The 72,089-nt window shown below is 41.1% G+C and overlaps 1 protein-coding gene across 1 annotated transcript; it reads right to left on the reverse strand.

Annotated features, from left to right (window-relative positions):
• Nucleotides 1-4,552: 4,552 nt before the first annotated feature.
• LOC126458285 (serine protease inhibitor 88Ea-like) lies at nucleotides 4,553-43,262 on the reverse strand. Its single transcript, XM_050095221.1, has 6 exons — nucleotides 43,116-43,262; nucleotides 11,569-11,866; nucleotides 9,024-9,308; nucleotides 7,957-8,092; nucleotides 7,489-7,721; nucleotides 4,553-5,905 (listed from the first exon to the last, which is right to left on the reverse strand). The coding sequence occupies exons 2-6, from the start codon at nucleotides 11,863-11,865 to the stop codon at nucleotides 5,618-5,620; spliced, it is 1,239 nt and encodes a 412-aa protein (XP_049951178.1). The 5' UTR covers nucleotide 11,866; nucleotides 43,116-43,262; the 3' UTR covers nucleotides 4,553-5,617.
• Between the last annotated feature and the right edge of the window lie 28,827 nt (nucleotides 43,263-72,089).

Here is a 72,089-nt window from a genome sequence, read left to right on the forward strand (position 1 = left end):
CACACTTACCTTTCACTTTCCCACTTTCCTCCCAGTGCATCTTGTGATTGTGCAAAGAAGTCTCATCACTGAGTATTGATGATCTGTATCCTTTAAGAAAATGATTGTATTAACATAGAACCTATTTTGCTTACAAAAAATAATAATAATGTGTCACATAATGCCATTTAGCAACATTCACAGCAAGAAGTGTGCTGGAAATCGCCACTGATGCCTCAGAACCAGTGTTTGAAAATGTGGCACAACGTCTCAGTGTCCATTACAGTGGACATTCTTACTCTATAACCACAATTAAAGAAACATTTAGTACTACCAAAACTTATCACATAGCAAAGCCACATGAACAACACATATAGATATTGTCTACATTAGATAGATATTTTCATGAAATAAGTTTCCAAGAATACATAACAATGAAATAGTATTCACCTGTCATGATAACATGTCATAAAAAAAGTGGTACTTGGCACCAATGGATGATAGTGACTGTCTCACTCTCCAGATAACTGCTTCACCCTGTCAATTCAAATGGACCACTCCTTATAATGGACACAGGTATTCAGGGCATGGTCAAGTACTCTTTTAAACTTAAACCATAACTTCCCTGCATGCTCCTGCCCTCTGTTGAAAATTTTCAAGTTCCTCTTTGATATATGACACTACTGATTTTTTTCTAGTTTATTGACCATATATATATCTTTCTGCTTGTTTTAGTTTTCTTTTATACTTTGGTAATCATTGTTGCTACAACTGTTTCATGGTCACTGGTACCAGTTCTGATGTGGACATTGTCAAAGAGGTCACATCCATTCGTTGCCATTAGATCCAATATATTACTATCATGAGTGGGGTTCCAAGCTATCTATTCAGAGAAGGCATTTATTAATGTTTCAGAGGATGTCTTATCAAGTCCCCTGCTAACAAAACTGTTATTTTCCCAGTTGTTTGATGGATGATTGAAGTCTCCACCAGTAATAACATTACAATTGAGGACTCTATGTACAAGTAAACTGAGGTTTTTCCTAAAGTTTTTGTTACATCATGAGATGAATCTGGTGGGTGACACAAAGGCCAGTTACGATATTATGTCCACCCCTGATACTGAATCCTGCACAATCAATCTCACATGCACCTTTAATTTCTCTCTTGGTGGATTTTGTGTGTCTTATCTACTGGGACAAATATATCACCTCAATTTCCCATAGCTTACCCTTTTGACATACACTTAAATTTTCCCCAAAAATCTCACTGCTATCAGTTTCAGGTTTCAACCAGCTTTCTGACCTAGTATTAAGTGAGCTTCACTGACTCTTATGAGCACTTCAAACTCAGGCACTTTGTAAGAAAAAATGTTTATTGTACAAGGAATTTTGGTTTCCTATTTAGTATCCAAATTTATTCAGTTTCAATTATCTCTACCTGATTTTCTTGTTTCTGCTTCATTGCCTTTCACATGTTCCTGTCAACTGTAACCAACCCTGGACCTTCAATCCATCCACATGACTGCCTCAAATACCATCCTATGCCTACTTTTAAACTTTCTTTATGTAGCTAACATGCTCAGGTTTGTCATCCTTGTTCAAATTTTTCCTTCTTCCAAATCCCATTACTCATTGCAAATGCTTGAACTCCATGTTCTTCTCCTCATATTCTGCACCTTGTAACAGCCCCAGGGTGGGTTCCTCTCTTCCAAACTATCAACACCTGTTTCGCTGTTAATGAATTGCTTGATATATTCTCATTTTCATTCAACAGGCTAAGGGAATAGAAGTGATGGCTAAATAGAAGTATATTATCTGGGTACAAAGAGCATGAAAACATTGCTCATTTGAATAAATAGCCAAATAGGAAGCTCATGTTTTATGAAGTAACTGATGCAAACTTGGACCATCAGTAACAAGAGGTTAACATTAAAAATGTATACCTTGAGACGATGATGCCAAAGCATCTGTAATCACTTATTGAATGTACTCCACGCCAAACTAATTCGAAGTGCAAAATAAAAGTTGTCAACTCTAAAATTTCTTCATCTGACTCATTAGCTCTAATATCACTGTAGGACATGGGTATACTTCAGTTTTCATATCCTTCCCAACTCCCCCATCATCATCATCATCGTCATCACCACCACCGTCTCGTGTACAAATTAGGCTTTACCAGTCCCATCTACTTATAGATTCATCGAAGTTCTCCCACTTGGTTTTGGTTCTCCCTATTTTTCCTTGTCCTGTACTTGTGTGGTATTTTTGGTACTTTTGTCATTCTATAGATATGTTCTTTCCATTTGCTTCCATAATCTTCATTTTTTTTTTTTTCATTTGGAGATAATCCTAATTATGTTCTTATTTGTTTTTCACATTTGATCTTGTTTTGTGAGAAGTCTCATTTCTGCACTCTTGATGCTTAGTGCGTCTCTTTCTGTTGTTAACTGGTCTCCAGCTCCACCTGGGGATGATGATGTTTTGTGAAATTTCAGAAGTTTATTTTCTTACTCTCCTGTGTAAGGTTCTTTTCATATGACCTTTCACTGAGATAAAATCCTCTTTCTTATACTGAAATTAGTCTGTCTTCGTGTGATATATTGCATCCTAAGTATTTAAATTTCCACCACGCTTTACTAATTTAAACAGCAAAATGCCACTGTGACCCAAATCTCAACTAAATGAAGGCAGTGACAAACCTCTTCCACTGTCCCTCCCTACACTTCTCATCATTTCCCGACACAACGTAAACCAATTCCCACTTCTGATTCATAAATCTGTAGTCAAATTTAACCATCTTATGATATGTAGCCCCTCTACTGCTTATCTCCTATAACTCAATCCTCCATTACCCAACTTTAATCTGCCATTTCGTAAAAAACCTAATGTCCATAAAAAGAACTTCACAACCTTTCTATGAGTCTTTATATAGCTCGTGACACCCATATTACCCCCTTCCCATAGAGCCATTCATCCATCCATCTACAGTTACCACGAGCAATTAATCATTTGTCACCATTGTACAGACACCTCCCTCTATTAATTTGTTTGCTGTGAACCAGTTGGATGCTTATTCAAATATAATCAGCATCTTATCTAGTATAGCTGTTTTGGAAATAGATTAAAAAGTTTACAATATGTGCAGATACTACATTTTAAAAGCAATCCTTAGTAAGGGCATTTAATGCAAGAGAAGTAGGTAGAACATGAAACTTCATAGGAAAGTTAGTTAGTTAGTTAGTAACATATTCCATCATTTTGCATGATAGATTGTAATGATGTGGAACACGTCATTATACATTCACATCGCAAATTAATTTGTACATTTTTTCAAACACCGTCTTAACGTAGAGTAATGAATGTCATTTTTCCTTCTGGTATTGTAATCATGTGTCTCATTTTTCCTCCTGAGCTGTAGTGGATTATTTACAACAAACTTCACGAGGGAATAAATATAATGTGAAGCAGTAGTCAGAATGCCCAACTCCTTAAACAGATATCTACAAGGTGACTGTGGGTGAGCACCACATATTATTCTCACAGCATGTTTTTTCATAATGAAGACATTCTTACTTACTGAAGAATCACCCTAGAACTTTATCCCATGTGACAGTATTGAATAAAAATATCCAGAATATGTCAACTTACTTATTTCTGTCACCCCAAGATTTGCAGTGATTCTTAGTGCAAATGTGGCTGAACAAATTGTTTTAAAAGTTCCAAAATGTGTTTTTCTCCAGTTTAAATTCTCATCAATATGGACTCCTAAGCACTTTTACTTACTTTACTTTTACTTACAAAAGCTAGTATTTCTCTTACTTTGTTAAGGTCTGAAGTTATGTGGAAAAAAAAGAGGCTTCTCCTATATTTTACTGTTTCCTTAATTTTAATAAATGTATTTAGTTGTTACTGGAAACAATGAAATTGGGAAACATACATATGTACTAGTTTGGTTCGTGTTAATTTTACGTTTTGTTTTTACTAAATGAAAATTTGATCTGGGCACAGTTTCCTTCAGCAATTCATCCTTGTCTATAGGTTGTAGTGCACAAGTTCAAATAAGGCCACCTATTTTGTAGACATGTTTTGATACTAAGTAGGCTGCTTCTCTTACACAGCATTACACTATCTGCAACTAATTCCATTTCTTAATTTATTTACTGTAGTAAGTTTCAAGGAAGGCCTGAAAACTGGAACCAGTCTATATATCTTGTCTCATTAGCTCCTCAGAAACTCAATATCGGCACTGAATTCACTTTATTACCACCCTCTCTATTACATAGTATGATGTCTGTTTTTCCAGAAGCTTCATGTATCTGATACTAATTCAAAATATAACTAAAAGTTATTAAAAATATTTATGACAGAAGAGCATTGCCATACCAAGTAGTATTGTCACTAATTTTTCAGCTGGTGCACGGATCTTTTTCTAACAGTAATATATCTTGAGCTTGGAATTTTTATTAAAAACATTTTTGTAAAGTTAAGGTGCATTTCACTGACAGAAATTTCAAAGTCAACATTTCTTCACAACGGACATGTATTTATTGCATTTCCAGTAACAACAATAATCTCTCTCTCTCTCTCTCTCTCTCTCTCTCTCTCTCTCTCTCTCTCTCTGTGCACCTGCAAGCATGCATTTCTTCTTCTGTTTTCAAGCTTAAAAGAAATCGAAATGCTATTTGCGATAAAGGGGAAAAACATTTCAAAAAAATAAAATAATTTCTGTAGTGTTTTGTAATTTTTATAACAACGTTTTTCACCACATTTTATAGTTTATGTTTAACAAATATAAATAAATAAAAACACCGGTGACAATGAAATGTGAAATGACTGAATTGAAAAATACAACAAAGATAAAAGAATTGTGAATATGAAATGGATTGTGACTGTGAAATGAATTAGGAGTGAAATGAATAATGACTGTGAAATGAATAATGACTGTGAAATGAATAATGACTGTGAAATGAATAATGACTGTGAAATGAATAATGACTGTGAAATGAATAATGACTGTGAAATGAATAATGACTGTGAAATGAATAATGACTGTGAAATGAATAATGACTGTGAAATGAATAATGATAAATGGATGTGAAATCCAACTATGAAATGAATTATGATTATTAACAGAAATATGAAAACGTATTAGTGGTTCTATGGCATGACAAAAATAAAATACAGATGAAAATATCCAACTCAGTTTACAAATTTTCTCTAAAGTAGTTGCCATTTCGCTTTAGTATTACACACTGAAATACAAGGTCACAATAAATTGTTTCTGCATGCAGAACAATGCTACTGAAACGGAAGTTGTAAGACTCTCCCATTTCTTTGTACAATAGCTTAGAAAATTTTCTTTGGAGTTTAACACATAAAGAGAAAGATTTTGAGTCTTTTTAAAGTACATCTCTGTACATTCAATATGCGAAAAAGTTTGTAATGTACTGTACAGAAAGTGTCATGACAACATAAGTTTTTGTGTATATACAGTACTTCACATACTATTTCTGTCTGCACTCTTAACACAGAGCTGATCTTATCACATTATAATCACTGCTACGATCAGAGGTTTTCAGAATAATGAAGAATAGCATTTGTGACTAAGGACAAAAGTGAGATTGCTGAATCAGTCTTTAATTTTTTGGTGACCTATATACACCCATAAACAGAACAGCTTGTGACATACGGTCAAACAAGAAGTACACAAAAGGATGGTTGCACACGAATTTTGTTGGATTAAGAGGCCTTGCTGAACGGAAGAGGAATATGGCTGTTGCAGCAGCAGCTTCCGTTCCTTCTTCATTCACTTCTATCTTTGCTTGGTGTATGGCACTATTAAAGAACACTTCAGGTTTACCAGTAAACCCTGAATAATCAGCAGTTTTCTCAAAAGCATCACCTGCTCCAAGGGCTTTAAAAACCTGCAAAAAAATAAAAATAAAAATGAATAACCGCCACTGCATCTGCTCTTTACACACACCTAGAAATATATCAGTGGTTAATGCTGAAGTATTAAAGCACTTAAACAGAAATAATTGCATGTAAGAATAATGTATACTGGGTACCTACAGTACGTAATAGACTATTTTTATTCAAGAGCTCCAATGTAGTACAGAAATGTTTATTGTGGAATAACAACTTTAACATGCTTGTAAGCTCAATCTGCTGCCTATCAATCTCTTTTTTTTTTTTTCAAAAGACATAAAATATTTTCAAATTCCTGATAATTTCTATTGTTTGGTTTAGCAGTATCTACATCTACATCAACACTCTGCAAGCCACTATTACAGTGCACGGCAGAGGGCATCTGTTCATTTCACAAACTGAGCGAGGGAAAAACGACTATCTATATACCTCCATACAAGCTCTAATTTCTTCTCTTATCTTTGTGGTCCATATGTGAGATGGTCATTGGTGGCAGTAGAATTGTTCTGCAGTCAGCAGCAAATGCCAATTCTCTAAATTTTTATCATTAATATTTCTCTAAAACAATGTCACCTTCTCTCAGGGATTCCCATGTGAGTTTATGATGCATCTCTGTGATACTGATGTGTTGATCAAACCTACCCATAACAAATCCAGCAGCATGCCTCTGAACTGGTTTGTCTTCCTTTAATCTGACCTGGTGGGGATCTCAAACACTCTCCAATGAACATTTACTTTCCACGCGAAAGTACTGGGTTCTATTAGTTAAGAAGCCTTCGAGCCACTCACATATCTAAGGATCTATTCTGTATGCTCATACCTTTGCTTTCCAGAAATATAGGAATATGAAATCAATTTGTTGCCCTACATCCTTGCTTTACAGGATATAGTGTGAGAAAAGGGAAGCTGAGTTCTGCATGAGTGACAGTTTCTAACGTCATGATGGTTTGTGGACAGAAGCTTTTATGTCTCAAAGAAACTTATTAGATTTGATCTTAGAATATTTGAAGAATTCTGCAGCAAACTAAAAATGATATTGGTCTGTAATGTGTGGGCCCAGTCTTTTACCCTTCTTATACAAAAGAGACACCAGTACCATTTTCCAGTCATTACAAATTTGCGAGAGATTCATTACAAGTGCAAGTAAGAGGCCAGTGCCGAAGAATCCTCTCTGTAAAACCAAAGTGGAATTACATCCAGACCTGGCAACTTACTCATTTACAACTCTTTCAGTTGATTGTCTGTATGATCCTCCCAAGTGAATATTTTATTTTTTTAATGTGGCATATAAAACTTCAGATTTTTCTTTCCTTTCTTCACTACTGCACCAGACTGGTCACCAGGTGATTAAATATAAGCCTTCAGCATACTTAGTGATTTTGCACAGGACCACAATTTTCTTGTGTTCTTGGCAAGGTCATTTGCTAAACAATAGTGGCAGTAGTTGTATGCTTTGTGGATCAACCTTTTTATACAAACACAAGTTTCAACTAACTTTTGTCTGTTGACGTTTCTGCGTTCTTTTTTATACAGTTATAATTACAGTTAAATTTATGACAACACAGCAACATATTCTTACCTGCTGCATTTCAATTCGGCTTTCCACAGTGAATTTTGGTATTTCAACTTCCACAGTCTGTGGGTACATGGCATCTTGTTCTGTGATTTCCCTCAGGCTGTCCACATCCAGCTGCTTAATTATTGCATCCACACCATTGCTCTTTAGAAATGGTGGCAGGAGAATGAACATACTAATATCCTCTCCTTTGTATGGCAGTTCCAGCACATGGGCTCCTAGCCTTTCAGAAATCACTAGAAAAAAAATAAGCTAGATAAATATATTTTCACATGGGGCATTTCCGAAAAGTCATGTGATGAAGCTATGGTACAACATGAACAGCATTTATTTTTTTTATGTCACAGCTATAACATATATTTCTGGAAACAAAACAATTTCTCAGATGTTGACTGTATCAGTCTTACATTTTTGGAATGAATTTAGTGCCTCGAATAACGAGAGTACGTGTATAAACAGAGAATAACTTACTGTAGTTAAATGTTCCTTTTTGTTTCATCATCTCAACCAAAGCCTGTTTTGAATGTGAGATATGAAAGACTTCTTTGTGGGTGTTTTCAGGCTGGAATTGTGACTGCCATTTTCCTTTGAAATATGCAGCATTCACCTAGAATGCAATTAAACATTTACTTAAATGCAGAACTATGTCTTAAAAATTTATCTTATTTTTATTTGCTACTGGTGTACATATTTCAGAATTAATTTCCAAACTTATATAAGATATTATAGTACATTATTTTCACTTTCAACTCTTAAAAAGTAAACAATTTATGTTTTAAAAAATGACAAAAAGTATGGTCCACAGCTGCAGGTAACCACACCTTACAAGAGTTAAGGAAACTGCTTGACAAATAAAAGTTTAAAAAGTATCAGAGTCAGAGAAAAGAGCATGAGAAGTACCCACCTGTTATGTGGACAAGTTTAGACTAGGATCTTTGCCTACCTTTGTCCTCATAACATGTGGCTTCTCTCAGCAAGGGGTCTGAGTGACCTGTCTTCCTTTTTAAGGTACCCCAACCTATCCCTCTGTCCTCTGAGGAAGAAACTATTAGTTACAAAAGCTAGGATAGTTTAAGTAACTTTATACGTTTATTGGCAGTACTGAAATTTTGGCTCTTGAAGGTAAGAAGTGGTCAGCAACTTTGCCTCATAATTTTTTAATATCAATTTACAATTTTCTTATTTGACTTGTGATTTAAATAGCACGTTTATGACCAGGAATACATTTTAATGTATGATATACAGAACAAACTACATACTGCATATGGTGGGTGACTGGAGAAAGACGAAAATTTTAGGATGTAATATAACAGGATAAAAAAGGAAATTAACTGATGGGAAGCACGAGAGAATGATGTGGGACCACATTAATCACAAGAGGGGGAAGTTTTGCATAATAGTCACATCCCAATGTAAAATTTCTGTTACAAAATATGGAAGCCAGACAATACAACACTGGCGCAAATAAATTCACAGCTAAGAACTGTTACGGCCAAGTAGAATGAAATGAATTAGTTGTGGTATTTGTGACTGCTTACCAGTGTAACAGTAGAAGCTGGAGAAAGACCTTGTATGAGGTTGTTTATCTGTCCATGTGTTTGTTCAGAAACCCAAGCATTGATGGCTTTTTGTGCCGCCTCCACATTGGTTTCATAGTCAATGGATGCAAGTTCAGTGTCAAATTTCTCTGCAAGGCACGGCCGCATCTTCAGCTTGTTGGAGATGTATACCCTGTTTGAGCTGGTGAAGAGATGGCCATCCGAAGTGTTGAAATTGCGAAGGAACTTCTCTAGTCTGTAGGCCTGCCATGTTGCTGCTTTACTCTGTAACAATACAGTGTAATTTATTACATTACTTGTTAAATAAGATCATTTGACCAAAACAATACAGTTTGCATGATATACAATCATAATGGGCATTCAGCATTGTCAGTGTCTAACTTAGTACTACAGTTGTGAACATGGGTCTGCTGACTGTAGCTATGTGAGAGTGTAATTGGCAGGGAATACCTTTTTTTCCAGTCATTTCTGCCTACATCCTCCTATGTTTCTTTGTGGAGGGTCTTTAGCTTTCTGTCTTGCCTGGTTAATAAATTTGTAGATATTTAAAAGCATAAAGGGTTATAGTTAATTTTTTTTTAAATCCAAGAACCTTTCACTGCACTTGGGACACTTGATAAAAGGCAGGTGATTGGTAACTATATGCCATGAGCTCTACTCTGGTGTTGAAAATTTCTTCCACTGCCAAAATTTGAACCAGCTAGAGTTTGTGCAATATAACTTTGCCCCTACACAGAAACACATTCTCATCCTAGCTGCTAGTTGATCCCGTCCCTTTGTTCCAAAAGAGTGGCTGCCTCGCTTGACCTCCACACTTTGAATGTTCTCTTTACTCCATAGCATGGCACTGTAACCTTTGTACACTGTAGGAGCAGGGACAATTCTTTGTAATCAGGCATTTGAGCTTATATGCAGTGCCATTAAAGTTTTGTCAGAAGACACAAGCAAGTGAAAGCCTCACTGGAAAGTATACTTCGGAGGGTTGCATGAAATGAACAATCAATAGAATAAAGAAAGAGGGGGAAAATGTAGCTACTAGTACCTCCCACAGCTTCACTATTTTGGAAAGATGCGGAATAAGGAGAAAAGAATTTTTTACTTAGATAATGATGATGAACATGTTCTCAGAAGGTTGACACATAATTTGCACATTGCAAATATCTTTATTTACATTGTCAGCTATTTACCTTTTTCATGCCTTTTTTTATCAAATTTCCTTTTGGAAGTACAGATTAGAATTGTTTTGCTTTGTCTGATTATTCATTTATATGATCATTTCTTTTATGATACTCTACTAAGAAGTTATTGACTATGGAGATTTATATTTGTTGAATTGTTGGTTGTACTGGCATAAACTATTAATACAGTAGTAAGCAGACTCATTAGCTGCAGGTTGCAAGATATGTTAAGGTTATTCAGCTGTTCAACTGCATCTCTCCTACCTCACAAAGGGGTCCCCACTACTACCCTTGTCCCTCCCCCTGCAACAGAGCATATGGTACAGCTATGGTACAAGCAGGGAACACATGTGGTCCGACATGTCAAATGACCGCCTCAGCAGTTATCCCTTTCGAAAAAAGTACTTGAGCCGGTATGATTTCTCTCACCACAATGGACAAAGCACTGCCAAGAGTGCTTTTGCATTGCATCTGCTGCACCCTTTAACTCTACTGGAAAATACCCGTTGCCTTGAGTTCTTGGGAACAGGCACTTTTATGGATAAATACTGTACAGCCCGCCAAGGGATTTCATTCTCAAGACAAAGGGTATCAGTTAATTTTGTACCCCAGACCACTGCATGACCCAACATCTGAAAAGGACTACCCTAGTGTCAGTCAGTGACAAAGCCACATACTGCTGTGTTAGTAACGTAAGACTCACTGTGTCTGATTACTAACTGCCAAGCTTGCCCACACAGATCTCTACTGCACATTTTGTGCTCATCAAGAGAATGCACAAAATAAGAGATTGGGTGGTACAAGACAACTATTTAGGGATTCAGCTTGCAGTGTACCAAGGGTTATGTCATGTCAGTACACATTGGTATTCGGATAACTGGTGAATCCCAGTAAAACTTCACAAATGATGGGCACATCTGAATTACCTGGATCACCCAGTCTGGAGCTGCTGCTGAGTATCTCATATAAGCTACTTATATGAGATACTCAGCAGTAGCTCCACAATACACGAGGTCTCCCATACCTGGCACCTGTAGGGCCACCCAGCTAATGTGTTGCAGCTCAAAGGCCAACCCACTTGAAGAACTGGATACTTGAATAACAAACAAAATCTTTAGGAAATGTTTACTTATTATCAGCCACCAGCTCTAGTATGAAAATGTATCTATTGCACTTCAATGACTCCCATGACTGTTAGCACCATACTATTACTCAGAAATGGCAGTAATGTGGCATTGGAAGCTGCCAAGCCAAACCGCTCCACTCAGCTATGGAGGCAGGTTCTCTGAAGAGTGACCTGAGTACAAGCAATGTAGGAGAAAGTGAGAGAGCGAAGGAGGACCCACCTGCTGTTGGGGGACACGGAGAGCACGTCGGAGTGCGGCGTCGGTCTGGTTGGCAGCACCGAAGTATGCAAGCAGCAGTGCCTGGTGCGTGCTGTAAGGCGAGAAGAAGAGGTTGGAGGCAGGCAGTGTGGCAGCTAACTGCTGCAGCAGTGCCACACTGAACGCCTGCTGGCCTGCCGATAGCTCGCGCCGGTCCTCGCGGCCCGCACCCACCGCCGCATCATCTGCAGTCAGGCACTGCCCCCGTGCACTCGCCACCACCACCATCAAACAGCTCAGTGTAAACACCCACCACATCCTGCCAAAACAAAAAACACACACAATTGTAAGCAACCCATCTTCAGGTTGTGTGTGCAGCACTTCCTCCTGCAAAAAGCATGTTTTACAAGAGCAACATTCTGGTCAAACTCAAGTAGTCAATGTTGGTGCACGTCACATGCTTGGAAGTGAATCAGTTGTTGCTTGGAAGTGAATCAGTTGTCAACCAAGTGGTGAGTGGGTCAGAGATGTCAATGATCGATTGACTGGCCAAATATGTTCCAGAGTTCCTTTTACCCACACAGCTTTCTTGTCTCACTCTACCACTCGGGGCAAGTGAGTTTACTGCCTTTTTTCCTTTACTGTTATTTATTCCACCCCATAACCCATATGAGCAGGGGAGGGGGTGGGGGAGCTGTCAGCTGTATAGGCAACCTGCTCCTCAGCCAACTGACAATAAAAATTAAATGAGATGATAAAGAAAGAAACAAACAGGGGAGACATTTACATTGAATTTTAATACTTTTTAGAGGTGAGAAATTAAACTGAAAGTTTTAGATATACGAGAGATATGACCTCTTGCACTGGTAGTTAGAAGCAGTAGCAATAACAGGTGGAACAAGACGCAGTAAGTGTACATTTAAAACTTGATGCCGAAACCTAATGTTTAAAAGAAGCAATTTCCTGTCATTAAGAATTGGAAGGACCAGCCCTGAGCTAAGGAGTCTTTTGTTGAAGGGGGAAAAGTTAGCTAGTGAGGAATATAGGAATGTGGTGGTATTAGGATGAAGGGCTAGTGCATAGCAATTATGGGGTAAGAGTGGCTGCTGGGATAGAAGAAGGAGTGGAGTAGAGGGGGGAATTGGTGATGCTAATAGTTGTTGGGAAGAAGGGGTTCAGGAAAGAAAGACAGAGGGCAGAATAAAGGTGGAGGGGGGAAGGAAATGTGAGGAGGGGAGGGAGAGGAAGCCTTGAAGAGGTGGAATGCATTGGGTGGGCTTACAGATGGTAGGATGGGTAAATATCGAGGTGGAGTTCATAATCTCGGAGGGGGAGATAGCTGAAATTTTTTTGGAAGAGCATGTGTGGTGGAATGTGTTTGTAAACATATGGCAGTATAAGAGGACTGAAAAGTAGAGGGGTAAGGATATGATTATTGGAGCCGAGCTTGCGGATGGTGCAGATTGTTTGGAGGTGTTCAATGTGAGTGAGGAGAGGTTGGAATTTGATATATTGGTAAAGTGTCCTTGTGGGGGAAGGTAAATGGATGCAGAAAGTGAGGTGGAGTGCATGGCATTCTAGGATCTGGAGGGACTGATAGAACTTGGATGCAGCAGAGATCCATGCAACATTTACAAAGCAAAGGTTGGGTTGGATCATTTTATAGGTGCCGAGCACAGTGAAGGGGTGGAGTCCAGCCACTTTGTAGTTTTAGTCTATTGTGGGCTTCCTGTTGGATGTTTAGGAGGTAAGATTTCCATATTAGTTGCCTGTTGAAGGTTAGTCCAAGGTATTTTAGTGTGTTTAGCTAGATAGAATAGTCGTAAATGATGAAGTAGAAGTTGTGGAGACAAAAGGTGCATGTGGTGTGTCCTGTAATTATTGCCTGAGTTCTGAAGGGGTTAATCTTAAGAAGCCATTGGTTACAACAGGAGATAAACTAACTATGGTTGATTTGGAGGGATCATTGGGATTTCTGTACGATAGGGTGAGGAGAGCGGTGTCATCAGCATACTGAATGAGGCGGACAGGAGGGGGTGTTTCTGGCATATCAGCAGTGTATAAGAGGTAAAGGAGAGAGAAGAGAATGGAACCTTTGGGCACGCTTGTAATGGGGTAAGGGAATTCGAGTTGTTAACAATGACATAGAGTGAGCAATTGGAGACAGATGTAATAAGGGAGGTATACCCTAGTTGAGTGGAAGTCTGGAATTTGAAAAGGGGAATGCCATATGCAGTCATAAGCTTTCTCTTGATCAAGGGAGACAAAGGTGGCGGATTTACAGTAGCTGAACTGTTGAGATATGAGATGAGTGAGTTTCAGTTGTTCATCAGAAGAGACAGAGGGACAGAAGGCACACTGGGTAATAGGAAGCAAATGGTGTTGGTGCTGAGTTTAGTGTAACGCCCCTGGCATTTTATTGCTATACTTAGTCTGCCCTAAGATGAACATCAACAAAAGCAAAACAAGGATAATGGAATGTAGTCTAATTAAGTTGGGTGATGCTGAGGGAATTAGATTAGGAAATGAGGCACTTAAAGTAGTAAAGGAGTTTTGCTATTTGGGGAGCAAAATAACTGATGATGGTCGAAGTAGAGAGGATATAAAATGTAGGCTGGCAATGGCAAGGAAAGCGTTTCTGAAGAAGAGAAATTTGTTAACATCCAGTATTGATTTAAGTGTCAGGAAGTCATTTCTGAAAGTATTCGTATGGAGTGTTGCCATGTATGGAAGTGAAACATGGACGATAAATAGTTTGGACAAGAAGAGAATAGAAGCTTTCGAAATGTGGTGCTACAGAAGAATGCTGAAGATTAGATGGGTAGATCACGTAACTAATGAGGAAGTATTGAATAGGATTGGGGAGAAGAGAAGTTTGTGGCACAGCTTGACCAGAAGAAGGGATCGGTTGGTAGGACATGTTCTGAGGCATCAAGGGATCACCAATTTAGTATTGGAGGGCAGCGTGGAGGGTAAAAATCGTAGAGGGAGACCAAGAGATGAATACACTAAGCAGATTCAGAAGGATGTAGGTTGCAGTAGGTACTGGGAGATGAAAAAGCTTGCACAGGATAGAGTAGCATGGAGAGCTGCATCAAACCAGTCTCAGGACTGAAGACCACAACAACAACAACTTAGTCTGTTACGGGTGATCTTTTTCATTCACACCCCCAACACCAAAGCAAACTACAACAGCGAATGAGACTCTCTCTGGAGTAAACGCAAGGTATGCATTAGAAAACAGCATTTGGTCTTGTTCGGTTCACATTCATCTGCATTCATTATTTTCTACTGATTGTCTGTCTTTTAGTGAGCCATCCAAGGAAGTTCGCAGCCTCTCCACTTCATCACTAGCAGTACAGAAAAGTCCTGTCTGATATCTCGTCCATTACACTATGTAATGTTCTGACATAAGAATAAAGACGGCATATGTGCTTCTGGGATCCAACAGATCTACAGCATGACTGCCGCCACAAAAAAAGTTAGGCAGAAAATTGCAGAAGCACTAAGAGGTCCTATTGGGGACGTGAGAAAGAACATAAATTCATTGGACACTTGCATCAGGCAGGAATGTAGTGAACAAGCACAAGCTTGGTAATTCTTTTTACTGGAAAAGAACAATAATCTTCCTTGAAAGTAAACAAGTGTGATTATGTTCCTTTTATGCTAACTGAAATATACATATCATGCTTACGTTCATGGTATCTAATTATACGGTTGATATATTCCTCTTGCTTTAGAGATTTCTGATGATAAATACTGTTTACCTAGCATCACGCTATCTACTCTCTAATAAACATTACCACACATTTCATCAAGTAGCCTATATGATGAGTCGCATGTATATTTAATTAATCTCGTTTTGTTGACATTATCTTCCTTATAGTTCATTAATAAAATCCTCTAAATAATTCGTATGTCACTTCATACATAATAAACTAACATATGGCAGCTCTTGAAATGGGAAACAATCACAAACGTAAATTTCTCCAATTCTTAATAACGAAGAGCGTAAATGTCAGCCTTTCCCCCAATTCTGTTCGTCATTGGTAAGAAGTGTTCTGCTTTTAAATTTCCACGTCAACTGTAATGAGAAACCAGCGAAATGTGTATATCGACATATGCCCAAAGTTTTGGACTGATTGTAAAGAAAACTAGAGCCTCAAGTGCACTACCTCCACGCGTTTCACGTTTTACGTCCAAATTGAAACACCTAAAGGCTTCCTTTTCTGCGCCATTTTGACTACTTCATCAAAACAGCGCACTCAACATACGAAATAATCGTCTCTGAATACCAAAGTTTTGCATCGTGGCTCTAACGGTGTGGTGTTGTATTCTGTGGTGGTGGTTATTGGCGCCAAAAAGCAATAACGCACCATTCATAGACTATGTTTGTAATCTAGTGTTCTCTTCCATTCCTTCTTGTGTAAATCCTTTTTAACAGATATATGCAAATTGTGGTGAACACTGGCGAACTGTTTGCGACTGCGCATTAGCATGTGTTCGCCTCCATTTGCTACGGTGCTCCTTTTTGCTCTTTCTCGCGTTGTGCGTTTCTCTGTTTCAACAGACAATTCTGTCGATACTGGTTGTCTTTTCGCCCTCTTTATCAGATCTCGGGAAAACAGACTTATGGGAAGTAAGAAGTTTTAGGTTCATTCGATGGTAACAAAAGGGCTAAATGAACATCGGGCTTTTCAGAACACCCAAGCTGTCTTTTGTTTTTGTGGCCTCCATTTCGCAGTCGCAGTTTTAAAAAAATTCATGTTATGCAATCTTTTGAGACAGAACAAAGTCTTATTTGGGACAGATCCCTTTCGCTCTATTTAAAGCAGGGATGCCGGTAAGCCGTTCGTTCCTGTAATTTTTTTACTCATATTGCATTACCTCCAGGAAATAAGACGGTGGGCCGTAATAGAACTTAGTTCTTATGAGCCACGCCAGTATACTTGGAATCGGAGCACGGGGATCGAAAATCGGAATAGCTTGTCTCAAGGCACCTAATTTTTGAACTTGCGCAACAATGCAGTCGCGGCAACAAGAGCTGCATGTAAGGCTGCAGGGAACGTAATTGTTTAGTTGTCTATGGTTCGTGCATTCTGCATATATACGGGGCTTCAGAGAGCTTCATGAACGTACACATTAGTGCCTCGAACCAATTGCGACAATGCGGCTGATCCCGGCGGAGTTTCGAGTCCTCCCTCGGGCATGGATGTGTGTGTTTGTTTCCTTAGGATAATTTAGGTTAAGTAGTGTGTACGCTTAGGGACTAATGACCTTAGCAGTTAAGTCCCATAAGATTTCACGCACATTTCAACATTTTGCGACGAAAGTAAACAATAATGTCGTTTTTTCCGTACGATTTTTTGTGTTTTGTTTCCCTCGTATATATTGCGTTTTTGCGGCATTAGCAGGTCTCTCTACACCCCTGATTTAAAGCAGGTCTCTACACCCCTGATTTAAAGCATCAACGGATCATTGTAACAATTGTGGTTTTCCTTACAAAAGAGTTTAACGAGATTTGGATCCAAGTAAGACTTTATATACAGTCGCATCGCATGACACGACATATCTCCCATACACGTCTTCAAAATGTTTCTGAGAACATCGAGCATGAGTAAAGGGATATGCGTTGAGCTTCAAAAATTTGTTGGATCTCACAGTGTCTACCAAAATACCCTGCTAAGGAAATGTAAATCGCCAAAGGAGGGACTTTTGAGGTGAGTGCAACGACTTAAAAATGATAAAACTACACTTTTCAAAAGAATTAGGGAACATGTGTATCAACGTCCGATATCTTAAATCTATTTTGATACAAGTAGTACCTGTGATCTTACTGAATGGCTTGGGACCTTCGGTTTCAATGTAGGCAACAATTAAAATCATTTGCCATCTATTGGCTGTGTTATGCACTACAGTGCAGAGTAGCGGTGTCCCAGTCTTTTTTAGTGATGTACACAGATGGCATTTGTTTGTGGACATTGTATTCAACCAAGCACATGCAATGTGACATCTTAATGCAGTGCAAGTAGCAAGGGCGGTCTGTTTGGTACAAAAGGACGAACTTTCGGTCGTATTGCTGTAAATGCCACCGCCTCTCCGTGTGTTATTCGTAGGTTGTGGGTACACTACAGAGAGAGAGGTCAGTACATAAGGCGAGTTGGACAAGGTCGCCGACGCATTAGAATCCGATGTGAAGACCGATATCTGGCCATGTTTTCGTTGCGGCGTCGCACGGATAGCGCCAGAGCACTGCAAGACGATCTCAGAAAGGGCATTGGAGCCGCTTTGTCTGAGCAGACTAATGAACAGGTTAGAGAAAGGACCTTACGACCCACACGTCCTGTTCAGAGTACCTCGCTTGACACGACATCCTGCAGCTCGCCTTCAGTTCTGCTACTCTCTGTCACCTGGCAACTTCGTCACTGCGAAACGTGTTATTCATAGTATGAACTGATAAAGCACCCAGTCCTCAATTATTGTTCAATGGGATATGGCAATCGGCTAGTCATGTTACCCTAATTCTTTTGAGGAGTGTATCTAACGTTCACGTAATGTTTATTAACTTGGTGGTATTGTATTAAGCTGCTCTTTTCTACACATCGGTGCGCTCCTAGCGTTAAACGTGGCTTCCGTTGGATCCACGCTGCGAAGCAGATGTGGAACAGGACTGGGTGGCTGTAAGTATAAGATTTGCTTCTAGCTAGTTCATACAGGGATATCAAAAGGACCCCCTACGATCACATACCAACACCAGAAAAGGTCACGTTGGCAGACTCGCGGGCGAGACCAGTGGTCGCAATCACAATGCGATTATAAACAGGATCCAACTAAACTACTGGCCTTTAAAATTGCTACACCACGAAGATGACGTGCTACAAACGCGAAATTTAACCGACAGGAAGAAGATGCTGTGATATGCAAATGATTAGCTTTTCTGAGCATTCACACATGGTTGGCGCCGGTGGCGAAACCTACAACGTGCTCACATGAGGAAAGTTTCCAACCGATTTCTCATACACAAACAGCAGTTGACCGGCGTTGCCTGGTGAAACGTTGTGATGATGCCTCGTGTAAGGATGAGAAATGCGTACCATCACGTTTCCGACTTTTATAAAGGTAGGATTGTAGCCTGTCGCGATTGCGGTTTATCGTATCGCGACATTGCTGCTCGCGTTGGTCGAGATACAATGACTGTTAGTAGAATATGGAATCGGTTGGTTCAGAAGGGTAACACGAAACGCCAGGCTGGATCCCAACGGCCTCGTATCACTAGCAGTCGAGATGACAGGCATCTTATCCGCATGGCTGTAACGGATCGTGCAGCCACGTCTCGATCCATGAGTCAACAGATAGGGACGTTTGCAAGACAACAACATTCTGCACGAACAGTTCGACGACGTTTGCAGCAGCATGGACTATCAGCTCGGAGACCATGGCTGCGGTTACCCTTGACGCTGCATCACAAACAGGAGCGCCTGCGATGGTGTACCCAACGACGAACCTGGGTGCACGAATGGCAAAACGTCATTTTTTCTGATGAATCCAGATTGTTTACAGCATCATGATGGTCGCATCCGTATTTGGCGACATCGCAGTGAACGCACATTGGAAGCGTCTATTAGTCATCGCCATCATCGTCATCACACGGCGTGATGCTATGGGGTGCCATTAGTTACACATCTCGGTCACCTCTTGTTCGCATTGACGGCACTTTAAACAGTGGACGTTACATTTCAGATGTGTTACGACCCGTGGCTCTACCCTTCATTCGATCCCTGCGAAACCCTACATTTCAGCAGGATAATGCACGACCGCATGTTGCAGGTCCTGTACGGGCCTATCTGGATACACAAAATGTTTTACTGCTGCCCTGGCACATTCTCCAGATCTCTCACCAATTGAAAACGTCTGGTCAATTGTGGCCGAGCAACTGGCTCGTCACAATACGCCAGTCACTACTCTTGATGAACTGTGGTATCGTGTTGAAGCTGCATGGGCAGCTGTACCTGTACACGCCATCCAAACTCTGTTTGACTCAATGCCCAGGCGTATCAAGGCCGTTATTACGGCCAGAGGTGGCTGTTCTGGGTACTGATTTCTCAGGATCTATGCACCCAAATTGCGTGAAAATGTAATCACATGTCAGTTCTAGTATAATATATTTGTCCAATGAATATCCGTTTATCATCTGCATTTCTTCGTGGTGTAGCAATTTTAATGGCCAGTAGTGTACATATACACTCCGTAACCCACCGTTAAGTGCCTGATGACGAATGCTTCGTACGTAATGTTATTAGCCATTATATTCCCCATTCTATCCCGCATGGAGGTAGGGAAAAACGACTATCTACATGCCGTTGTATGCGCCCTTATCACTTATCTTATTCTCGTGATCTCCGCTTCTGATACACGATGAAGGCAGCAGGTTTGTCGCACAGCGTACCTGAATACAGATTTCTTGAAGACAAGGCCGCCTTTGCTTCCGAAGCTCGTCAATTAAGCCCTCTGCACATCTCTGTACCACTTTCTTACCGGGTACGCTGACCTGTATGGTCCCACAGAGATCCTCTGAATTAGCTCGATGTCTATTGCCGCACCTACTAGACAATAACTCCGAACGCTGAAGCATTACTCAGAGTAGGTCGTACCAGCGTCTTGTATGCGTCTTCCTTTCCGGTTGGACATGCCACATTTTCTCGAAACCTTCTAACAAAATAGTCACCATTCGGCTTCGTTACAGATTTTACAAGTGCATCCGATTTCATGTCGCTTCTGAGCGAATTGACTGAGTGGTTAAGACATCGAGCTCCTCACCGGGAGCATAGCGGTTCAGATCCTTAATCAGCCAGGCTCCTTTATGTTTTTTGTTTGCCTAAACCAATTTACACAAATGTTCTTCCTCAAACGCTGTCTGGCGGAGCGTATGCATTGTCCTGGCCTAAAGACATGTGCGAGGATATAAAATGGAGTGGGCCCTATGTCTAGCTGCGGAAAAAAAAAAAAATTGTTATTTGCGAAACAGGGCGGTTAAAATATTCGCATACCGTAATACAGCTGAAGTATATGAATCCATTTCAAATTGGGCGCAAGGGAGTGTAGTATATGAGCGAACAGCGCAAACAGTCACGTGTGTGCAATTCCCGTGAGTCAGAGAACTGCCATAGAATCCTCAAGCAGATGCTCTAAGAAGGAAACCTAATACAGAAATAAATTCCAGACGTCTTTCCGTCAGAGGGGAATATATTAAAATCATTCAGAATTGTACGTACAACTCCGCGATGGTTAATGCCTTCTCTACAGGTATCACATTTTGATTTGTGTAGTGTAGGTGTAGTTGCAGAAAGTAGGTGGAGGGGTGGATAGAATACAGTAAATTTTGCGAGTGACGTGCCTGCACCTACCAAGGGACGTCGTGTTCAAGAAGTCAGCGTGTGTGCTGTAGTCTTAGCTACGGGTGAGACAGTCAAAAAAACAAAAAAAGGAGCTCCGTGGGCTGCAGCTGCTGGCGCCGAAGCGTCGGCAGGCGCGCCTGTTTGACATTCCGGAGAAAGCGGCCGTGACGTAGCGATGACGTCACGCACTGGCCACGCTCCAGTCAACTAGGTCGCAGGGTGCCTACGCAGCACGGGGTACAGCGACTGCTGGTTTTGGCAGCGTGGCTGCTTACACAACTAACGAGCGAACTCCACCTGCAAATGCGTCACGCTAGCTGATTTCACTTTCTGTCTCTCGCTTCATGCTGCTGCCGTGCTGTCGACGGTTGAGCGAAAAAGTACAACAGCTGAACACAATATGTCTGCAAACAACACAGCTCAAGGCGGGGCAAAACACACAAACCGAAAACTTCCTTACCCTTGACCCTCTGGAAAGTGATCAGTTACCCAACAAAACCTACAACGTGTTGTGAAAAACACTGGTGATTTCAACGCACGGTTTGAACAGTAACCCTTTTCCCATCGCATCTGCGCACTTACTGGGAGCGAACGGCGATCAAGAAGTATTATCACATCATCCCCCCTTCCTTAAAATACTAACAGATCAAGACAAAATGAAGCGCTGATTACTTTAAATCTACAAATATAAGAACGAAGTCTTTCCCGATGACTTCTATGCATTTGTAGAACTCATCCCCTTCAATTCGGCGCACTGTCAGACGACCGAAAACAAATTTTTAGTTGAAATTTCGTTACGAAAGTTATTACAGAAAAGACTTATAGAACAGAGAATACAATCCGGCCGGGGTTGCCGAGCGGTTCTAGGCGCTACAGTCTGAAACCGCGCGACCGCGACCGCTACGGTCGCAGGTTCGAATCCTGCCTCGGGCTTGGTTGTGTGTGATGTCCTTAGGTTAGTTAGGTTAAAGTAGTTCTAAGTTCTAGGGGACTGATGACCTAAGAAGTTAAGTCCCAAAGTGCTCAGAGCCATTTTGAACAGAGGATACAGATTGATGCTGAAACCAGCGTACTTCTTGTGCGTTCTCAATTACGTGCAGTGGAAATTATTTTTCACGGAGGCGCTAGAGAGGCGAAGAAGTTTCTTACATTGTTTCCAGACATCTTATCGCCACAAGGAAAATTACATTAACATAAAAATGCAAAGATATTTAAACGGAAGTTATGGCTTGTGAACAATACCGTTTTACTACGCAGGGTCCTACTGCAAGAAGTAAGGCATATTAAAGTGTTTAACAGCATACTAAACAGTTTTAACATATCCCCTAGCATAAGCGTCCGCAAAAGAGAGGGGCGGGGGTGGCGGGTGGAGAAAGTGAGGACATTTGCCCCCTCCTGAAATCTGGGCGTAGATTTTATATGTATCACGAAATTCTCGCTTATATCTACCAGTAATTGTCTGTAATTAAAGAAAATCGCAGATTTGGTATTGGCGAGCGCTACAAGAAATGCTTGGATTTTTTGAAAACTATTTCTGTTTCTTCGGTTTCATGAGTGTTAATTTGGCATTGTTCTTGACTGCTTTTGTTGCTCTTCAGCAAGGGTTTACTCAACCATTCAGACATCTTTCTGTTTCAGATTTTTTAAATTTTCAGTGAAAACTTAACACCATTGGTTTATGAAGAAATATTTGCTATGAAAATCTCGTTGAATACTCTGAATCTGACCTTTATGAAGATGAAATTTCAGATCGTTGGATCAAAAATGGTGGCATTCATATTCATATTAATACTATAAAAATAAGTAACAATGAAATAAGCTAACCATTTATGCACCATAGTAGTCTACCTATAAACACAGAGTGAATGTTTATCAGTCGTTTGAGATTCAATGGGTTTTGTGCAATTCCTGTCAAATTTAGTTTTTGGGATACTAAGTTCTCAAACTCACAGAACAAGTTATAAAAAAATAGCCGTGTTACTATTTTCTCCCTTCTTGGGTGAATTTCTGCGGACACTCACGTCCTCCACATCGGGATTATCAGCGACTGGCGAATGCCTTTGTCTCTAAAAGAATCAGGCTTACCCTCTAGAAGTAGTATGACTGGAAGATTATCTGAAATCTTTCCACGTGAATACAAGTCCTTTGTACAGATATCTGCTGCAATTCTTTCTCAAAAACCTAAAAACTATCTTAGACAGCTCGTAAATAGTTGAATATGATACTGTAGATGAATGACGAGGCCAGATTAACTTGTCGGTATCTAATAATGAACCATGGACCTTGCCGATGGTGGGGAGGCTTGCGTGCCTCAGCGATACAGATAGCCGTACCGTAGGTGCAACCACAACGGAGGGGTATCTGTTGAGAGGCCAGACAAACGTGTGGTTCCTGAAGAGGGGCAGCAGCCTTGTCAGTAGTTGCAAGGGCAACAGTCTGGATGATTGACTGATCTGGCCTTGTAACAATAACCAAAACGGCCTTGCTGTGCTGGTACTGCGAACGGCTGAAAGCAAGGGGAAACTACAGCCGTAATTTTTCCCGAGGGCATGCAGCTTTACTGTATGATTACATGATGATGGCGTCCTCTTGGGTAAAATATTCCGGAGGTAAAATAGTCCCCCATTCGGATCTCCGGGCGGGGACTACTCAAGAGGATGTCGTTATCAGGAGAAAGAAAACTGGCGTTCTACGGATCGGAGCGTGGAATGTCAGATCCCTTAATCGGGCAGGTAGGTTAGAAAATTTAAAAAGGGAAATGGATAGGTTGAAGTTAGATATAGTGGGAATTAGTGAAGTTCGGTGGCAGGAGGAACAAGACTTCTGGTCAGGTGACTACAGGGTTATAAACACAAAATCAAATAGGGGTAATGCAGGAGTAGGTTTAATAATGAATAGGAAAATAGGAATGCGGGTAAGCTACTACAAACAGCATAGTGAACGCATTATTGTGGCCAAGATAGATACGAAGCCCACACCTACTACAGTAGTACAAGTTTATATGCCAACTAGCTCTGCAGATGACGAAGAAATTGAAGAAATGTATGATGAAATAAAAGAAATTATTCAGATTGTGAAGGGAGACGAAAATTTAATAGTCATGGGTGACTGGAATTCGAGTGTAGGAAAAGGGAGAGAAGGAAACATAGTAGGTGAATATGGATTGGGGGACAGAAATGAAAGAGGAAGCCGCCTGGTAGAATTTTGCACAGAGCACAACATAATCATAACTAACACTTGGTTTAAGAATCATGAAAGAAGGTTGTATACATGGAAGAACCCTGGAGATACTAAAAGGTATCAGATAGATTATATAATGGTAAGACAGAGATTTAGGAACCAGGTTTTAAATTGTAAGACATTTCCAGGGGCAGATGTGGACTCTGACCACAATCTATTGGTTATGACCTGTAGATTAAAACTGAAGAAACTGCAAAAAGGTGGGAATTTAAGGAGATGGGACCTGGATAAACTGAAAGAACCAGAGGTTGTACAGAGATTCAGGGAGAGCATAAGGGAGCAATTGACAGGAATAGGGGAAATAAATACAGTAGAAGAAGAATGGGTAGCTTTGAGGGATGAAGTAGTGAAGGCAGCAGAGGATCAAGTAGGTAAAAAGACGAGGGCTAGTAGAAATCCTTGGGTAACAGAAGAAATATTGAATTTAATTGATGAAAGGAGAAAATATAAAAATGCGGTAAGTGAAACAGGCAAAAAGGAATACAAACGTCTCAAAAACGAGATCGACAGGAAGTGCAAAATGGCTAAACAGGGATGGCTAGAGGACAAATGTAAGGATGTAGAGGCCTATCTCACTAGGGGTAAGATAGATACCGCCTACAGGAAAATTAAAGAGACCTTTGGAGATAAGAGAACGACTTGTATGAATATCAAGAGCTCAGATGGAAACCCAGTTCTAAGCAAAGAAGGGAAAGCAGAAAGGTGGAAGGAGTATATAGCGGGTCTATACAAGGGCGATGTACTTGAGGACAATATTATGGAAATGGAAGAGGATGTAGATGAAGATGAAATGGGAGATACGATACTGCGTGAAGAGTTTGACAGAGCACTGAAAGACCTGAGTCGAAACAAGGCCCCCGGAGTAGACAATATTCCATTGGAACTACTGACGGCCGTGGGAGAGCCAGTCCTGACAAAACTCTACCATCTGGTGAGCAAGATGTATGAAACAGGCGAAATACCCTCAGACTTCAAGAAGAATATAATAATTCCAATCCCAAAGAAAGCAGGTGTTGACAGATGTGAAAATTACCGAACAATCAGTTTAATAAGCCACAGCTGCAAAATACTAACACGAATTCTTTACAGACGAATGGAAAAACTAGTAGAAGCCAACCTCGGGGAAGATCAGTTTGGATTCCGTAGAAACACTGGAACACGTGAGGCAATACTGACCTTACGACTTATCTTAGAAGAAAGATTAAGGAAAGGCAAACCTACGTTTCTAGCATTTGTAGACTTAGAGAAAGCTTTTGACAATGTTGACTGGAATACTCTCTTTCAAATTCTGAAGGTGGCAGGGGTAAAATACAGGGAGCGAAAGGCTATTTACAATTTGTACAGAAACCAGATGGCAGTTATGAGAGTCGAGGGACATGAAAGGGAAGCAGTGGTTGGGAAGGGAGTAAGACAGGGTTGTAGCCTCTCCCCGATGTTGTTCAATCTGTATATTGAGCAAGCAGTAAAGGAAACAAAAGAAAAATTCGGGGTAGGTATTAAAATTCATGGAGAAGAAATAAAAACTTTGAGGTTCGCCGATGACATTGTAATTCTGTCAGAGACAGCAAAGGACTTGGAAGAGCAGTTGAATGGAATGGACAGTGTCTTGAAAGGAGGATATAAGATGAACATCAACAAAAGCAAAACAAGGATAATGGAATGTAGTCTAATTAAGTCGGGTGATGCTGAGGGAATTAGATTAGGAAATGAGGCACTTAAAGTAGTAAAGGAGTTTTGCTATTTGGGGAGCAAAATAACTGATGATGGTCGAAGTAGAGAGGATATAAAATGTAGGCTGGCAATGGCAAGGAAAGCGTTTCTGAAGAAGAGAAATTTGTTAACATCCAGTATTGATTTAAGTGTCAGGAAGTCATTTCTGAAAGTATTTGTATGGAGTGTAGCCATGTATGGAAGTGAAACATGGACGATAAATAGTTTGGACAAGAAGAGAATAGAAGCTTTCGAAATGTGGTGCTACAGAAGAATGCTGAAGATTAGATGGGTAGATCACATAACTAATGAGGAAGTATTGAATAGGATTGGGGAGAAGAGAAGTTTGTGGCACAACTTGACCAGAAGAAGGGATCGGTTGGTAGGACATGTTCTGAGGCATCAAGGGATCACCAATTTAGTATTGGAGGGCAGAGTGGAGGGTAAAAATCGTAGAGGGAGACCAAGAGATGAATACACTAAGCAGATTCAGAAGGATGTAGGTTGCAATAGGTACTGGGAGATGAAAAAGCTTGCACAGGATAGAGTAGCATGGAGAGCTGCATCAAACCAGTCTCAGGACTGAAGACCACAACAACAACAACAACAACAACATCTAATATACGGAAAAATAAAGATTTTTCTGAAATACATTTAACCATAAAGAAATGAAGTAATGCTGAACATGTACTTCACGAACATCCGGTACAGTACTTTTGGATTCCACCCGCCTGCTCTCTTTCGGTAGGAAGTCCCGAATGAACTTGCTAAAGAAAGAACACGATAGACTGACCACGAGGATCACAAGCAGGAGACTATTAAATGTCCGTCGCTATTGCTGATACGTGTGACTTTAGGAAAGAAAGCAGAATATGATAACATTATTTTGAGTAACTGCCCTTTCACAAATTTTGGTATTACGGTAAAGTGACAGGTGTTGTGCGTTATGAGTAGAATTAAAATGTTTGCAACTTAGGGCGGAAAAGTTCAGATGTGTGTGTATTCCTAAGGGACCAAACTTCTGAAAGCAGTCCGTGTCATGGCGCCTCAAAGCACGCGGCCACTCCGCGCAGTAAGGGTGGCACTTACACATTGGTTATGTGTGCTTCAACTAAGTGGAATACGCAACTTTCTAGCGATAGTGAGAGCAGTTCGTTCCAAGCGTCTAGATGGCAGTTTTACACAAATTGCCCTTTTTTTTTAGGGCAGGTAAATAAACACGTTCCCCAGGAGAGATACCGATTTACAATAACACAGTACATCGACACGGTGCCCTTCTCAGACAGTAATTCCTAAACCACTCCATTTGTGAGAACAGTTTTATTTACACTGTAGACTATGATGAAACTGTGATTATTATTGTTCAAAACTGGCCACAAGTGCACTCTCCCACGATCTAATCCTATACAGGATGGAGACGAGAGCAGTTTGATTACCGCCAGCCTGGAGCATTTAAAAAGTCGTTCTTCCAACGCGCCGCATATGAATGGAACGGGAAGAAGACCTAATAACTGGTGCAGTGGGGAGTAACCTCTGCCATGCACTACACAGTGGTTTGCGGAGTATGGGTGTAGATGTAGTAGACGAGACATGACAATGCAAACAGGACTTACGTCACTGTCATTACACTTGTCACTATTTATAACTGGAATACGGCAATAATTCACTCAGAAATAGGACATAAACATCACAAAGGTGGCCGTGCGGTTCTAGGCGCTACAGTCTGGAACCGCGAGACCGCTACGGTCGTAGGTTCGAATCCTGCCTCGGGCGTGGATGTGTGTGATGTCCTTAGGTTAGTTAGGTTTAAGTAGTTCTAAGTTCTAGGGGACTGATGACCTCAGAAGTTGAGTCCCATAGTGCTCAGAGCCATTTGAACCAACATCACAAAGGTTAACGTTTTTAAAGAATGTTCTGGCAGAATGTAAGTACTTGAGCTGTAACGGAGATCACTCACCGAAAACCAAAATAGTTGAGTTGTTGACGGCACACATAGAAAAGAAAGCAAACTTGCTAGCTTTCGCAGTAATGGTTTTCCGAGCTAGAGTACACACACACACACACACACACACACACACACACACACACAGAGGTTAAAAAATGATATCTCCGAAAGCAAGCAAGTTTGCTTTCTTACTTGTGTGCGCCTGTCGACGAATCAACGCTTCTGCTTTTCGGTGTGTGGTCTCCTTAACTCCTAAAGAATTTACAAAAGTTGTTTCCCGCTTTTAAAAGCAGTAATCTCATTTAACTTTCTTGTCATGTGAGCTCCATCTACAAACTTCGAAATTCGGAAGTGAGTTCTCCGACTCCCATGTTGTCTACACGTCTCGGAAGCTTCTTGGTGGCCGTAGTAGGATCTAGTCAAAAATATTAAAAAACTAAAAATAAAAAAATAAATAAATAAATGAAATATATCTATACCGGTAAGTAAATAAATGAATTTGATCAACTAAAGCTCTTTTGATTCTGTCAGACCCCTTTCCTTCCTTGGCTCTGGGAGAGCGGCAAGGGAAGACGTCCCCTGCCTTCTTTGCCCCCAACCCTTCTCTCGGGTCAAAAAAGTGGCTAGGACAGCTGGTTTTCCCCAGCAAGCCCGAGTTCGATTCCCGACATGGGAATGAATTTTAATTTCCTGTAAATGACCACACATTTCGTCTTCCGATAATACTTACATGTCAATCCGGCATTATCAAACTGCATATAAGTGTCAAAGTCACTGTACGAGCACATGTTACTAGCGAGTTTAGTTTGAATGCTTTAAGACCGATAAATCTGCCGCAACAGATGGTTTACTGGTTAGAATCCCGAGCTATCGAACTCGTTTTAATTGATCATCACGTAAATCAAATCGTCTGAACCTTTCCTACTAACGTGATTATTCATTCAAGACATGGCTGTTAGCTATACTATCTACGATTGCTTCCAGCGTATTACCAACAACACAGACATAAAACTGCACATTTTCAGAGCTCTAAAGGGAGCCAGTGAGATGTGAATAAAAATAAGTTTCGGATTTCAGCAGTTGAATGCTCACGGGGCTTAGTCACCAGACATGTAGTGGATTGCGCCAAATTTGAACTCTGCAACAAATAAAGTTTCATTTCGAGAACAAGTTAGAGGTAAGGAAAACACATTTTTAATTGTTCCAACGTTCAAAAGAAAAAAGTGATCAATGTTTCATGTCTATCAAAACATTAAAAAAACGAACCTTGAAATGCAGTTTGAAAGGACTAGTTTACCTTACAACGCCATGATTCAACACGCCTTCGAAAATTTGGTTTCGATGGAACTCAAGCGGAAAACAGTAAACAGAAAAGCTCATCATACGAATGAGAAGTAATTCTCTGCGAAACACCGTAAAAATTTCCAGGAAAATGTCTTGAGTCAAATTGCGAAGCCCCATTAGCGTGGTATTCACGGTGTACGTACGAGAAACAAACACTGGGAATAACACCCCGTGATATTAAACAGTTTTACGCCAGACCTCGTACGTGCTATGCTTCTTACCCTGCCTCGCATATCAGGAAAGGAGCCGTAAAAAAGACAGTGACGCGTGAGTCAAACAGCGTTTGTTTTTCACGCCACTATTTGTGCAGAATTCCGAGTAGGCGCACCCTCAGTTGCATTGTGAGCAGAGTTGGTTCATGACTGACTCACGCACGCGCTATTCAGCAACGCGGAAGCGACCGGCAATTGTCATAAAGAGAAGCGCCGCTTTATGCGTCACCACACACGTGTAGATATATCGAAGCGATTTCATAAATTCATTATAGTTGTATAGTTGACATACTGCCTCAAAACTCAACACTCATATAGAAAAACTCAAAAAATATTTGTATTGTTGCAGCCGAATTTCAGATTTCTGTCACGAGAGCGCAGCAGTGTCCAGTTTGGCAACATGGCGACAGGCGCAGAGAAAGCGTACGTTGTGCTTGAAACGCATTCCCATCAGTCTGCCGCTAACAGTGCATCGACGCTTCAGAGCGAAGTTCGACAAGATCCACACACTGCCAACTCTATTCGGCGATAGCATGCAGAGCTTAAAGTTCAAGATGCCTGGCAAGGAGAAATCAACGGGTCGGCCTGCAGTGAGTGAACAAACGGTTGACCGCGGGTGGGGGCGAATTTCGCACGTAGTCCACAGAAGTCGATGAACAGGGCAAGCAGAGAGCTTAACATGCAAAAACTAATGGTTGACCGCAGGTGGGTGCGAGTTTCGCACGTAGTCCACAGAAGTCGATGAACAGAGCAAGCAGAGAGCTTAACATACAACTGACTTTTTGCAAGGACTTCAGGAAACGACTGAAGCCGAAGCCCTGCTGCTTACAATTATTGCTACAAGTCCTGGCTCCCGATGATAAAATCAGACAGCCGGCCGGTGTGGCCGAGCGGTTCTAGGCGCTTCAGTTCGGGACCGCAGGTTCGAATCCTGCCTCGGGCATGGATGTGTGTGATGTCCTTAGGTTAGTTAGGTTTAAGTAGTTCTAAGTTCTAGGGGACTGATGACCTCAGATGTTAAGTTCCATAGTGCTCATAGCCAATTGAACCAAAGTCAGACACTTTGAATTTTCGACACAATTGCAACAGCTTATGGAAGAGGAGATGGGTTTCGTGAGAAACACATATTCGGTGATGAAGCAACAATTTTTTTCTGAATGATACAGTGAACAGGCACAATGTGCAAATCTGTGGACAGAGAATCCCCACGCTACCGTGCAGCACATTCGAAATTCACCAAAAATTATGCGTTAAAGTTGACAACCCCTTTTTCTTCAGTGAAATGACCGTGTATCTGGACATGCTGGAAAATTGGCTAGTGCCACAACTGGAGACCCACCGTGTGGATTGCATTTACCAACAGTATAGAGATCCACCCCACTTCTATCATGATGTTCGTGAATTCTCAAACAGGAAATTGGAAACCGCTGGGAGCTGATGAGCAGCAATTTACGTCATGGCTTCCACACTCTCCCGACCTAACCCGATGTGGTCTTTCGTGTAGGGTTATACGAAAGATTCAGTGTTTACACCTCCTCTACCAACAAACGTACCAGAACTGCGAGCTTATAGTTTTGAACAGATTGATACGGACATGCTGCGCCGAACGTGTGAAGAACCTGATATCTGCAGAAATATTGGGCGCCACATATTGAGCACTTGTAATATGTCAAATACAACTTTTAGAGTTTTTCTATGGGTGTGCAAAGCTGTGTGATAATATGTCATATAATGTAGCTACAGTAAATATGTGAAATCGCTTCAGTCATTGAAAAAAAGCAATAACCATGTACTAAAGCAACCCTTATGTGCAGGGTACCTTCAGAGACGCTAAGAGGCTGCAAGACTGCTACACAGCAGAGAATGTACGTTACTGAAAAGATTCAAGGCGGTGTGGCAATGTGCGCAGAACCGAGATTTTTTGCAGTTCTGCAATTTGTTCGTCATGTTCAATAATGGCATATTGGGCTGTAACTTTACGTGAAAACTATGATCAGAAAACTAATCATAATTTTCGCAAAGAACCAGAAACATGTGAACATTTGGTTCTGCACTGCAGAAGTTGTGATGTTCATCGTTAAAAACACTACTATCCTTAGCACACCTATTGAAAAGGACGATTATTTACGTGATCTCCAGTCCGCATTACTGAAACTGACACAAAAGATCTTACAGCAGACTGTAATGCACCATATTAACGCCACGTAGTCACTTCGGTTGCTGTTCCACCCTGCAGCCAACAGATATTAAAAAAAAAAAAAAGATACAAGGGAAACTCTTGAAACACGTACAAGTGCGCTTAACACACTCTTCAGTGTCACCGAAAAAGAAAAATTATAGAAATAAAAATGAATTTTTAAAGCACCATGTTTTTAAATCGGGCTACGAACTATAAAATAATTTCTCCTAGCGCCGTACAGGTATTCCTCAAAATTCGTGATTGTGAATTTTTAATAGCTATTTTGTAAGAACTGAAACGTAAAACGTGGAGCACATGCAATAGACAACAATAGTACGTAGGTGAACTACTCGTGCACCATTAATGAAGGCAAGCCAATCTTGATTCCATACAAGAATTTTGCAAGCTACGTATTTCGTATATGAACTGCAGTTTTCCAGTATCTTTCCAATAAATCGAAGCCTTCCATTAGCTTTAACTGAATTACAACTCAGCTTACGTAATCGGCCCGCAGGCATCTGTATGATCTGCCGGACTAGGGATGCGCTTCATTAAGCGAATAGCCTAATCCAGGGCCGGCCAGAAATTCTGCACGCGTGCGGTGCTCCTGCACATGTGCAACTTCCGGGTCACAGCGTGCACGCCGCAGCCGTCAGCGTTCATGTAGTGCATGTTTCTACGCACAGATGTCGCTTTATCCACTTGTTGGGATACTCTGTAACGGCGAATTCTAGTGCTCTTTCCACAGCTTGCAAGCCAACCATGGGAAGGTATTTCGCGTATTAAACATTTAAAATACTGTCACAGTCTGCTCATTGAGACGTCAACTTTTATGTTAACAGTTTAACAGAGTAAGACAAGCAATACAGTTAACAACCGTGGGTTTTTATTAAGGCAGCTTGACTGACGGCACTTAAATACGCGTAATGTTTTTGATCTAGTATTTAAGAAAGGGAGCACTCAGCGACTTCCAACGAACCTTATGATTTCAAATAACATTAAACTAATGCAAGGTTTCCAATAGCTAATTCTCGGTGCCCTCAGTTATACGCACATAATTTGTCTCACTGACCTCTGAACAGAATGATAACCGCAGACCTCTCTATGATCACCTGTTATTTCAATATCATTGTTGCTATATCTTTCATCAGTTCCGTCTGAAATCTGCATAATAACCGACAATTAGATGAATGTTCTGTTTTATCGACTTCAGCTGAGCGTAGCCCTTCACACATTTATAAAAACCCCTAAATGTAAGTATACATTGGAACAATCGGTTTAATGACCAATTTTCCTGATAATAATGTAACATGAAGCAGAATGAGGCAATAATGCACAATTAGTAAACAATAATTTTTAATTATGAAAGGAATAAATCCAAACACGTTTCCCACTGGTCATGAGAAATGATATAGTTAAAATCGGGCGCAAAAGCACGGCTCATTGACAAACGCAAGCAGTTGCGAAGATTTTCATCACTTATGCTTGATCGAAACCTTGATTTATTCATTTTCATCACCGAGAAAAATCTTTCACAAACAAGCTCTTGCGTGTACCATATAAACAGGGAAGTGGAGCCGCCGCCGTTCATTTAGGACACATGTCTAATAACAGATGTCGCTGTCGCACACGTGCGCACATGTGCAGCACTTCCGCACGTCTGAACACTGTGCAGCGTTTGGCCGACCCTGGCCTAATCATTTCCTAAAGTGCACAACCTTGATAAGTGCAGACGAAATACGAAGCGAAACTGCTGGTATGATTGAAACTGGCGAGAAATGCGGACCGTGGAAAACCATTAACAATTATGAAACTTCCTGGCAGATTAAAACTGTGTGCCCGACCGAGACTCGAACTCGGGACCTTTGCCTTTCGCGGGCAAGTGCTCTACCAACAGAGCTACCGAAGCACGACTCACGCCCGGTACTCACAGCTTTACTTCTGTCAGTACCTCGTCTCCTACCTTCCAAACTTTACAGAAGCTCTCCTGCGAACCTTGCAGAACTAGCACTCCTGAAAGAAAGGATATTGCGGAGACATGGCTTAGCCACAGCCTGGGGGATGTTTCCAGAATGAGATTTTCACTCTGCAGCGGAGTGTGCGCTGATATGAAACTTCCTGGCAGATTAAAACTGTGTGCCCGACCGAGACTCGAACTCGGGACCTTTGCCTTTCGCGGACATTAACAATTAGACTGCCTTGCAGAACGAGACTACGGGATCGACAACCCACTAACTATAGAAAACGGGTGTGGTACATCAGAAAGTTAAAAGAAGACAAATCTGAACCACAGACTTTTGGCAGCGCTGGGCGTCAAGTTTGCAGTGATATAGAAACTGATGCGACATATATTGTCCCTGGTGTCCATTTTCAGCTTATTTTACACGTGATGGGAGAGTGTCACATGCCAGCATGTAAATCAGCCGCCAATCACCTCGCGGTCGGTTCAGTAACCTCAATGATCGATTGATTGTGCCGAGTGTGGAGTTCTAAAACAGTGCTGACGGTTGGGCATGCATCTGCTAGCATCAGAAGTTAGACATTTCTCGCCACTTCTGAAAAAAAAAGGTTATTGTGTTCTTGCAATATCTGAAAAAAGAAATGGTCTACACTATGCCTAAATACAGTAAAGAGGCGATGTGATTTGTACTGCCATCTAAATATTATTTAATATACTATTTTATTTGCTCGGTAAACAAATGTACTGAAATGTCTGGACACTTCCTATTCTTCCAGTTCTGTGCAGTGTGGAAAGTTTACCATACGACTTTCTGCTACGATTCTTCTCTTCGTCAATAAATTCTATTACTATTGTAAATTCCTCTTTTTAATTCTGTTACTATGATCAGACTTTTGTCAAATGGGCGTTGCGTGATGACCTCACTGTCTTGGTGGCGTGTCAGACTGCGAAACAATTTTGGTGCAGACGTATAAACGCAAACGGCCACTCGTGACAAGCGCGTCTCAGTACAGGAACAATACGGCCCCCGTCAAAGGGGCTTGTAAGTCCACTTTTATCAACTGGAGACGTACGTCTACCGATTACGACTATCCAGCCAAACATTATTCAGTAGCGACGCGAGCTGATTAAACAACGGCGCAGTGTTGTCTAAATTCATTTTTTGTCGCACTACAGAAAGCTCAGTGGAAATTCACGTGGTGCACCTCGCGAATGCCAGAGTTCCAGCACGTGCCAGGCGCGACCAGAAGTTTCCTTAGCGCGGCCGCCAGATGGCAGGCAGGTGCTCTAAGGCCGCCTGGTCAGCGTCGCCGTATACCCTGCAGATTCTCCCCGGCGAACTTCGGTGAGCCTACCGCACGTGTCCTTGGTAGCATCGCGTCCCATACATCGACGTAATATCGCTTCTGGCAAACCGGTTTGGATTCACAGCGACCTTTCGATGCAAGTAGCTGATTCCAGATAGCGTATCGGACCGCCAAGCGATAATTTTATTCGCATCTGACGATACCTGAATTATTGAGAGTCAGCAACTTAACTGCTTAAAGTAATGACTGACTTAAACATTACACACTATCCTTTGTTTTTGAAGCGGTAGCAGCGACTGTGTTTGTAGATTTCAAGATGGGGATTCATGTCCTATTATGCAAACAAGTATTCATTTTTATGTCCAAACCTGTTTAAGCATATCATAACTGGTTACCGGCACTTTTATTCAGTTATTATTGTGAATCTCGGGTGCTAGAACCATTTTTTTATTGCAGTACAGGGTGTCCCAGGAGGAGAGGTCAATATTCAGGGATACGACAGGAACGATCTTTCGAAGCAAAAAAGGATGGTAAGCATGGAAGAGGTGATACCATGGATCAAAGCAAGAGAAAATGTCCAATGAACATTAGCTGTAAAGTGCACTTCTTAAGAGCTTTGAGCACTTGTTCATCTTCACTAATGTGAAACATCTCTTCTGCTGAAAAAGTGTCCACTTAAAGTATGCATCTTACAGCTCATGTTTACTAGACAATTTTTTCCAGTTTTGGCCCATACTACCACCTCCCAAAATATGGAAAGCAAAGAGCTTGCAGTAGAAGAGATTTGTTTGACAGTATAGAAGCTGAAAAAGTGCCCAATGCTCTTGAGGCGTGCGTTTTAGAGTCCAGGTTTAAGTAGATTTTCTTGCCTTCGAGTTATTGTTCCTGTCATATCCCTAAATACTGTCCATTCCTCTTGGGACGTCCCGTATAGCTTGGCATAGTAAGGTCTTGTAGGAATACTCACGGAACCCTGGTAATTTTCTTTTTTAAGGACCACATTTGCACGTTGCAACTTCGAAGCTCACAATACTTTTTTTGATTTTTTTGCTGCAGTGTGCTTGGGTTTCGGTGGAAACAGCTGAATAGCAACATGGACCAAACACACAGCAAAAACAACTTATTTTGTGTAAGTTTGACGTTATTACATGCGAGTATGGCTCTTCAAAAACATTTACTGGATTTCTGCGTGTGTATTCCTACAACAGATGAGTAAGCAGTTGAGAAAACGTAAAACAAAGTAACTATCGCGAGCTATATAATTCAATAATGGTACTACAAGACCTAGCACTCTACATAAGAAGACCTGAATAAAAGAACACAATGTTGATGGCACAAATGTGCTGAAATTTGTTTGGATATAAAAATGAAAAGCTGGCTGCATATTGTGCAGAACTGAATTTCCATAATTAAACATTACTATCCTCAACAAATTACATTATTGTATGGCATTAGTGGCCGGGAGGCCCGACGTTATGTTGATCGAAGTCAAAAACAGTGAGACACCACCAGTCCGAAGAGTACCGCATCTCCTGCACAAAAGAACATTATTTGGTGCGTGTAATCGCCTTTGCTTTCCTCCTACCACAGAAATAGGTCACTTGGACAGTTCGTGGTGACCGAAGTTCAGAACAACGTAACATACATTACTGGCTATTAAAATTGCTACGCCACGAAGATGACGTGCTACAGACGCGAAATTCAACCGACAGGAAGAAGATGCTGTGATATGCAAATGATTAACTTTTCTGAGCATTCATACAAGGTTGGCGCCGGTGGCGTCACCTACAACGTGCTGACATGAGGAAAGTTTCCAACCGATTTCTCAAACACAAACAGCAGTTGACCGGCGTTGCCTGGTGAAACGTTGTTGTGATGCCTCGTGTAAGGAGGAGAAATGCGTACCATCACGTTTCCGACTTTGATAAAGGCCGGATTGTAGCCTATCGCGATTGCGGTTTATCGTATCGCGACATTGCTGCTCGCGTTGGTCGAGATCCAATGACTGTTAGCAGAATATGGAATCGGTAGGATCCGGAGGGTAATACGGAACGCCGTGCTGGATCCCAAGGGCCTCGTATCACTAGCAGTCGACATGACAGGCATCTTATCCGAATGTCTGTAACGGATCGTGCAGCCACGTCTCGATTCCTGAGTCAACAGATGGGGACGTTTGCAAGACAACAACTATGAGTTTGCAGCAGCATGGACTATCAGCTCGGAGACCATGGCTGCGGTTACCCTTGACGCTGCATCACAGACAGGAACGCCTGCGATGGTGTACTCAACGACGAACCTGGGTGCACGAATGGCAAAACGTCATTTTTTCGGATAAATCCAGGTTCTGTTTACAGCATCATGATGGACGCATCCGTGTTTGGCGACATCGCGGTGAACGCACATTGGAAGCGTCTATTCGTCATCGCCATACTGGCGTATCACCCGGCGTGATGGTATGGGTTGCCACTGGTTACATGTTTCGTTCATCTCTTGTTCGCACTGACGGCACTTTGAACAGTGGACGTTACATTTCAGATGTGTTACGACCCGTGGCTCTACCCTTCATTCGATCCCTGCGAAACCCTACATTTCAGCGGGATAATGCACGACCGCATGTTGCAGGTCCTGTACGGGCCTTTCTGGATACAGAAAATGTTCGACTGCGGCCCTGGCCAGCACATTCTCCAGATCTCTCACCAATTGAAATCCTCTGCTCAATGGTGGCCGAGCAACTGGCTCGTCACAATACGCCAGTCAGTACTCTTGATGAAGGGTGGTATCATGTGGAAGCTGCATGGCCAGAGGTGGTTGTTCTGGGTACTGATTTCTCCGGATCTATGCACCCAAACTGCGTGAAAATGTAATCACATGTCAGTTCTAGTACAATATATTTGTCCAATGAATACCCGTTTATCATCTGCATTTCTTCTTGGTGTAGCAATTTTCATGGCCAGTAGTGTAGTATGACATACGTTTCGTGTTAGTGAACGGGGATGATTAGCCAGTGCGTGCAAGGAAGGCTTAGCGTGAATGCGTTAAATCAATTCAATGGTCATGTACCAATTACGGTCACACATTACAATGCCGATACTCAACAATCTCCAGTGGGAATATGTCACAAGTAAGGAGCTGCTGCTTCTTGAAAAGGCTTAGCCACAAAATTCCAAAGGCCCACTTAACAATTATTCAAGAAACGTGTCACTTCGTGCAACATACGGCCACAAAGCAAAAATCAGAGAAATTCTTGCATATACTTGGGGATATCGACAACCGGTCTTTCGCGCATCACCGGCAAATGGTATGTAAAGGTGGAGAAATGTATCTTATTCAGTCTGGACGGTGGACAGTGCCACTGTTTAAAAACAGTAGTTGATTTGGTCTCAAACTGCAACTAGTCTTTTGAAATGAGATATTGTTCCACAACAATAAATTGTGCTACACCATGTGACCTGAGCCCCACACGTATGGCAGCTTGCATAGAACTGACAGGACGTACATGTTTCCACTGAAATGCTGAGCGCTTTCAATGAGACCTTATCAGGCGTTTGGCACACAGAATTATATTTCCTCAACCTATTTAAGGGCGCTATACAACAATGCATGGGTCAAGCTTCAGCTTTACTTTTAGAGCATATGTAATAGTTCTGTATTCTGTGCACCTGATAATGAGGGCAAATCTTGAAACGCATTGGGTTTTTACAAGGGTCGCTCAATAAATATCGAGGAGGTGGCGCAGTAGTTAGCACACTGGACTCGCATTCGAGAGGCCGACGGTTCATCAAATCCGCGTTCGGTCATCCAGATTTAGGTTTTCCGTTATTTTCCTAAGTGGCTTCCGGCGAATGCCGGGATGGTTCGTTTGAAAGGACATGATCAGACTTCTTTCCCCATCCCTGGTATGTTCCGTCCTTGTACTACGTCCCTAAAGACGTCATCTTCTCTTGAATAAATAATGCCCTGTTTTAAACAGATAAATGGCAGTGTCCTTTTAGGTGCTCCAAATTTGACGTTTTTCTGGATGTGCAAAGTTCCGAACAATTCCGACAGACGGCAACGATGACGCATGGCCATGGAACGCGATGGAGACTATGTAGAAAAATAGTACATGTAAAAAAAAATGTTGACTGATATTGTCATCAAATTCAAACTCTTAAGAATAAGTATGTTCTGAGAAAAAAATTGTGGGCCGTTATTTATTGAACTACTCTCCTATTGCCATAACGATATAGTAACGTAACAATTTAACTGAGGTATTTGTTCAAATTCGTAGAAATATTGCGTGCAAATGTCTATATTCAAATAGTCCAAGACCCTGATTTCAGCGAACACTCGTTGAACGAACAATTTGCAGGCACCTACGTATCACTCGCATATTAATCGCTACGACAAACTTGGATCAAACTTCAGCAACCAGTAGACAAGAATGTAAACAAGGAAGGACGATTGTTAATTCAATGTACCTTCGACTTCTAGGGCCCCTTGAGACGCGTGAAGATGTTGAAGGATCCGCCCACGGCCTTGGCGAAGGAAAGGTAGAGACTTGGAAGGAGAAAGAAAAGACAGTATAAACGTCTCTACCCACACAGCAGGTGCCCAAGTAGCTTTCCACTGCTCAGCGGAAACAATCCATCATACCATTCCCATCACGTAACACATGCATATTATGCAACTTACATATCTCGCATTAAATATAATACAAATTTCAGCCTATCCTGCGAAAACAATGTAACGAAGCTGTCCATATGGCATGTTTTCTCTCTGCATATGGAAAATATGTACACAAATACTTTCGTGAATCGTGCAAAAAACTAACGCATCCCCTCCTTTTTTCCAAGAAATAACCAAGATCGAAACCGGAGCAATACACAACTGTGGTCATATGATAACAGACACTCTGAATCAGAAGGAGTCGGACCGAACACACAGCTTTCAAGTTTCAATTAGCTGTTCGAGCATCATTGATCCCTCCCCCCTTTCTCCGCCCTCCCCCCCTCCCCCTCCTCTCATTAGCAGTGAGAGCCCCATAGTCGACGGAACATTAAGCCTCTCTGATAACCAGGGATTTACAACACACACAAATCACATTTCCACTTTCGGAGATAATTTACGTACGGTAACTCATGTAGCAGCCGAGAGACACGCGCTCAGTCCATTCCGCAGAGAGCAACTGGTTTTCCCTGGGAGCTGACCTTGACTGCAGAAAAACGTCAAGTACTACGCTTCGCTACATGTAAAATTTAACGACCTTCGCTTGCTGAGTTAGTCAAAACCTCAGGCATTCAAGCTGGACCATTACTTGCTTTATGAACGAAGCAGAAGAGATCACGTTTTATGCAGCTGTTACGATCCATTTCGGCAGAACTACGCCCTCGTCATATGTAGCATTAAATTACAGCAATTACAACAGCGAAGTGAAAGCAAAACAATCAGAAATTACGCAATGGATTTTAGTCCAAATTTTCACAGCTAAAAAAAATCAATGGGAAACGGGGAATCACATTTACCAGCGTTGAGGTCTGGCTTTGCATAAATGAGGTTTATGATTCGAGCGAAAACTGAAATATTCACGAACAGCAATGTTTAAATAAAATGTCAAAAAATATCAAATGACACCATAAATCGGAACCTCTATGCTTCTTGATTATTACATGCTTAATAATAATAGAATACTGATCGATATTCGAATGTATTTCGCGCTTTCAAAAATACTGAAACAAAAGGTCAAATGTTTTGTGACATGAATGATGCCCAAACTTATATACAGCAACTGAGATGCCGTCAAATGTTTCTCGAATCGATCTCATTTCTTACCTTATGCTAAATCATTTGACAAAACTTTCGACTTTTTTTCAGTGTTTTTAATTCTCAAACGTGAAGATGGTCTACTTCGGCCGAAACCATTACCTAAAGCGTGATCCGGGCCGCTTTGCGTTAAAAAAAATAAAACAAGATCTGAGTCCTCTTGCGACATAATACGGCCTTTCTGTACACACTTATCTGTTAAGAGTGTACAGTATTACACTAAGACATGATCACACAATCTTGGTACTGAGCGAAGCGAGCAGAAGGCCTCCATCTACAAATAGTTAGGATACATGGAAACTGCACTACGTAACTAGCATTATTGCGAGGCATTCTTCCCGCGCTCCAGAACAATTACCGTAAGTCTGATTCTGATTCGAACACATGAGTGCTTTATTAGGCATACTATTATTCGCTGTGATATGCAAGAAGAAACCCAAATATGTGGTACAACGGGAAATAAGCTCTGCCATAAACTTCATAATGGTTTGTATAGTAAGGCTGTAGATGGAAAGATTGTTACTCAAAATGTGCAAGGAACACGGCCCAGGAATACTAGCTAAACAGAATTATAAAACATCTGAGTTTTACACGACATTCACTGGACAAACCATGCCGATCTCCGTGTATACCGTAGATCAAAATTTTAATTAAATACTCTCATCTTTTCCCGAGAAATCAAAGGACATCTTGCACGATGCAGCTTTGTGGGTGAACCGGAGCAGAGTAATTTCCGTGCGCACGAAACGGATAATGGCCGGACTGTTATTTCATTTGGGGCCACTCGTGCACAGAATGCAATGACGCAGAAGATAAGTATTTTCTGAAGAGGCTGTGTCCCCACATTATGAAACCATTGATACGTTCGCGCCCAGCTAATGGCATGCTGCTGGCGTGCTTCCGGTTCTCCGGACACACTCGTCAAACTTTCCAACGTTTCGACAGCACTAGCGGCCTACACTGCAGCCGCTGGGGAACAGTTCTTTGAAAGGAATGTCACACTTGCTGACGAATGAGTCGAAAGTCTTCTCAGCACATGTAGGCCGAAGGACTTGCAGAAAGCATCATGACAGTTTGACGCTGGTGCTAACAACTGCTGACTCTCACTTTTTTTGTTATGGGTCCAACGTAGTTTTCTGTTGATAGCTGTGGAACATCTCTCAGTAATCCAATCGAGATATCAAATGCAGGGGCCATGCAGGTCAACAACAGATCGAATGTGATTTATGACGAAGAAACTTAAGTTTCCGAAACGTATCGTAAGCAAACAGTTTGGAAATGAGATATTGGTGTTTAATTGATAACGCACAAAGAAACGACTACGTACTGACAGGAACACAAGAGGAATTCCAATGAAATAGATTTACTTACAAAATGGACAATAATCCCCAAAATATTTTATGGTTATAAGTTCAAATTTCACGATCTGCTGGACAGATCAAATACAAAACGAATATGTAATGAGCGTTACAGAAAACTTATCGTGTAGCCTAGAAAAAGCAGCACGTAAGAACAAATTTATGGAAAAGAGTACAAAGAAAACTTTTTTGACAAGTGAAACAACTACAGCCACATTGTTTTTTTCCTCGACCGTGCCTGTTTGCTAAAATTAACAAAAAGGCATTACAGTAACCGCTACGGTCACGATTTATTAGTATCTAGCTTGGACTTTCAATACCGAATAACACGCAGTGGCTTCTTAAAGCATTAACGTTGACCGTTAACGAATTAACACGTTCTTTCACATGCGCTTGGCATACAGTGTCACAATCATGTAGTTGAAATGCGCGTACTGCCGCACTCGCTCGATCTTGAGATTAGAAAACTGTGAAACAACGAATAAATTGTAACTGGTAGCGGGTATTAACTAATTGTTAGAAGTGTTCAGGGCAAGGAAACACACTGTATTCACGAAAAGCTTTTTTTTTTTTTTTTTAATCAGACCGTGCCGCGGACATGCGAGTTAAAATGCTCTTTAAACAGGCAAATAGAGAAAATAAATACAATATGGACAGAATCAACTATGAGCTCGAAGAGTATCGGTTCGGTTGCTCACATTAACCGGATTAACTTTCCAGATTTCGCGAAAGTACGAAGGCAAAGAGGTGCTGGTTTTTCTTGCTGGTTTCCCCCAATGTATTGTGGAAGGACAGATATCGAGCTGTTACGACGTGTCCTATACCGTAGAACCTACAGCACGAATGCGAGTTCACAATATAATAGCCCACAGTGAATGACGGAACTGCTACTTCTAAAGTGAGAAATACGGATACTACACAGATCCGAAAATGCTGATGCATTGTACCTGCTCTTACGACAACGCGGTTCGAACTGCTGTTGGTAAACCACAGAATGCGACGCGAAGGAACAGCTCGCTACGAGCGAGACTGCAGCTTATAAACACGCACACTTGCGAGGACGACCGAGTAGCGAAAGACGCACTGCGCGCCGTGACCTAGGTCACTGCGACCTACCTGTCGAGTTGCGTTCTGCGCAGACGGTGCGTCGCTGTGGGATGATGTTCTCTGCAGACGGTGCGTCGCTGCCAGAGGAGGGAACTGGACTAGCTGTCGCCGGCAGGAGGGCGCTGCTCATAGCCGCCGCGAGAGCTGCAGGACTTCCCAGCGCTTGCGTAACGTCCCCCACCACCTCAGTCCGACCAATCAGCGCGCGCGGAGAGGCCTGCGCTGAGTGCCGACTTCCCGGTCAGTGGCAACGCCTCATCGCGCCTCCTTGGCCCTTGGGGAACGCCCAGCCCGGCGCAGCCACGCCGGAGGCCATCCGGCGTGATCTTCTTGAGCGAAGAAGGGGTTCCCGCCTACAGTAGACCTGCGAAGTTGCAATTCACCGGGAGAAAATTCGCACACCAAGTACATTTACCTAATTCATTATTGTGCAGATGTGTGTGAAGTGCGTGACAGACTGTGCCCCCAAACTCCCCGCGCCGGATCGAACTAGGGATGTTCATAAAATATCGATATTCTCCAAAATATATCGATATATACTGGCGTTATTTTCTTCGCCGATATGTCGAAACCGAAATTTCTTTCGCAATTTTCCATAAATATTGGAAGTTGTTCTCTTCCAATATTTATGGAAAATTGCGAAAAAAATATAATATAAAATAAAAATACCGGCACTCGATACTGCCATTTCGAAGTTGTTCTCTCTGCCGACCCCACATGTGGGAAAAGGCAGAGATGATGATGATGATGATGATTGGAAGTTGTTCTCTTGATATTGTAGTAGAACATAATTTTCTTGCACTGTTAAGGACTCGTACTAGTTTTTGAGCTTTCATCAGGTCCAGTCTTCTCTTTGATTGTGTGAAGAAAGTATATATGGCACAAAGAAGAAACACGATTACTCTGGCGGTTGGCGGTGTGAATGGGTAACATCATATCCGACGTGTAGAAATAGCACACCAGTTGCATTAAAAACAATTTTTAACGCCACTAGTGTGCTATTTCTTCATATCGGAATTCTTCAAAAACAGTTGCTGAAACTGATGAACAAAAGTCTAAATGACAAGATTGATTTTTGCGATGGACGAGGACATGTGAGGAGATACACTGAGGTAATCGGCGCTCGGTGCTACCAACAGAAACTGCAACGTTTAACTTCACCACGCAGTTTTGATACTACAGCTGCTAGATCGCCGGCGTTTTCAGAAATGAAAAACAGGGTAGTCGACGCAAAATGTTTCAGACAAATCCGATATGTGACGAAACCAAGTGACGGACCTATCGGACACCTATTGTGCCACTTACCTCCAGTTACCATTGTTAGCAAAGTGGTTATCGCCATGCGTGAACGTGGATCGGTTTCCTTTCAATACTTGCTGTAAGGGGGACAAGCGGGCTGTTAGCTTGTTGATGTACCGAATATCTAATAGGAAATCAATACTTAAATGCAAAGCTCTAAAACTGGCAGTGTATTTACAGTGTGCAGCCGATACTTTTTTTTTTTTTTTTTTTTTTTTACCAGTGCGTCTATATGTCTTCCGTCGATATATCGATGATTATTTTCGGTATAACGAGGGCTCATAAATTAATTTTTTAAGTATCAGGTATTTTTAAAAATATCAACAATCCCAGAGCGAACACAGACGAATGGGCATCCGATGACAATTCACCAATGTTCACTACTATTCGCCTGTTTCTGTTAACAAGCGTTTGCACCAGAGGAAACAGAAGGAAACACGAGATACCGCTACGTTATCGCTTTTTGGTCCTAATAATCGGGACGCAGCGTACTTAACCAAAGAGGGAAGGTTCATGAAATAGACCGAAAATGGTAGTTTTCAATCTATTTTTTATTTATTATAGTAGAGCTCATGGACAATAAGTTCCCAAAGTTTCAGTGGTGATGAACAGCATCTGCAATCCAATAAAAACAGTTAAATGCATGACACGACCTTCCTGCCACACACACATTTTGAAGCAACACTTCAATACTAGCTCAGTGAACAATGATTCTGTGAATTATATTCAAAACCAGAGGCTTCCAATTTGTATCCCGGATGTTGTCAAGCCCACTTTTAGGTTTCTGGCCAAACCTGAAATTCTAAAAATGTGTGTTCACGCCAAAACGCAGAATACATATTGTTGTTGTGGTCTTGAGTCCAGAGATTGGTTTGATGCAGCTCTCCGTGCTACTCTATCCTGTGCAAGCTTCTTCATCTCCCAGTACCTACCGCAACCTACATCCTTCTGAATCTGTTTAGTGTATTCACATTTTGGTCTCCCTCTACGATTTTTACCCTCCACGCTTCCCTCCAATACTAAATTGGTGATCCCTTGATGTCTCAGAATATGCCCTACCAACCGATCCCTCCTTCTAGTCAAGTTGTGCCACAAACTCCTCTTCTCTCCAATTCTATTCAATACCACCTCATTAGTTATGTGATCTACCCATCTATCTTCAGCATTCTTCTGTATCACCACATTTCGAAAGCTTCTATTCTCTTCTCGTCTAAACTATCTATCATCCACGTTTCACTTCTATACAAGGCTACACTCCATACAAATGCTTTCAGAAACAACTTCCTGACACTTAAATCTATACTCGATGTTAACAACGCTTTCCTTGCCATTGCCAGCCTACACTTTATATCCTCTCTACTTCGACCATCATCAGTTACTTTGCTCCCCTAACAGCAAAACTCATTTACTACTTTAAGCGTCTCATTTCCTAATCTAATTCCAACAGCACCACCCGATTTTATTCGACTACATTCCATTATCCTCGTTTTGCTTTTGTTGATGTTCATCTTATATCCTCCTTTCAAGACATTGTCCATTCCGTTCAGCTGTTCTTCCAGGTCCTTTGCTGTCTCTGACAGAATTACAATGTCATCGGCAAACCTCAAAGTTTTTGTTTCTTCTCCATGGATTTTATTTCCTACTCCGAAATTTTCTTTTGTTTCCTTTACTGGTTGCTCAATATACAGATTGAATAACATCAGGGATAGGCTACAACCCTGTCTTACTCCCTTCCCAACCATTGCTTCCCTTTCATGCCCCTCGACTCTTATAACTCCCATCTGGTTTCCGTACAAATTGTAAATAGCCTTTCGTTCCCTGTATTTCACCCCTGCCACCTTCAGAATATGAATGAGAGTATTCCAGTCAACGTTGTCAAAAGCTTTCTCTAAGTCTACAAATGCTAGAAACGTAGGTTTGCCTTTCCTTTAATCTATTTTCTAAGATACGTCGTGGGGTCAGTATTGCCTCACGTGTTCCAACATTTCTACGGAATCCAAACTGTTCTTCCCCGAGGTCGACTTCTACCAGTTTTTCCGTACGTCTGTAAAGAATTCGTGTTAGTGTTTTGCAGCCGTGACTTATTGAACTGATAGTTGGATAATTTTCACACCTGTCAACACCTCCTTTGTTTAGGATTGGAATTATTATATTCTTCTTGCAGTCTGAGGGTATTTCGCCCATCTCATACACCTTGCTCACTAGATGGTAGAGTTTTGTGAGGCCTGGCTCTTCCAACGCTGTCAGTATTTCTAATGGAATGTTGTCTATTCCCGGGGCCTTGTTTCGATTTAGGTCTTTCAGTGCTCTGTCAAACTCTTCACGCAGTATCATATCTCCCATTTCATCTTCATCTACATTCTCTTCCATTTCTATAATATTTTCCTCAAGAACATCGCCCTTGTATAGACCCTCTATATACTCCTTCCACCTCTCTGCTTTCCCTTCTTTGCTTAGAACTGGGTTTCCATCTGAGCTCTTGACATTCATGCAAGTTCTTCTCTTTTCTCCAAAGGTCTCTAATTTTACTGTAGGCAGTATCTATCGTACCCCTAGTGATATGCGCCTCTACATCGTTACATTTGTCCACTAGCCATCCCTGCTTAGTCATTTTGCACTCTCTGTCGATCTCATTTTTGAGACGTTTGTATTCCTTTTCGCCTGCTTCATTTACTGCATTTTTATATTTTCTCCTTTTATCAATTCAATTTAAAAAAAATGGTTCAAATGGCTCTGAGCACTATGGGACTTGATATCTATGGTCATCAGTCGCGTAGAACTTAGAACTACTTAAATCTAACGACATCACACAACATCCAGTCATCACGAGGCAGAGAAAATCCCTGACCCCGCCGGGAATCGAACCCGGGAACCTGGGCGCGGGAAGCGAGAACGCTACCGCACGACCACGAGCTGCAGACAATTAAATTTAGTATCTCTTCTGTTAACCAAGGATTTCTATTAGCCCTCGTCTTTTTACCTACTTGATCCTGTGCTACCTTCACTATTTCATCTCTCAAAGCTACCCATTCTTCTTATACTGTATTTCTTCCCCTCATTCTTGTCAATGTTTCCCTAATACTTTCCCTGAAGCTCTCTACAACTTCTGGTTCTTTCAGTTTATCAAGGTCCCACCTCCTCAAATTCCCACATTTTAACATTTTCTTCAGTTTTAATCTACAGTTCATAACCAATAGATTGTGGTCAGAGTCCACATCTGCCCCTGGAAATGTCTTACAATTTAAAACCTGGTTCCTAAATCTCTGTCTTACCATTATATAATCTATCTGAGACCTTCCAGTATCTCCAAGCTTCTTCCATGTACACAACCTTCTTTTACGATTCTTGAACCAAGTGTTAGCTATGATTAAGTTATGCTCTGCGCAAAATTCTACCAGGCGGCTTCTTCTTTCATTCCTTAATCCCATTCTATATTTACCTATTACGTTTCCTTCTCTTCCCTTTCCTACTATTGAGTTCCAGTCACCCATGTCAATTAAAGTTTCGTCTTCCTTCACTATCTGAATAATTTCTTTTATCTCATCATACATTTAATTAATCTCTTCGTCATCTGAGGAGCTAGTTGGCATATAAACTTGTACTACTGTAGTAGGCGTGGGCTTCGTATCTATCTTGGCCACAATAATGCGTTCACTATGCTGTTTGTAGTAGCTTACCCGCATTCCTATTTTCCTATTCATTATTAAACCTACTCCTGCATTACCCCTATTTGATTTTGCATTTATAACCCTGTATTCACCCGACCAAAAGTCTTGTTTCTCCTGCCACCGACCTTCACTAATTCCCACGATATCTAACTTTAACCTATCCATTTCCCTTTTTAAATTTTCTAATCTACCTGCCCGATTAAGGGATCTGACATTCCGCGCTCCGATCCGTAGAACGCCAGTTTTCTTTCTCCTGATAACGACGTCCTCCTGAGTAGTACCCTCCCGGAGATCCGAATGGGGGACTATTTTACCTCCGGAATATTTTACCCAAGAGGTCGCCATCATCATTTAACCATACAGTAAAGCTGCATGCCCTCGGGAGAAATTACGGCTGTAGTTCCCCCTTGCTTTCAGACGTTCGCAGTACCAGCACAGCAAGACCGTTTTGGTTAGTGTTACAAGGCCAGACTGTTGCCCCTGCAACTACTGAAAAGGCTGCTGCCCTTCTTCAGGAACCACACGTTTGTCTGACCTCAACCACTTTTTCATCTGCTACACTTGTCGGAGCTGCAGTTCTTGGATTTAACTAGGGGAACGGATGAATTTATTGGAGAAAATGGGCTTTAAGATAGCAAATTTGACTGAAGACATCTTGAGAAAAATAGGTTTACAGCGCTTCTCTGCAGCTGAAAAGTCAGTTGAATGACTGGTCAAGGAAAGAAGGCTGAAAACAAGAAACAAGAAGAGAAGCCTTGAAGGGGAAGAGGACCCCAAGTACAAATATGCGGCCTTCTGAAGAGGTGACGTAGGAAAAAAACATTGGGTTGAACTTTAAATTGCATTTCCTGAAAATCACCTTTCTTAAAGGTACGCCTCTTTTCCGCTGAATATACGAAAGTTAGAATTATGAAATTTTGTACACTCATTTCTATAAACACTACAAATGATGAAATTTAACGGAGTGTAAGCTAAGGTATGGGGCAAAGTGCTTGGAATTTTGCATGAATTTTTATATCATACTTACAGAATTATAATTAAAAAATTATTAAAATTATCGCAGTCGATATATTCAAAAGAAGTAATGAGAGAAGCTTACTATATGCAAAGACATTAAACAGAGAAATTTTTGTAGAAATCTGTAGAATAGTTTCTGAGTAAAAGGGACATATATTATTTTTGAGAGTAAAGAATCCACGGAAATTAACAACAAATGTGTTAATTTTACATAAAGCATGCTACAAAATTTCATCATCATTAAATGTCGTTTTTTTTTTTACATTAAATACAAAGTTACCTAATGTACAAATTTTCAGCGCTGGATCAACAAAAGTCAATTGGTTTTTGAGCAAAATATCTGGAGATTCCATTTTGGACATTAACCACATTTTCTAGTTTTGTTACCACTTAGCCAATGTTGCAGCGATCGAATTAATGGAAATCCGATGGCGCAATATTGGGCGAGTATGATGGGAGAGGCATTACTTCCGACCTCAGTTCATTAATGTTTTTCACGGTTCGTCTATCGCGGTGCGTCTTGCATTATCGTCCTGCGGAATAACGCCTTTTCTGTTGACAATCGCTGGCCACTTTTCAATTAATGATTGATGTACTCGATCAAATCGTTCACAGCAACTGCATCACAATTTGTCCAGGTTTCAGCACTTCAAAGTGAACTAACCTGTGTGTACTCAACAAAACATGCAAATGCGCCTTTTTGGGGTGTCAATCTAGCTTAGCTCTACTTCGTGGCGATTCACTGGGAGACAGCCACTGCCTTTTGTGTTTTGGATTGTCACAGAGCACCCATGTGTCATCTCCAGTGATCAAGCGATGAAGAAATGCTTCTGCATTGTGCCGCTGAAGTTATAAGTTGCATGTAGTGGATCGTTAGCTTTGTTTGTCTTTAGCAACATGCTGCGAATGTTCTTGGGTGGTCGACCAAGGTTGGTTAAGAGGGTTTGATAGTTTCTCGATTGTCTGACACGGATTTGCTTTCACTTCCGCCCTTAATATGTCCTTGTCTAAAGTAGTTGGTCTTCGTAATCGATAACAGTCGGAAAGTTCAAAATTACCAAATTTGAACTTAGAAATCTGCCTTTGGCATTTACAAACGTCTAATGCACTTGGATAAACAACCAAATGTTTTTAGTAGCAATTGTTGCGTTACTACCCGCAGGAAACTCAAAAAACACACGATGCCGGAAATTTGGCTAGTCATTTCACCATACATTTCAAAAAATTTAAGATTTAATTATTTACCGCCAAACAAGTCACTCAATCTTAAAGTGTCTTTGGTAGGACTTTGATGTACACAATGAACTGTTACAAGAAAAACGAATATTGATAAGCGCAGGAACGACATTGCTTTCCGGTCGCCCTAATAGTTAGACGCATGACGCCAAAACTTCAATAATCGGAGAATTATTTCGCATGACAAGGTGCACTGTGTTTGGCTAAGTTTTGCATCTCAATCGCTGTTATATATAGAACAGTTGCTGATGTCTGCAATTACGTATGTGAAGCTCTCCAAAGAGTTTTTTAAAGGACGTATAAGAAAGTTATTGACAATAAATGGTGATAAATGAAGTGTGGAACATGCAAACTGCGAGATTGTGGTGCCATCACACGGAAAGATACACTGAAGAGTCAAGGAAACTGGTAAACCTGCCTATTATCGTGTAAGGCACCCGCGAGCATGCAGAAGGCCGTAGCGCGACGTGGCATGGACTCGACTAATGTCTGAAGTAGTGCTGGGGGAAATTAACTCTATGAATCCTATAGGGCTGTCCATAAATCCGTTAGAGTACGAGGGGGTGGAGATCTCTTCTGAACAGCACGTTGCAAGGCATCCCAGATATGCTCAGTAATGTTCACGTCTGAGGAGTTTCGTGGCCAACGGAAGTGTTTAAACTCAGGGGGGGGGGGGGAGGTTCCTGGAGCCATTCTGTAGCAATTATGGACGTGTGTGGTGTCGTATTGTCCTGCTGCAACTGTCCAAGTTCGTCGGAATGCACAATGGACATGAATGGATGCAAGTGATCAGACGTGTTGCTTACGTGCATGTCACCCATCAGAATCGTATCTAGACGTATCAGGAGTCCCATATCACTCCAACTGCACACGCCTCACACCATTACACAGCCTCCACTAGCTTGAACAGGCCCCTGCTGACATGCAGGGTCTGTGAATTCATGACGTTGTCTCCATACCCGTACACGTCCATCCGCTCGACAGAGTTTGAAACGAGACTCTTCCGACCAGGAAACATGTTTCCAGTCATCAACAGTCCAATGTCTGTGGTGACGGGCCCAGACGAGGCGTAAAGCTTTGTGTTGTACAGTCATAAAGGGGACACGAGTGTGTCTTCGGCTCCGAAAGCCCATATCGATGATGTTTCGTTGAATGGTTCGCACGTTGACACTTGTTGATGGCCCAGCATTGAAATCTGCAGCAATTTGGGGAAGGATTGCACTTCTGTCCTGTTGAACGATTCTCCTCAGTCGTCGTTGGTCCCGTTCTTGCAGGATCTTTTTCCGGGCGCAGCGATGTCGGAGATTTGATGTTTTACCGGATTCCTGATATTCACGGTACACTCTTGAAATATGGATGGATGGATATGGATATGGTGTTATGGGCGCTCAACAGTGTAGTCTTTAGCGCCCGAACGGAAACAACAACGGACAAGTGTCACTAAAATGCAGTAAGTGCAAAAATATGACGAAAATTAAAGGTTGCAGTCTACATAGGCAGTGTGCACGTCAACAGTTGCAAAGTGGAAAGCAGCACATAAAGAGGAGAACTGCAAGAGAACGTAGGGGAAGGGGTTAAAATTAAACACATAGCACATGTTTGGAACTGGCCTATTACAAGAATAAAAAAGGAGTGGTCAGCCACTCGGCAACACACTAAAAAGTCCAACTTAAAATTTTAGGCTGAAGCCCAGAAACATCACAGTACTTTAAAACTTTTTTGACACTCGCCTCGTCATCGGCTAAAATCGAGGGCAGATCCCCACTAATATTAACTTCCGCCCTGACAGAACGATACAAAGCACACTCAACTAAAATGTGGCGTACAGTGTTTCGTACGCCACAGGCATCACACAGCGGGGGTTCCTCTCGCCGTAGTAAGAAAGCATGCGTAAGAGGACAGTGCCCTATGCGAAGACGTGTAAGGGTCACTTCATCACGTCTAGGTGACCGGCAGGAGGAACGCCACGGCTGGATGGTGGGTTTCACCAACCGCAGCTTAATTTCCCTCACCGCCAGCCATTCCTCCTCCCACAATTGCATAAACTTCCGCCGCAGCACTGAAACGACACCTTGCAAAGGAATAGAACATTGTGTCACCTCCGGTAACCTGCAGGCGTCCTTGGCAGCTCTGCCAGCTTGTTCATTTCCCCGTATGCCCACATGCCCTGGCACCCAGCAAAAGGACACTTGCTTGCCCTGTCGTTGGAGGATGTACAGTTGGTCGTAAATCAGCTGTTCCAACTCCTCCGCTGGGTACAGGTTCTGCAGTGACTGTAATGCGCTCAGTGAGTCAGAGCAAATTAAGAAGTGTTTGCCCTGAATACACCGTATCTGCTCCAATGCCTTCAGGATCGCGTGAAGTTCTGCGGAAAGGGAAAATTCCCACTTCATCGCTACTTCGGAGATGCTGTGTCCCATCGCTTGTGCACCTACTGTAACACCATGTTCAAACTCACTTAAATGTTGATAACTTGCCATTTTAGCAGCAGTAACCGATCTAACAACTGCGCCAGACACTTGCCTTACACACGCGTCGCCGACCGCAACACCGTATTTTGCCTATTTACATATCTCTGTATTTGAATACGCATGCCTATACCAATTTCTTTGGCGTTTCAGTGTAGTTGCTGCAGTTCAATCCACTGATAACGTTTTGTAATATGGTTGTTCTGGGCCTACCTCTTCATTTCTTTTTCCCAGAAATTTTTTTTCCCAGGTGGTTTTTTAAGCCGTTATGTCGAATTAGCTGGCGAATTAATTTAGTTTTTCTTCTCTATATCATGTTAATCAAAGTCCTTTAATCTATAATTTCTTTTAGTTTTTGCGCATAAGGATTCCTCAAAACCAGGATGTTTTCATCATATCAACATCTACACTGATTCTAATTTTCTTCCTTTTCTTGTCCCTGGTGTCCACCTTTGACAACCATAGTTTACAATGTTCCATTTAAGTACCTCGGTCAATTCCTTTCTTGTTTCTCTATTAAGGTGATTGATTGTTAATAAATTACCTACTCTTATTAATGAATGCTTGTTTAATCACTGCAGTTCTTTTAATTTCCATTGTAATCCTTACCATTGAAGTGTGGTGTCTTTTCAGTCGGGTATGTCTAAAACAACAGGTACAACACATATAATAGCAATATCGAAGCCTTGACGGAATTTCATGTTATCTTCAGTGTGGATGCACCGTAGGTCCGACCTCTTGATGACGCGAGCAATGAGGAAAATGGACGGGCAGGGCTACGGAAGTACTGTTCGACAATTTGGGAATTTGGGCTGGACGTGAAACGGTGCACAGATCGTCCAAGCAGTCAAGGCGAACGCTCACGTGTAGCGGAAAATGCGGTTCGAGTCCGTCCGTCACAAATTTTCACTTCTTGCAACTGAATTATTTCGAAGCCCTTAACCGGCTGACATCGTTATTTCTCTTTCATCATTACACACTGATGTGCCAATAGTCATGGGACAGCTATAGGAACATATTCAAAATGGTTCGAATAGATCTGAGCACTATGGGACTTAACTTCTCAGGTCATCAGTCCCCTAGAACTTAGAACTACTTAAACCTAACTAACCTAAGGACATCACACACATCCATGCCCGAGGCAGGATTCGAACCTGCACATATTCAGGTGGTGCTAGTATCGCGTACTCAAGTTACAGAAGCGCATTGCATTGGCGGAGCTGTCATTTGTAATCAAGTGATTTATGTGAAACAGTTTCCTTCGTGATTATAGCCGCACGACGGGAATTTATAGACTTTGAAAGGCGGAACAGTAGTTGAAGCTAGACGCATGGGAAATTCCATTTCGGAAATCTATAGGAAAATCAATATTCCGAGATCCACAGTGCCAAGAATGTGCCGAGAATACCAAATTTCAGGCATTACCTTTCACCACGGACAACGTAGTGGCCGACGGCCTTCACTTAACTACGGAGAGTGGAGCCGTTTGCGTAGAGTTGCCAGTGCTGAGAGACAAGCAACACTGCGTGAAATAACCGTAGAAATCACTGTCGGACGCACGACGAAAGTATACTATAGGACTGTGCGGCGAAATTTGGCATTAATGGGCTATGGAGGCAGACTATCGACGCCAGTGCCTTTCCTAACACCACGAAATCGCCTGCAGCGTCTCTCTTGGGCTCGTGACCATATCAGTTGGTTCCTAGACGAGTTCAGTTGGTAAGAGCTGATGGTAGGGCTAGTGGGTGGCGTAGACCTCACGAATCCATGGACTCAAGTTGTCAATAAGGCAATGCGCGAACTGATGGTGGCTCCATAAAGGTGTAGGCTGTGTTTACATGGAATGGATTGTGTCCTCTGGTCCAATTGAACCGATTATTGTTTGGAAATGGTAATGTTCGGCTACTAGGAGACCATCTGCAGCCATTCGTGAACTTCACGTTCCCAAAGAACGATGGAGTTTTTATGCGTCAGGCCACAATTGTACGTGATTGGTTTGAAGAATATTTTCGACAGTTAGAGCGAATGGTGTGGCCACCCAGACCGCCTGTCATGAATTCCATCGAGGATTTATGGGACATAATCGAGAAGTTGGCAGCTATGGTAGGCTATAGAGGCAGTATGGCTCATTATTTCTGCAGGGGACTTCCAACGACTTCTTGAGGCCATGTACGACGAGTTGCTGCACTACGGTTGGTAAAGTAAGCTCCGACACGATTTTAGGAGGTATCTCACGACTTTTCTCACCTCAGTCTATTACTTTGCAATCAACATTCCGGCGGGTACACCAGCTTTGCACATTTGCAATGGCTTATCTCGCGCATATATTAACCTGTGATCTTGCAAAGTCAATCACTTAAATATGTTACCCAGATAAATGTATTCCCGAGATGTCATTAGTCAACGTTAATTACTTCTCGGTGTTCCTATTTTTTCCGTCAGTGTATATGTAAACGTTATGGCTGCGCCCATAATGCACGCATCAAAGGTGTACCCAATTGTTCAGTGGAAAAGATGTTTTCTCTTTCGGATATATCCAAAAATTATCTCCGGACCACTGATTTGCAAGACAGACACGAAACACTATCAGTTTCGCAAATTGTAAGGTAAACTGGAATTTTTATGATATAATTGATGGCTCTGTTGAAAAAGAGTGTGGATGAAAAAATTTCTTGGTGTAATCCTACAGGATGACAATTATTGAACTATATGAAACAAAATCGTCATAACTTCTGAACGATTTCGATCAGGACGTACAAACTGCACTGCTGGCCGCGGGGCATAATGGGAATTTCATTAGGATCGGTTCGTCAATAGGAAAAATTGGCGCATTTGCGGGACTGAGAATCCGCATTTCGCGATCGAGAAGTCTCTTCATCCTCAACAAGTGACTGTGTGGTGTGCAACTTCCAATAACGGAATAATCGGTGCGATATTCCTTGATGGCACAGTGGCTAGCGAATGGTACGTGAAGGTTTTGGAATTTCATCCTCATTATCCAAAGTGACCCTGATTTCGACGGGATATGGTCCACGCAAGTCGAAGCTCGACCTCATCGAAGAGGAGAGTGTTGATGTCCTGGAGGAGCACTCTGGGCCCCGCCCTCTGGCTCTGGGGTACCCAGAGGCCACTGGGGCTTGGGCCTCGATTGGCCGCCATATTCTCCGGATCTGAACACATGTGACTCCTTTTTGTGTGGCTTTCTTAAAGACAAAGTGTAGAGTAAACACCCCAAAACTAATGCTGAGCAGAAAACTGCTATTCAGGAGGTCATCGACTGCATCCATGTTCCGACACATCAGTGGATCATGCAGAATTTCGCTATTCGGATGTGCCACATCACCAATGATGGCAGACATATCGAAGATGTCATAACCTAAATCCGAATAGGGTGCCGGCCGAAGTGGCCGAGCGGTTCTAGGCGCTACAGTCTGGAACCGCGCGACCGCTACGGTCGCAGGTTCGAATCCTGCCTCGGGCATAGATGTGCGTGATGTCCTTAGGTTAGTTAGGTTTAATTAGTTCTAAGTCCTAGGGGACTGATGACCTAAGAAGTTAAGTCCCATAGTGCTCAGAGCCATTTTTTAAATCCGAATATCTGTAGTGACGTTTACATGTTGAATAAAATATGTGCACAGCGTAGTTCGTAACTAATTTACGTTTTTTTCATATAGTTCAATAATTGTCACACTGTAAAATTAGAGAGATTAGAGCGCGCACGGAGGCTTTCAGACAGTCGTTCTTCCCGCGAACCATACGCGACTGGAACAGGAAAGGGAGGTAATGACAGTGGCACGTAAAATGCCCTCCGCCACACACCTTTGGGTGGCTTGCGGAGTATAAATGTAGATGTAGATGTAGATGTACTTACTAAGTTAGCGGTACTAATCACGATTTCACATTACAATTACTTCTTTTCGTTCCACGAATAAACTGTATCTGTCTGATTTGGTTCGTTGTCGTGCTAGGGTGAGAATGGCTATTGCATTTCCCTCTCAGATCCTCTTTCCCCTCCCCCCTTTTCACTTTTCATCTACAATACGACACCACGTAACCTGAGACTGTTAATTCCTCACTCCGATAAAGGTATCTCTTTCACCAGAGAAAGATACCTGTAAGCTGAAAGTGCGCTGCCCGTGACATGTCTCTGGTAATTCCATAACTGATTACATTTTTTGTAATATGAGCAGTTGAAAACCAAGTGAAAGCTGTTGCAATCTACGTCCATTTGAACCTTCTAACTGTGATCAATCATTGTTTCCCTCTACAATTTTCACCAACCATATTGCCTTTCAGTACCAATGTAACTATTCCTTGAAGCTTCAGGATGATCCCCATCAACCGATACTTTATTTTAGTCAACTTGTGCCACGAATTTCTTTCCTCGCTGATTCGTTTCAGTACCTCTTCAGCAGCCACCGTATCAACCCATTTTTCTCGAGCATTCTTCTGTAGCACCACATTTCAGAAGCTTCTGTTCCCCTCTTCTCTGTGCTGTTTATCATTCACGTTTCACTTTGACATATACTTTAAAAAACCTTGACCTCACTTAAATTTATGTAAAATGTTAATGTCTTTCTTTCTCTCTCTCGAAAAGCTTTTATTGCTATTGCAAGTCTGCATTTTGTGTCCCCTTCACTCATGTCATTGTCAGTTATTTTGCTCTTCAAGTAGCAATATTCGTCTACTATTGTCTCTTTCCCAAATTGAATTCCTTTCCGCAACTCCTGATTTAATTCTTTTACATCCCATTACCATTGTTTCACTTTTGGGGATGTTTACTTTCAATCCCTGTCCAAATCACTATCTGTTCCGTTCATCTGAGCTTCCAAGTCCTCCGTTGTCTCTAACAGGGACACAATGCCATCGGCAAACATCAACGTTTTTATTGCCTCTCCATGGATTTTAATACCTTTTTCCTCGCTTCCCTTTGATGTTTGCTGTGTGTACAGCTCGAATAACGCGGGGGATGGGTTGGTTGCAGCGTGGCCTGACTCTCTTCTCAACTATTACTTCCCTTACATAAAACTGCAGTGTCATTTCTGCTTGTTGTTTATGTATTTATCTCTACCACCTTCAAAAATTCAAAGAGCTTTTTCCAGTCAACCTTGTCAAAAGCTTCCTCGTCATCTACAAATGCTATACACTTAGGTCAGCCTTTCTTCAGTCTGTCTTCTAAGATAAGTCGTAGGGACATTACTGCCTCGCGCTTCCTATATTTCTCCAGAACCCAAACTGATCTTCCTCTAGGTCGACTCCCACCATTCATCTGCAAACAGCTTGTGCAAGTATTTGGTAACCATTATTTTTTACACTGGTTATATTCACAGCTGTTAGCACCTACTTTCTTTCGAGTTCAGTAATAGCGCACTCTGATCTACTGAAAAACTGTATCTTGAACAGCTTTCACTAACATAATAAAGTAACGCAGCAGTTGGTTTAAACGCCACATGCTCCTATTGAAGGTATTATGCCCTTGGCTACCTCTTGACTTCTGAACTGTCTTACTGAGCCATTGCTGCGGAATCTACTTCCTCTGTGCACTCCGTGGCACAGCTCAAATCGGCATTATTCACAAAAGCAAATCATTGTCAGAGGCGAAAATGTCAATAAATTACAGAGAAACTCTTGGACCGAATGTTTTTTCAAAAAAACTGTTGATATTCTTCTTCTTCTTCTACCAATCCAGGATTAAGCCTTATGGCCCGTCCCGGCCTCACCATCTCTTCCCCGATCTTCCCATACTCCTTCACCGAGCGAGGTGGCGCAGTGGTTAGCACACTGGACTCGCATTCGGGAGGACGACGGTTCAATCCCGTCTCCGGCCATCCTGATTTAGGTTTTCCGTGATTTCCCTAAATCGCTTCAGGCACATGCCGGGATGGTTCCTTTGAAAGGCCACGGCCGATTTCCTTCGCCATCCTTCCCTCACCCGAGCTTGCGCTCCGTCTCTAATGACCTCGTTGTCGACGGGACGTTAAACACTAACTTCCTCCTCCTCCTCCTCCCATACTCCTTCATCCAATAAGGTTGTTTTCCATCGCTTATTGAGGGATTCCCTGAGGTGACATACGCAATACATTCTCTATCCAATCCTGCTTTCGTTGGATTACTTTTTCAGCTAAAACCTATACACAGTTCTGTCCTTTTTTCATTTCTTATTCTGTCTTCTCTTGTGCAACATTTTACTGATGTAAGGAACTTAATTCCTAAAGTTGTTTTATATATTTTGATATTAATGTCCAAGTTTCTGCTCCAAATACCGTAATACTGTGAGTAGTGCCACGACTTGATAAAATTTCATCTGGGTTTCTCTTTTAGTTTTACACTTCAGTTGCCTTCCTATCGTACCACATATTTGTTGACAGGTGTTATTTACTTGTTTATGTTCTTCTGTTCTCCAGAATTTGTCACATCCCAGATACTGTAATTGAGACTCCTAATACTATGTTATTGATGATTATTTTAGTCGTTATAGGATACTTTCCTAAAAATACCATTGTTTTTGTTGTTATATCTGTTGACAGTAATTTAGGCTTACGTTGTTTAATCTATGAACCGATATTTTTAACTTTTCTTCATTATCCTATATGATCACCCAGTGGTCGGCAAAAAACATTGTATTTATAAATCTTCCTGGACCAATTCTTATGTCTTGAGGTATTCCGTCCATCATCCATTCCCCGATATGGTCGTCGATGTGGATGTTGAACAGTGTGATGACACACTATTACCTTGCCTTTTTTTTTTTTTTTTTTTTTTTTTTTTTTTTTTTTTTTTTTTTTTTTCATCAGTCTACTGACTGGTTTGATGCGGCCCGCCACGAATTCCTTCCCTGTGCTAACCTCTTCATCTCAGAGCAGCACTTGCAACCTACGTCCTCAATTATTTGCTTGACGTATTCCAATCTCTGTCTTCCTCTACAGTTTTTGCCCTCTACAGCTCCCTCTAGTACCATGGAAGTCATTCCCTCATGTCTTAGCAGATGTCCTATCATCCTGTCCCTTCTCCTTATCAGTGTTTTCCACATATTCCTTTCCTCTCCGATTCTGCATAGAACCTCCTCATTCCTTACCTTATCAGTCCACCTAATTTTCAACATTCGTCTATAGCACCACATCTCAAATGCCTCGATTCTCTTCTGTTACGGTTTTCCCACAGTACATGTTTCACTACCACACAATGCTGTACTCCAGACGTACATCCTCAGAAATTTCTTCCTCAAATTAAGGCCGGTATTTGATATTAGTAGACTTCTCTTGGCCAGAAATGCCTTTTTTGCCATAGCGAGTCTGCTTTTGATGTCCTCCTTGCTCCGTCCATCATTGGTTATTTTACTGCCTAGGTAGTAGAATTCCTTAACTTCACTGACTTCGTGACCATCAATCCTGATGTTAAGTTTCTCGCTGTTCTCATTTCTACTACTTCTCATTACCTTCGTCTTTCTCCGATTTACTCTCAAACCATACTGTGTACTCATTAGACTGTTCATTCCGTTCAGCAGATCATTTAATTCTTCTTCACTTTCACTCAGGATAGCAATGTCATCAGCGAATCGTATCATTGATATCCTTTCACCTTGTATTTTAATTCCACTCCTGAACCTTTCTTTTATTTCCATCATTGCTTCCTCGATGTACAGATTGAAGAGTAGGGGCGAAAGGCTACAGCCTTGTCTTACACCATTCTTAATACGAGCACTTCGTTCTTGATCGTCCACTCTTATTATTCCCTCTTGGTTGTTGTACATATTGTATATGACCCGTCTCTCCCTATAGCTTACCCCTACTTTTTCCAGAATCTCGAACAGCTTGCACCATTTCATATTGTCGAACGCTTTTTCCAGGTCGACAAATCCTATGAAAGTGTCTTGATTTTTCTTTAGCCTTGCTTCCATTATTAGCCGTAACGTCAGAATTGCCTCTCTCGTCCCTTTACTTTTCCTAAAGCCAAACTGATCGTCACCTAGCGCATTCTCAATTTTCTTTTCCATTCTTCTGTATATTATTCTTGTAAGCAGCTTCGATGCATGAGCTGTTAATCTGATTGTGCGATAATTCTCGCACTTGTCAGCTCTTGCCGTCTTCGGAATTGTGTGGATGACGCTTTTCCGAAAGTCAGATGGTATGTCGCCAGACTCGTATATTCTACACACCAATGTGAATAGTCCTTTTGTTACCACTTCCCCCAATGATTTTAGAAATTCTGATGGAATGTTATCTATCCCTTCTGCCTTATTTGACCGTAAGTCCTCCAAAGCTCTTTTAAATTCCGATTCTAATACTGGATCCCCTATCTCTTCTAAATCGACTCCTGTTTCTTCTTCTATCACATCAGACAAATCTTCACCCTCATAGGGGCTTTCAATGTATTCTTTCCACCTATCTGCTCTCTCCTCTGCATTTAACAGTGGAATTCCCGTTGCACTCTTAATGTTACCACCGTTGCTTTTAATGTCACCAAAGGTTGTTTTGACTTTCCTGTATGCTGAGTCTGTCCTTCCGACAATCATATCTTTTTCGATGTCTTCACATTTTTCCTGCAGCCATTTCGTCTTAGCTTCCCTGCACTTCCTATTTATTTCATTCCTCAGCGACTTGTATTTCTGTATTCCTGATTTTCCCGGAACATGTTTGTACGCCCTCCTTTCATCAATCAACTGAAGTATTTCTTCTGTTACCCATGCTTTCTTCGCAGCTACCTTCTTTGTACCTATGTTTTCCTTCCAAACTTCTGTGATGGCCCTTTTTAGAGATGTCCATTCCTCTTCAACTGTACTACCTACTGCGCTATTCCTTATTGCTGTATCTATAGCGTTAGAGAACTTCAAACGTATCTCGTCATTCCTTAGTACTTCCGTATCCCACTTCTTTGCGTATTGATTCTTCCTGACTAATGTCTTGAACTTCACCCTACTCTTCATCACTACTATATTGTGACCTGAGTCTATATCTGCTCCTGGGTACGCCTTACAATCCAGTATCTGATTTCGGAATCTCTGTCTGACCATGATGTAATCTAATTGAAATCCTCCCGTATCTCCCGGCCTTTTCCAAGTATACCTCCTCCTCTTGTGATTCTTGAACAGGGTATTCGCTATTACTAGCTGAAACTTGTTACAGAACTCAATTAGTCTTTCTCCTCTTTTATTCCTTGTCCCAAGCCCATATTCTCCTGTAACCTTTTCTTCTACTCCTTCCTCTACAACTGCATTCCAGTCGCCCATGACTATTAGATTTTCTTCCCCCTTTACATACTGCATTATGCATGGGGGCTTAATTAAATATAATGCAAATAATTTTAATTTTTAGATGTAGTAGCTGTCTGTTCGGTTACGCTGTCTCGTAACCGGTTGGCCCTGACTAGTATTAGTACGCAATCTGACTGCATAAAATAACAACAAAGAATGAAAGGAAATTTCCGTTAACACAATTAATTAATTAAGTCCCCAGCAACTATAAAAGCTACGAAACAAAAACTACGAACAACAAAGCACAAGTGTAACTGTTCTGTGTGTGGAAGTGTGATTCAACGTACACATCTGGCACGGTTTTTCCTAAATAAGACAAGATATTTTAAATACCATCCACACTGAATTAATTAAATAAAACTGAAATACTATAATTGCACATAGAAACCCGAATTACAGTCTAATACATTAACACAAGCCAGATGCTTTGTTGACTGAACCTGTGACCAAGAGGCATTGTTAGTTAGGAAATTAAAAAAAATATGTTTTTTACCTTCATATATATTGACAAAAAATACACTCTGATCATTACAACATCTCCATTCGAACAACATCTGCTGTCTAGCTCATCAAAACAACTGCACACGACATGGCCTCAAATAGTACAGCTATCAACATCCTCTCAGCAAAGCACTAACCACCACAACTTCTGAACAAGCACTGCCAGTGGAGGCGACGGAATGGCGCAATCTCTGCCGCTGTGACTCAGTGTAGCGACCTTTCATATGCCCCTCCTCCACGAGCTAGAATTTGATGGTACTTTTGCCAGCATTGGTGGTGAAAATACCAACAAATTCGTAAAAAAAATACAGACAAAAATAAAAGATAATATTAATAAGTAAATATCACATAACTAGATAAATTTTGGCTTCGCACTGACCCTTCAATAACCTAATATATAAAATACAGTAAGGAATACAAATGCTTGCATACATGTAATTTTACATGATAGTTTACACAAGTATCATTCAATCAATGGCACCAGCAATGACGAATAGGTGTAGGTAAGAGTCTCATAACATTTCATAAACAGTAAATACACAAAAAACAGTTTATACAAATATTCACATAAAATCCTTTCAATAGTTCAATAAACAAGTAGCACTCCTCAGAGTAGTTCACAGTTCCAACAGTAGCACTCGGCAATGGTCAACAGGTGCAAATAGCAGTCTCATAACATTTCATCAGCAGTATTTAAACAGCTCCAACAGTGGCACCCAGCAATGTTGAACAGGTGCAGACACCAACAAGTGACATCATTTCATAAGAAGCAGTTCCATCAGTGGCACCCAGCAATGTTGAACAGGTGCAGACAGCAACAAGTGACATCATTTCAATAGAAGCAATTCCATCATTGGCACCCAGCAATGTTGAGCAGGTGCAGACACCAACAAGTGATATTATGTCAGTAGAAGCAGTTCTATCAGTGGCACCCAGCAATGTTGAACAGGTGCAGGTAACAGTCCATAATATTCACTATCACTAATTAGACAGTTCATCAGAGTTCATCAGCAGAAATTAAACATTTCTAAGTGGCACCCAGCAATGTCGAACAGGTGCAAGCACGAACAACAGTTTGAATGCACACACAATTGCTTTTACAAAATTATTATTAATGCTCTTACACTAAAGATACAAATTGTAATAAACACACAAATGATATCAGATAATTGTCATATTAAATATTACAAATACACAAATATCAGTAAACCTATAATATTTATGGGTGTCAGTGCAAGCCACAACAAACAAGTAAAATAATATTTAGGAGATAGGTCGGTACCAATTATTTGGGATTAGGAAAGGAAAACACACAAAACACACTCACTCATCTTTCATCCACACACTAAGCACTACTGTGTAACTGAATAGTGTTAACTGTGTAAATGCAATTCTGTCAAAGATTTGATGTTCGACATGTGTATCAAGTAGTAGTGGCAGCAATGTATAACAGTCAATAATAGTTAGTCAACGTCATAGTCATCATGTCAAGACCAATGTTTGCCAAGCCAAAACAAAATGTACGGTTTCTGAACAACTGTCAGTGTGCCAAGATATGCAAATGCTTCCTCTCTCCAAAAAAAAAAAAGTATATACTGCTTAGTGATTTAACAAAGTGTGTGTGTGTAGACAATCTTCTTTCCACTTGAGTGTTTTAGTCTACCATCTCCATCCTCCTTGTTCCATATAAACCAACAAAAAAATGCTCCTCACTTACTTTACCTCTTATCCACCAAAACTCCAATAATCATCAGCATCACATAATTTTAATACTTCAATAATACCTCTTACGTCGATACATATAAACCTTACATCAATATCAGTTACCTTACCTCTTGTCCACCAAAACTCCAATAATCATCAACTTCACACAATCTCAATACCTCAATAATACCTCTTCAGTACGTCGATACATATAAACCTTATCACCAATATCATTTCACTTCCATAACAACTCTTTCCTCTAGTCAGTCTCCTCGAACAAGTACAGATAAAATCCTAGTGCTAACTTCAATTTATCATCCCACGCAATCCGAACACAATGTCCACACACAACCTCTGTGTAATCCATCTGACCCAAATCTTCTACTCATTATGAATTATAAAATATATTTTGATTACCTTGTTCGTCATTAAATAAAAGAAATGCATACATGACCTCTAACAGACTTTAGTTCGAATAACTTTCAGTAAGTAAGTACGAGTACGGAGTGTGAATGATCGTAATATTTCACAGTGTGTACATCTCTTCAAGAATCATGACAAAACTGAAGCAAACATGTGGAGTATTTCTTGTGTCAAGTGTCACTTGCTGTTTCAATTGCTCACGAAGAATGCAGTGTAATAACTGTTAATGGTCTAAACCTAGTGTTGGTATGTCATGTCGTTAGCTTCCTTCGTATTAGCATAAATTTATACAGCTTCCATAAAACCTCCAGCTCATGTGACTTCAATGAAGTTTCTTGTACCAACGTCGTTCGTAGAATTATAGCAGTTCATTTTCTTATCTTAAAAATATAAGGCACGGAGCGTAAGCAAAAAATGCAATAGCGAGTAAATATACCAGTAGAGAACAGAAAGTCAACAAGTGGATGCAGCACAATCCCTATAACGAGGCTCTACCAAGCGAACAATCTATAATTAATACCATTGTGTGACCTAAACTCCATGTTCATACACCGCATATCAGCATTTCTACATACCAAATTAATGAGTAGTTATGACAACAAAACAGAAATGTGTAAATATGCAATCCATACGCAAAGCAGCAAATATGTATCTTACATAATAAACAGGTCATTAGCATCATATCAGCACAAGCAAATAAATGTTCACATGTAATCTTAATAAGTAAACATGTAGGCGCAAGCAGAAAAATCACAAGGTATAACTTACGTACATAACCACAGTCAGCACAATTAATCAGGTGACAATTATAATTTAAATAAATAAGCACAGCAGGCACATAATAAAAAAATATGACATCAGTGAAAAAGCAGAGCAGCCAAGTGATGCATAATATACATAAGTAACAACCCTGTTAATTAATCAATCATTGTCAAAATCAGTTAACACAAAGTATGGATCACGTAATCGCGAGCAGCAAATTACGTCTAAAGTACGCACCTAAGTGGAAATATGTTACATGAAAAATAAACTCAATTAATAGTTACCTTTTTAGTTTATTAGTTTCTTCTTCGAAATTACATTCTTCCTGAAAATTTTCTCGATAGCAAGTCCTCTTAACGTCGGACACACACACAATTTACCTGAAGGTCTTAAATATTTTATACAACCGTATCCTGAAAAATACTGAACGTTAATAACATAATTTATCAAGTCACTATAGCTATATACTGAATTTAATCAGAGAAATTAGACTGTGTATTTGTTTACGGCTGTTAGTGCATTCGCACTGAGCGCTCGATCAGCTGTAGGCACGCGTGACGTAGGAAGTAATTGTTTTCGGTCAACGACTGCCTTGTGCGCCGCGCAGACTTGACTGTTGCTTTGAGTATGTGCCGCCGCCGGAACACGGCGCGATATCCTTGTACTCTCCGTGTGTTTACGTATGACTGTTAGTTTCTCAAAAGTATGTCATTCCACAAAAATTTTAACGTTCGATATATGATGTATTCCCTTGGAGCGTCGAGATTTAAGAGTTTCTACTTCAACAGTGTTATCATGAATAATTTTGCGAACTCTATATGGACCGTTATAAAGTAGAAAAAATTTGCGACACAAGCCTTTTCCTTTGTGAGACAGACGATGAGACTTAATTAACACCTTTTGACCAACTGACAAGGTTTTTAAACGACCAGGACGTTTAGCTGATTTCTCTCTTCTAGCAGCCGCAGATGCAATATTTTGTAGAGCCAGGTTGACAACTTCAGAATGCCGCAGTTTCCGTGAAGGCGGAAAAGGAACGATTTCGGAAATGCGATTTGTCGGTGCTTTATTTTTTAATATCAATATGGGCGGTAAAGAATTTGAATCATTAGGGAGTTCATTCAGAATGTTTTGAAAAATATGAAGATACTGATCCCATGTTCTATTAGAGCGAAATTGTGATCCATTATCTGATATAACCTTATCAACATGACCCACTTCTTTAAGAAAATGTTTGATGAAAGCATTAGATACTGAACGAGCTGTTGCTTTACGTAAAGGTGTAAAACACACATATTTTGATTTCAATTCCACTGCTACCAAAATGTACGCAAAACCATTAGTAGAACTGGACCGAACAAATCGACTGCAGCCATCTCCTTTAATTTCGCTGGAATGATAGGCAACAACGGTGATCTGTGAAAAATAGTTGGCGGCTTAGCCTTTTGACATAATTTGCATTTGGCAAGAACAGATCGGCAATAGTTTTCTGCACTACAACGCCGTTATCGTCTATCTCTTGAAATAAGTGTGCACCTAGGCCTTTGTATGATGAGTCCGTTGCCAAACAAAAATGTGTAGATAAATTCGGATGTAAAGAAGTGGAGTAGCAACTAAAGCATCACGAAGTTGTTCAAATTCTGATTGAGCTTCCTCATCCCAACACCAATTAGAATTCTTTCCAGATAGTTCACATAAACGAGGTGTGGCCAAATCGTCCAATCTAACAAAGCGTCTAAGAAAATTACAGACACCAAGGAAACTACGAACATCACGTTTTGTGGTAGGAACAGCATAATTACGAATAGCGTCTAGTTTCTCTGGATCAGGAAGAATACCTTTTGTAGAAATAATATGACCAAGAAATTTCACCTGAGAACGACCAAATTCAGATTTTTCCAAGTTCACTGTAATGCCAACTCTTGCAAAAATACGTAATAATGAATCCAAAATTTTGTTGTGCTCACTCCAAGAACGTTTAGCAATAAGAATGTCGTCAACATATGAAGTAATATTGTCACGAAGATAAACAGGTAAAATTTCGTTTAAACTACGAATGAATGCTGCAGAAGATATAGTAAGTCTAAATGGTAATTTCCGAAATTACTTTTGGGGAAAATAGTCATATCCGGTCATTCTTTACCGACTCCCTAGATAGATTGATAGTCGAAGAGTTATTTTGATAGATACAAAGAATAGTAGAAGAGTAGGCAGCGGTGCAGAAAACTAAAAGGGAAATAGCACCACTACAGCTCGGGGCCCTGTGCACGCTACGGCACATATTCACTTAGCGTAGTGAATCCCCTGAGGACTTAAATAGCCGCACATAAATTCCAGTTTGTGACATAGTGGCAAACTTGGCGGAAGTGCGTACGTAAATTGATCTAACCATGAACATGGATGTATGTCATTTTTAGAATTGCGAAAGATCTTAAATTTCCGAACAGTTAAAAAGTGTTTATAGTCAAAGTTTTCGCCTCGTGGCGACAAAGACCTACCGCGTCTGTCCCAGTCCGAATGTCGATTATTGTCAAGTTCGCGTGCCTGGCGCTCTCTTCTTGCATTTCGTAAAAGAAATAAATTATTTTCTTCAAAGCCCTCTGCTATCTGTGATTCTAAATTTCTTCCGCTGTCTTTTCCTACGATTTCGCCTTCAATTTGTTTGACTTGCTTTCGTAATGCCTCAAATTCCCTTTTAATGCGTTCATTAAATTTTCCCTGATTTTCAACATGTTTATTTATGCTCTGGTACTCTTCTGTTTCTGCAAATGGCAATGGAACTGTATCATCTGAATCTCTGTCCCCATGTAAACTAAGATTTGTCAATTTATCTGAAATCTCTTCAACTCTTTCCGATAAGTCACCTATTTTTTCTTTCTGTTTATTTATGTCTTCCGTAAGTGTCGTGACTCGGATTTCAGTATTGACACATTTAGTAGTTAACTGTTCATATTGTTGTGTTAGGTTATTTATTTTGTCATTTGGTATGGATTCCTCGATTCTCTCAAATATTTCTTCCTTATCGTGTGCACGTTGTAAATTTAACTCTGAAAATTTTTGTACTATCACGCGATCTCTTTCTTCCTGTTCTCTATCCAGTTCCTTTTGTCTCATTTCTATTGAAATTAATCTATTATTGTGAGAATTCAAAATCGGTTGTACTTCTTCTATAATTTTTTTCTTTAATTCATCTTTCACGTTTTTGAAACATGTCCCTATCCGTGAGTCTAACCGTTTTTTCATTGTTCCCATCTCAGTTCTAATTGTTCCTATTTGTGATCCCACTGTTTTTAATTCAGATCTTAACTGTGTTTCCATTGTTCCCATCCGTGATCCCAAATTTAATATAGCACCCATCAACTGCTCCATATTAACTGGTTCGAAATTCTTTTCGCCCCTAACATTTCCCGCAAAACCAGCTTCCTTCGTCATAGCTGTAAAGCTATCTGTGTTCGATACTATTCCAGAATCTTCTGTCGTTAATCTCGTATTCTGAAAATTCTTTAACTGTGAAAAGTTTTGAACTGGTTCTGGGCTATTTTCCCTGCTTATTAAATTGTTTTCTACTTCATTATTCATCTTACTGTTCTCCTGTGTTGGCGAGTTCGTCATGTTAACAATTTCGTCATTCTCACTATCCATCATTTTTGCCTTTTTCATTGATCGCGTAATCATTTACAAAACATACAAAACTCGTCACTATACGAAAATTACACACAATATGACACTTTATCACCAACAATACCATTCATACGAAATGCTTCCCTCAAACACGATTAACGAACATTTGAAATCTTCATAATTGCACAAAATTGTCAAACACGTATACAAGACATCAAAAATTAAATTCTGCAAAAATACCATTAGAAGAAAGACAAGACAACTACAAATGTTCATTACCAAATCTACACATGCAATTAGACTACAATTACTAAACTACAAATTACTACAACAATACTACTGTCTGCTATTTTTACTATCAAAAGAATTCCAAGGGACGATCCTGGCAGGGTCGCCACGTGCATGGGGGCTTAATTAAATATAATGCAAATAATTTTAATTTTTAGATTTAGTAGCTGTCTGTTCGGTTACACTGTCTCGTAACCGGTTGGCCCTGACTAGTATTAGTACGCAATCTGACTGCATAGAATAACAACAAAGAATGAAAGGAAATTTCCGTTACCACAATTAATTAATTAAGTCCCCAGCAACTATAAAAGCTACAAAACAAAAACTACGAACAACAAAGCACAAGTGTAACTGTTCTGTGTGTGGAAGTATGATTCAACGTACACATCTGGCACGGTTCTTCCTCAATAAGACAAGATATTTTAAATACCATCTACACTGAATTAATTAAATGAAACTGAAATACTATAATTGCACATAGAAACCCGAATTACAGTCTAATACATTAACACAAGCCAGATGCTTTGTTGACTGAACCTGTGACCAAGAGGCATTGTTAGTTAGGAAATTTAAAAAAAAATAAAAAAATGTTTTTTTACCTTCATATATATTGACAAAAAATACACTCTGATCATTACAATATCTCCATTCGAACAACATCTGCTGTCTAGCCCATCAAAACAACTGCACACGACATGGCCTCAAATAGTACAGCTATCAACATCCTCTCAGCAAAGCACTAACCACCACAACTTCTGAACAAGCACTGCCAGTGGAGGCGACAGAATAAAACTCTTTGGCGCAATCTCTGCCGCTGTGACTCAGTGTAGCCACCTTTCAATTACCCTTTCAATATCCTCATACACTTTCTCTATCTGTTCATCTTCAGCTTGCGACGTCGGCATGTATACCTGAACTATCGTTGTCAGTGTTGGTCTGCTGTCGATTCTGATTAGAACAACCCAGTCACTGAACTGTTCACAGTAACACACCCTCTGCCCTACCTTCCTATTCATAACGAATCCTACACCTGTTATACCATTTTCTGCTGCTATTGATATTACCCGATACTCATCTGATCAGAAATCCTTGTCTTCGTTCCACTTCACTTCACTGACCCCTACTATATCTAGATTGAGCCTTTGCATTTCCCTTTTCAGATTTTATAGTTTCCCTACCACGTTCAAGCTTCTGACATTCCACGCCCCGACTCGTAGAACGTTATCCTTTCGTTGATTATTCAATCTTTTCCTCATGGTAACCTCCCCCTTGGCAGTCCCCTCCCGGAGATCCGAATGGGGGACTATTCCGGAATCTTTTGCCAATGGAGAGATCATCATGACACTTATTCAATTACAGGCCACATGTCCTGTGGATACGCATTACGTGTCTTTAATGCAGTGGTTTCCATTGCCTTCTGCATCCTCATGTCGTTGATCATTGCTGATTCTTCCGCCTTTAGGGGCAATTTCCCGCCCCTAGGGCAAGAGAGTGCCGTGAACCTTTATCCGCTCCTCCGCCCTCTTTGACAAGGCCGATGGCGGAATGAGGCTGACTTCTTATGCCGGAAGTCTTCGGCCACCAATGCTGATTATTTATCAAAACTTAGGCAGTGGCAGGGATCTAACCCGGGACCGAAGACGTTTTGATTATGAATCAAAGACGCTGGCCCTAGACCACGGGCTACTTGCCTTACTACTGGTTTATCTTCGTTTCTTGTGTGTGCTCTTTCCCAGTATGTATTCTTATCTTGACGTATAAACTTGGGCATATCTGTACCAGGCGTCTGAGGGAATCTCTTTTCTCCATTACTGACCAGAGTTTTTTTTCTGTGGATGGCGTCAGATGCGTTCTCAAAATTGAGAACTGCTAGGTATGTCTCGAAACTAAACTCTCGTCCTTTTTGTATATTTGTTTCCGAGAGAAAACATACTCGGCACATGATTTTCCTTCACAGGAGCCTGCTTGCTCTTCTGATAAAGTTGAATCAGAGATGTTTCGAAGCCTTTCACTAATTATTGTGCTGTACATCTTATAAAAAGCATTTAGGAGACCGGTTTCCCCGTAATGAGTGCCAGATTAACAAGTTATTTCAGTTTCAAAGTTACAATAACATTTAATAACCACAGCATTTATTTATTACACTACTGGCCATTAAAATTGCTACACCACGAAGATGACGTGCTACAGACGCGAAATTTAACCGACAGGAAGAAGATGCTGTGATATGCTTTTCAGAGCATTCACACAAGGTTGGCGCCGGTGGCAACACCTACAACGTGCTGACATGAGGAATGTTTCCAACCGATTTCTCATACACAAACAGCAGTTGACTGGCGTTGCCTGGTGAAACGTTGTTGTGATGCCTCGTGTAAGGAGGAGAAATGCATACCATCACGTTTCCGACTTTTATAAAGGTCGATTGTAGCCTATCGCGATTGCAGTTTATCGTATCGCGACGTTGCTGCTCGCGTTGGTCGAGATCCAATGACTGTTAGCACAATACGGAATCGGTGGGTTCAGGAGGATAATACGGAACGGCGTGCTGGATCCCAACGGCCTCGTATCACTACCAGTCGAGATGACAGGCATCTTATCCGCATGGCTGTAACGGATCGTGCAACCACGTCTCGATCCCTGAGTCAACAAATGGGGACGTTTGCAAGACAACAACCTTCTGCACGAACAGTTCGACGACGTTTGCAGCAGCATGGACTGTCAGCTCGGAGACCATGGCTGCGGTTAC

The sequence above is a fragment of the Schistocerca serialis genome, chromosome 2, assembly GCF_023864345.2.
Source record: "Schistocerca serialis cubense isolate TAMUIC-IGC-003099 chromosome 2, iqSchSeri2.2, whole genome shotgun sequence".
Classification (NCBI taxonomy): domain Eukaryota; kingdom Metazoa; phylum Arthropoda; class Insecta; order Orthoptera; family Acrididae; genus Schistocerca; species Schistocerca serialis.

What these genes read in the sequence shown, in the direction of transcription:
- LOC126458285 (XM_050095221.1), bottom strand. Translation starts at nt 11,865, where the DNA reads ATGTGGTGGGTGTTTACACTGAGCTGTTTGATGGTGGTGGTGGCGAGT. An exon ending in TCCGTGTCCCCCAACAGCAG is followed by an intron (nt 9,309 to 11,568) that starts GTGGGTCCTCCT and finishes GTATTGTTACAG; the next exon opens with AGTAAAGCAGCAACATGGCA. An exon ending in GCCGAATTGAAATGCAGCAG is followed by an intron (nt 5,906 to 7,488) that starts GTAAGAATATGT and finishes ATTTTTTTGCAG; the next exon opens with GTTTTTAAAGCCCTTGGAGC.